Source organism: Eucyclogobius newberryi, unplaced genomic scaffold (genome assembly GCF_026437365.1).
Source record: "Eucyclogobius newberryi isolate DKJ021-1_F unplaced genomic scaffold, fEucNew1.0.hap1 SCAF_4, whole genome shotgun sequence".
Lineage (NCBI taxonomy): Eukaryota > Metazoa > Chordata > Actinopteri > Gobiiformes > Gobiidae > Eucyclogobius > Eucyclogobius newberryi.
In genome coordinates, this window is record NW_027316056.1 from 19,544,237 (window position 1) to 19,605,184 (window position 60,948).

The 60,948-nt window shown below is 42.0% G+C and overlaps 3 protein-coding genes across 5 annotated transcripts in view; all 3 read left to right on the forward strand.

Moving 5' to 3' along the window:
• The window catches only part of gcgrb (glucagon receptor b), a 60,354-nt gene extending 37,899 nt beyond the window's left edge, over positions 1-22,455 (forward strand). Inside the window, exons 5-14 of the mRNA XM_072463707.1 lie at positions 15,711-15,799; positions 15,945-16,051; positions 17,998-18,154; positions 19,273-19,432; positions 20,008-20,068; positions 20,262-20,331; positions 20,732-20,820; positions 20,967-21,111; positions 21,546-21,587; positions 21,821-22,455. Coding sequence (XP_072319808.1) covers positions 15,711-15,799; positions 15,945-16,051; positions 17,998-18,154; positions 19,273-19,432; positions 20,008-20,068; positions 20,262-20,331; positions 20,732-20,820; positions 20,967-21,111; positions 21,546-21,587; positions 21,821-22,225 — 1,325 coding nt within the window. The 3' untranslated portion in view covers positions 22,226-22,455. The remainder of the gene's footprint in view (positions 1-15,710; positions 15,800-15,944; positions 16,052-17,997; positions 18,155-19,272; positions 19,433-20,007; positions 20,069-20,261; positions 20,332-20,731; positions 20,821-20,966; positions 21,112-21,545; positions 21,588-21,820) is intronic.
• Positions 22,456-39,411: 16,956 nt separating this feature from the next.
• Positions 39,412-42,388, forward strand: LOC140376981 (tubulin beta-4B chain-like). The gene is made up of 5 exons (XM_072462211.1): positions 39,412-39,627; positions 40,325-40,433; positions 40,514-40,624; positions 40,834-41,078; positions 41,196-42,388. The coding sequence occupies exons 1-5, from the start codon at positions 39,571-39,573 to the stop codon at positions 42,006-42,008; spliced, it is 1,335 nt and encodes a 444-aa protein (XP_072318312.1). The 5' UTR covers positions 39,412-39,570; the 3' UTR covers positions 42,009-42,388.
• Positions 42,389-45,145: 2,757 nt separating this feature from the next.
• On the forward strand, positions 45,146-59,996 carry dennd1c (DENN domain containing 1C). Of its 3 annotated transcripts, none has more exons than XM_072463108.1 (23): positions 45,146-45,322; positions 45,761-45,825; positions 49,592-49,635; positions 51,772-51,821; positions 51,913-52,032; positions 52,160-52,229; positions 52,302-52,382; positions 52,512-52,577; positions 53,117-53,170; positions 53,246-53,356; positions 53,586-53,686; positions 53,747-53,792; positions 53,904-54,005; positions 54,487-54,609; positions 54,992-55,093; positions 55,498-55,588; positions 55,653-55,693; positions 55,774-55,818; positions 56,235-56,282; positions 56,506-56,613; positions 56,778-56,854; positions 57,100-57,295; positions 58,945-59,996. In XM_072463108.1, exons 1-23 carry the CDS (start codon positions 45,306-45,308, stop codon positions 59,659-59,661), a joined length of 2,475 nt encoding a protein of 824 aa, XP_072319209.1. In that variant the 5' UTR covers positions 45,146-45,305; the 3' UTR covers positions 59,662-59,996. The 3 variants fall into 3 exon arrangements, with proteins under 3 accessions (XP_072319209.1, XP_072319210.1, XP_072319211.1); XM_072463109.1 differs by having other exon boundaries at positions 52,521-52,577; XM_072463110.1 differs by lacking the exon at positions 52,512-52,577 and having other exon boundaries at positions 58,945-59,993.
• Positions 59,997-60,948: the final 952 nt, after the last annotated feature.

The following is a 60,948-nucleotide window of genomic DNA, read 5'->3' on the forward strand; positions in this document are numbered from 1 at the left end:
GATATGAACCTGTGTGTACGAGGTATGAACCTGTGTGTACGAGGTATGAACCTGTGTGTACGAGGTATGAACCTGTGTGTACGAGGTATGAACCTGTGTGTACGTGATATGAACCTGTGTGTACGAGGTATGAACCTGTGTGTACGAGGTATGAACCTGTGTGTACGAGGTATGAACCTGTGTGTATGTGTACGTGATATGAACCTGTGTGTACGTGGTATGAATCTGTGTGTACGAGGTATGAACCTGTGTGTACGTGGTATGAACCTGTGTGTACGAGGTATGAACCTGTGTGTACAAGGTATGAACCTGTGTGTACGAGGTATGAACCTGTGTGTACGAGGTATGAACCTGTGTGTACGAGGTATGAACCTGTGTGTACGAGGTATGAACCTGTGTGTACGTGATATGAACCTGTGTGTACGTGGTATGAATCTGTGTGTACGAGGTATGAACCTGTGTGTACGTGGTATGAACCTGTGTGTACGAGGTATGAACCTGTGTGTACAAGGTATGAACCTGTGTGTACGTGATATGAACCTGTGTGTACGTGATATGAACCTGTGTGTACGTGATATGAACCTGTGTGTACGTGATATGAACCTGTGTGTACGTGATATGAACCTGTGTGTACGTGGTATGAACCTGTGTGTACGTGATATGAACCTGTGTGTACGTGATATGAACCTGTGTGTACGAGGTATGAACCTGTGTGTACGTGGTATGAACCTGTGTGTACGTGATATGAACCTGTGTGTACGAGGTATGAACCTGTGTGTACGAGGTATGAATCTGTGTGTACGTGATATGAACCTGTGTGTACGAGGTATGAACCTGTGTGTACGAGGTATGAACCTGTGTGTACGTGGTATGAACCTGTGTGTACGTGATATGAACCTGTGTGTACGTGATATGAACCTGTGTGTACGAGGTATGAACCTGTGTGTACGTGGTATGAACCTGTGTGTACGTGGTATGAACCTGTGTGTACGAGGTATGAACCTGTGTGTACGAGGTATGAACCTGTGTGTACGAGGTATGAACCTGTGTGTACGTGGTATGAACCTGTGCGTACGAGGTATGAACCTGTGCGTACGAGGTATGAACCTGTGCGTACGTGGTATGAACCTGTGTGTACGAGGTATGAACCTGTGTGTACGAGGTATGAACCTGTGTGTACGTGATATGAACCTGTGTGTACGTGGTATGAACCTGTGTGTACGAGGTATGAACCTGTGTGTACGAGGTATGAACCTGTGTGTACGAGGTATGAACCTGTGTGTACGTGATATGAACCTGTGTGTACGAGGTATGAACCTGTGTGTACGAGGTATGAACCTGTGTGTACGTGGTATGAACCTGTGTGTACGTGGTATGAACCTGTGTGTACGTAATATGAACCTGTGTGTACGAGGTATGAAACTGTGTGTACGAGGTATGAACCTGTGTGTACGAGGTATGAACCTGTGTGTACGAGGTATGAACCTGTGTGTACGTGATATGAACCTGTGTGTACGAGGTATGAACCTGTGTGTACGAGGTATGAACCTGTGTGTACGAGGTATGAACCTGTGTGTATGTGTACGTGATATGAACCTGTGTGTACGTGGTATGAACCTGTGTGTACGTGGTATGAATCTGTGTGTACGAGGTATGAACCTGTGTGTACGTGGTATGAACCTGTGTGTACGAGGTATGAACCTGTGTGTACAAGGTATGAACCTGTGTGTACGAGGTATGAACCTGTGTGTACGAGGTATGAACCTGTGTGTACGAGGTATGAACCTGTGTGTACGAGGTATGAACCTGTGTGTACGTGGTATGAACCTGTGTGTACGAGGTATGAACCTGTGTGTACAAGGTATGAACCTGTGTGTACGAGGTATGAACCTGTGTGTACGTGATATGAACCTGTGTGTACGAGGTATGAACCTGTGTGTACGAGGTATGAACCTGTGTGTACGAGGTATGAACCTGTGTGTACGAGGTATGAACCTGTGTGTACGTGATATGAACCTGTGTGTACGAGGTATGAACCTGTGTGTACGAGGTATGAACCTGTGTGTACGAGGTATGAACCTGTGTGTATGTGTACGTGATATGAACCTGTGTGTACGTGGTATGAATCTGTGTGTACGAGGTATGAACCTGTGTGTACGTGGTATGAACCTGTGTGTACGAGGTATGAACCTGTGTGTACAAGGTATGAACCTGTGTGTACGAGGTATGAACCTGTGTGTACGAGGTATGAACCTGTGTGTACGAGGTATGAACCTGTGTGTACGAGGTATGAACCTGTGTGTACGTGATATGAACCTGTGTGTACGTGGTATGAATCTGTGTGTACGAGGTATGAACCTGTGTGTACGTGGTATGAACCTGTGTGTACGAGGTATGAACCTGTGTGTACAAGGTATGAACCTGTGTGTACGTGATATGAACCTGTGTGTACGTGATATGAACCTGTGTGTACGTGATATGAACCTGTGTGTACGTGATATGAACCTGTGTGTACGTGGTATGAACCTGTGTGTACGTGATATGAACCTGTGTGTACGTGATATGAACCTGTGTGTACGAGGTATGAACCTGTGTGTACGAGGTATGAACCTGTGTGTACGAGGTATGAATCTGTGTGTACGTGATATGAACCTGTGTGTACGAGGTATGAACCTGTGTGTACGAGGTATGAACCTGTGTGTACGTGGTATGAACCTGTGTGTACGTGATATGAACCTGTGTGTACGTGATATGAACCTGTGTGTACGAGGTATGAACCTGTGTGTACGTGGTATGAACCTGTGTGTACGTGGTATGAACCTGTGTGTACGAGGTATGAACCTGTGTGTACGAGGTATGAACCTGTGTGTACGAGGTATGAACCTGTGCGTACGAGGTATGAACCTGTGCGTACGTGGTATGAACCTGTGTGTACGAGGTATGAACCTGTGTGTACGAGGTATGAACCTGTGTGTACGTGATATGAACCTGTGTGTACGTGGTATGAACCTGTGTGTACGAGGTATGAACCTGTGTGTACGAGGTATGAACCTGTGTGTACGAGGTATGAACCTGTGTGTACGTGATATGAACCTGTGTGTACGAGGTATGAACCTGTGTGTACGAGGTATGAACCTGTGTGTACGTGGTATGAACCTGTGTGTACGTGGTATGAACCTGTGTGTACGTAATATGAACCTGTGTGTACGAGGTATGAAACTGTGTGTACGAGGTATGAACCTGTGTGTACGAGGTATGAACCTGTGTGTACGTGATATGAACCTGTGTGTACGAGGTATGAACCTGTGTGTACGAGGTATGAACCTGTGTGTACGAGGTATGAACCTGTGTGTATGTGTACGTGATATGAACCTGTGTGTACGTGGTATGAACCTGTGTGTACGTGGTATGAATCTGTGTGTACGAGGTATGAACCTGTGTGTACGTGGTATGAACCTGTGTGTACGAGGTATGAACCTGTGTGTACGAGGTATGAACCTGTGTGTACGTGATATGAACCTGTGTGTACGTGGTATGAACCTGTGTGTACGAGGTATGAACCTGTGTGTACGAGGTATGAACCTGTGTGTACGAGGTATGAACCTGTGTGTACGTGATATGAACCTGTGTGTACGAGGTATGAACCTGTGTGTACGAGGTATGAACCTGTGTGTACGTGGTATGAACCTGTGTGTACGTGGTATGAACCTGTGTGTACGTAATATGAACCTGTGTGTACGAGGTATGAAACTGTGTGTACGAGGTATGAACCTGTGTGTACGAGGTATGAACCTGTGTGTACGAGGTATGAACCTGTGTGTACGTGATATGAACCTGTGTGTACGAGGTATGAACCTGTGCGTACGAGGTATGAACCTGTGCGTACGTGGTATGAACCTGTGTGTACGAGGTATGAACCTGTGTGTACGAGGTATGAACCTGTGTGTACGTGATATGAACCTGTGTGTACGTGGTATGAACCTGTGTGTACGAGGTATGAACCTGTGTGTACGAGGTATGAACCTGTGTGTACGAGGTATGAACCTGTGTGTACGTGATATGAACCTGTGTGTACGAGGTATGAACCTGTGTGTACGAGGTATGAACCTGTGTGTACGTGGTATGAACCTGTGTGTACGTGGTATGAACCTGTGTGTACGTAATATGAACCTGTGTGTACGAGGTATGAAACTGTGTGTACGAGGTATGAACCTGTGTGTACGAGGTATGAACCTGTGTGTACGAGGTATGAACCTGTGTGTACGTGATATGAACCTGTGTGTACGAGGTATGAACCTGTGTGTACGAGGTATGAACCTGTGTGTACGAGGTATGAACCTGTGTGTATGTGTACGTGATATGAACCTGTGTGTACGTGGTATGAACCTGTGTGTACGTGGTATGAATCTGTGTGTACGAGGTATGAACCTGTGTGTACGTGGTATGAACCTGTGTGTACGAGGTATGAACCTGTGTGTACAAGGTATGAACCTGTGTGTACGAGGTATGAACCTGTGTGTACGAGGTATGAACCTGTGTGTACAAGGTATGAACCTGTGTGTACGAGGTATGAACCTCTGTGTACGTGGTATGAACCTGTGTGTACGAGGTATGAACCTGTGTGTACAAGGTATGAACCTGTGTGTACGAGGTATGAACCTGTGTGTACGTGATATGAACCTGTGTGTACGAGGTATGAACCTGTGTGTACGAGGTATGAACCTGTGTGTACGAGGTATGAACCTGTGTGTACGAGGTATGAACCTGTGTGTACGTGATATGAACCTGTGTGTACGAGGTATGAACCTGTGTGTACGAGGTATGAACCTGTGTGTACGAGGTATGAACCTGTGTGTATGTGTACGTGATATGAACCTGTGTGTACGTGGTATGAATCTGTGTGTACGAGGTATGAACCTGTGTGTACGTGGTATGAACCTGTGTGTACGAGGTATGAACCTGTGTGTACAAGGTATGAACCTGTGTGTACGAGGTATGAACCTGTGTGTACGAGGTATGAACCTGTGTGTACGAGGTATGAACCTGTGTGTACGAGGTATGAACCTGTGTGTACGTGATATGAACCTGTGTGTACGTGGTATGAATCTGTGTGTACGAGGTATGAACCTGTGTGTACGTGGTATGAACCTGTGTGTACGAGGTATGAACCTGTGTGTACAAGGTATGAACCTGTGTGTACGTGATATGAACCTGTGTGTACGTGATATGAACCTGTGTGTACGTGATATGAACCTGTGTGTACGTGATATGAACCTGTGTGTACGTGATATGAACCTGTGTGTACGTGGTATGAACCTGTGTGTACGTGATATGAACCTGTGTGTACGTGATATGAACCTGTGTGTACGAGGTATGAACCTGTGTGTACGAGGTATGAACCTGTGTGTACGAGGTATGAATCTGTGTGTACGTGATATGAACCTGTGTGTACGAGGTATGAACCTGTGTGTACGAGGTATGAACCTGTGTGTACGTGGTATGAACCTGTGTGTACGTGATATGAACCTGTGTGTACGTGATATGAACCTGTGTGTACGAGGTATGAACCTGTGTGTACGAGGTATGAACCTGTGTGTACGAGGTATGAACCTGTGTGTACGTGATATGAACCTGTGTGTACGAGGTATGAACCTGTGTGTACGTGGTATGAACCTGTGTGTACGAGGTATGAACCTGTGTGTACGAGGTATGAACCTGTGTGTACGTGATATGAACCTGTGTGTACGTGGTATGAACCTGTGTGTACGAGGTATGAACCTGTGTGTACGAGGTATGAACCTGTGTGTACGAGGTATGAACCTGTGTGTACGTGATATGAACCTGTGTGTACGAGGTATGAACCTGTGTGTACGAGGTATGAACCTGTGTGTACGTGGTATGAACCTGTGTGTACGTGGTATGAACCTGTGTGTACGTAATATGAACCTGTGTGTACGAGGTATGAACCTGTGTGTACGAGGTATGAACCTGTGTGTACGAGGTATGAACCTGTGTGTACGAGGTATGAACCTGTGTGTACGAGGTATGAACCTGTGTGTACGTGATATGAACCTGTGTGTACGAGGTATGAACCTGTGTGTACGAGGTATGAACCTGTGTGTACGAGGTATGAACCTGTGTGTATGTGTACGTGATATGAACCTGTGTGTACGTGGTATGAACCTGTGTGTACGTGGTATGAATCTGTGTGTACGAGGTATGAACCTGTGTGTACGTGGTATGAACCTGTGTGTACGAGGTATGAACCTGTGTGTACAAGGTATGAACCTGTGTGTACGAGGTATGAACCTGTGTGTACGAGGTATGAACCTGTGTGTACGAGGTATGAACCTGTGTGTACGAGGTATGAACCTGTGTGTATGTGGTATGAACCTGTGTGTACGAGGTATGAACCTGTGTGTACAAGGTATGAACCTGTGTGTACGAGGTATGAACCTGTGTGTACGTGATATGAACCTGTGTGTACGAGGTATGAACCTGTGTGTACGAGGTATGAACCTGTGTGTACGAGGTATGAACCTGTGTGTACGAGGTATGAACCTGTGTGTACGTGATATGAACCTGTGTGTACGAGGTATGAACCTGTGTGTACGAGGTATGAACCTGTGTGTACGAGGTATGAACCTGTGTGTATGTGTACGTGATATGAACCTGTGTGTACGTGGTATGAAACTGTGTGTACGAGGTATGAACCTGTGTGTACGTGGTATGAACCTGTGTGTACGAGGTATGAACCTGTGTGTACAAGGTATGAACCTGTGTGTACGAGGTATGAACCTGTGTGTACGAGGTATGAACCTGTGTGTACGAGGTATGAACCTGTGTGTACGAGGTATGAACCTGTGTGTACGAGGTATGAACCTGTGTGTACGAGGTATGAACCTGTGTGTACGTGATATGAACCTGTGTGTACGAGGTATGAACCTGTGTGTACGTGGTATGAACCTGTGTGTACGAGGTATGAACCTGTGTGTACAAGGTATGAACCTGTGTGTACGAGGTATGAACCTGTGTGTACGAGGTATGAACCTGTGTGTACGTGGTATGAACCTGTGTGTACGAGGTATGAACCTGTGTGTACAAGGTATGAACCTGTGTGTACGAGGTATGAACCTGTGTGTACGAGGTATGAACCTGTGTGTACGTGGTATGAACCTGTGTGTACGAGGTATGAACCTGTGTGTACGAGGTATGAACCTGTGTGTACGAGGTATGAACCTGTGTGTACGTGATATGAACCTGTGTGTACGAGGTATGAACCTGTGTGTACGTGATATGAACCTGTGTGTACGAGGTATGAACCTGTGTGTACGAGGTATGAACCTGTGTGTACGAGGTATGAACCTGTGTGTACAAGGTATGAACCTGTGTGTACGTGATATGAACCTGTGTGTACGAGGTATGAACCTGTGTGTACGTGATATGAACCTGTGTGTACGAGGTATGAACCTGTGTGTACGAGGTATGAACCTGTGTGTACGAGGTATGAACCTGTGTGTACGAGGTATGAACCTGTGTGTACGTGATATGAACCTGTGTGTACGTGGTATGAACCTGTGTGTACGAGGTATGAACCTGTGTGTACGAGGTATGAACCTGTGTGTACGAGGTATGAACCTGTGTGTACGAGGTATGAACCTGTGTGTACGTGATATGAACCTGTGTGTACGTGATATGAAACTGTGTGTACAGCTCGGATTATGGTGTACGCAGGAGCTCTGGTGGTAAATATGGTGGATGAAAATCTGCGACATTTGAATAAACACCCAAAAATATTCAGGTTGAAAATGGCCTCACCAACGGGATTTACAGCATTTGTGCACAGAATATGGCAAAATGACGCAACAGTGAATACTTTTACTTCTTTCTCAGCTGTTGACTGTTGCTTTACCAGAGTGGTACTTTTCTGGTCCAGGCCACGATTCATTTGCAACTGCTTTTTGTAAAGTCGATTCATGCAGTAGTTTTATGGCTCCTACACCACCTCTGGACCTGGCATATGGTTTGTGCCCATTGTGCACTTGCAGCAACATTGATAAATCCCGAAGAAAATCTTGTTTTGGTTGTATACCACATACGCACTGATTTCGCCGTATGGAAATTTGATAAATGAGAGCCAGTGAGTGTGCCCCAGGGGTCTGTATTAGGCCCATGCTTTTAACCTCTACTTAACAGAGGTGTCAAACTCATTTTGGGCCGCGGGCAGAATTTTGATGTTCAAACATAACTTAAAAAATAAAAGAATACAAATATGTGAAATAAATAGCTTTATATAACCTAGTAATAGTTATTGTTATAGTTAAAGTTGAAAGACGATGAGTCCATATGTGACTCGGGAATTGTCGGACCATGTCGGCCTCGGTGAAACTGAGAAAAACAGCATTTTACTTTTTTTCCCCCAAATTTGTGATTTTCATTTTTTTGCAGAATGTGCTAGTTGAAGTTATGAACAAGCCCCTGTGTGCTTCAGATAACACTATTGGTTGTCTTAAACATATACATTAAGCTGTTAAAAATGTGGAGTTTTGGGGTCTTTTCCCTGCTCTCCTGGGGGGCGTCACCTTTTTCTAGCCAACGTATTTTTTACATTTTCCACCAATCAGCTGTGATCCGCATGGCCAGCTGCGTGCTCTGCGTGCTCCGTGTTTTTCTCTCATTACTTCAGACCGTCTGCAGAGCACAGTCTTCAGAGCTTACATTTCCTGGACTACATTGCAACGGAACTGTTTACTCAGGTACACTTTTACTTTACTACTAAATTATTGCTTTAACGCTGTGTTTTAAGGCAGTCTCGTGATCACTTTAGAATCTTACTTGTCTGCTCCGGTGGAGCTAATGCTAAGCTAACATGTTGCTTCAGTGCACTCTGCAATACGGGCTTAATGTGACTACTTGCTGTTATCACCATGTTATCGGGTTATTTTTCGGCGTGGGTTGGCCCGTGGGTTGTGTGGGTTGTGCTTTGTGTGTGTTTTATGGTGGACTAAACCGGCTGTTAGCGCCACAGCCTGGAGCTAAACGCAGCTATTCGGAGCTAAGTTGTAAGCTAAACTTTGCTATGTTATCGGGTTATTTTTCGGCGAGGGAAGAGAAAAAAACTACAACTCCCGATACCACTTCTGGTCACGTGGCTTACGTATGTTGCACGTCACGCACGCACTGCGTCACTCGAACCAATCACACGCTTGCCTGGCCATTATCAGCTTCCTGTGTGTCTCTGTGCACGGTGTTGGAAGAGACAACAGGACGGCTGAACCAGGTAAGCTTTGCGACTAAAACACCCGCTTTTAATCACTTTAATGTGCGCCGGTTTTAAACTCGAGTGTATGTTTATGTTTTGGTGTGCTGTTCTGCAAGTGTTTTGCTTTTACGAGCAGTGTTATCTCAAGTGAGCTAACTAGCATCGCTAGCCGAGGGCAGATGTCCCAATATCTCCGCGTTTTGCATCTTAAATACACCGTTAACGTCACAATGTGAACTGTTATCTGTGAAGCGTGTTATTCCCATATTACTGTTAACCCTAATCCTTTTATCCCCCTTTTCAGAATTGGCAAAGACACCCTGACTGACATGACCTGTCTCTACGTGAAGTCTGCTAAGGAGCGTGGTAAGTGTAAAACATTATTTTGGTGATTTTCGTGTTTTAATGATTAGAGTATAATTAACCATAAGCAACATCTGTTTTTCAAGTGAGCCTGCAGTTTGTACATCAAGCTTCAGATCACTGTGGAAACAGCTTCTCCCACACATCAGAAGCTGCAGGCCACGCACAGATCATCAGATTATCAAGCGAGCATACATGAAGACCAGGGTTGACACTTTGGAAGACATCGCTGAGGTTAGTTTATATTATTTGACTACTGTAATGTGTAAACATTAGCCTGGCAAAACTTCAGTGCTGCTCTCTGCTTAAGATATGTTTCTTCTGTTCTCATTTTTTTACATTGTCGCCCTTGTCATCGGGTAGTGGAAAACAGCTCTCCTGAGTCTCACCTCAATATCCCACAGCTTGTTGGAACGGCGGATGGCAAAGTGTTTGTCAAGAACTTGGACTGGCAGAAGCATCTGAGTCCCTTCTTCAGACGGCTTCCAAAGATCAAGAGTTATCAGCACTTCAGGTATTTATATTGAAACTCTCACATTGTTAAAAAAATAAATAGTTAATGAGTGTTTTATGTGAAATAGTTAGCCATTTCTTAAATGTCCTGTTATTTGTTTACAGCTTTGATGCCAAGAGCCGAGAGTCACAGCACAGAAGAGTGCACAGATGAAGAAGAGGATGAGGATGTGATCTCTGATGTAATTGGACTCTGGTGGTGTACATATCATATCTATTATCTCATATATTCAAAGCCATGGACCCGTTGCAGTTCGTATACCTGGCCCTGGCATCTGTTTATAAGAGTTCTTCTATTAAGAGTGTTTTTTAAACTTCCTATAAGTTACTGTCCATTCCCCCTGTATCTACTGCGTTGTAACATTAAAGGCTATCTTATCTTATCTTTTGTTGTTTGTGTTGAATCATTCAGTGCACCATTGTTGGTGAATCACCTGTGAATTATGTTTATCGACAAATGCAATGAACCCTATTCTGATTCTGATTCTTTGATTCTATTCAGGGCCTTTTGTAATCCAAGTATTTCCATTTTAATATAGTAACTTCTAATTCTGATTCAAGTCCAGTTACCATCAATAACAACACTCCTCTTGAGTCTTCAGTGACAGCTGTAGGGGGAAGGTGGTGTCAGTGTGACAGGGGGGAGGGCTTATCTCAATGAGATGCAAATGAGCCCCCCTGTGACTCTGGGCTCACTCCGGTGAGAAACTTTGGAAGCCGTTTTCTCAGTGAAAGGGTTTGAGAGTTGTATACATTCAAATGACCACAACTTACTCAAATATTATCAGATCTACATGAGTGAGACATCATTGGAAAGCTTTGAATTCACACTTTCAGAATATATGAATAACTCAAAATGTCTCCGGGTAGACATGTAACTGGATTGGCCACGTTCAGTCACATATTCATGCATCAGCAGCAGGAACAGGAACATGGACTTGTGATATGAGTTCTGATATGAGTAGATATCACAGACACATCACAAACTCAAATGAGCTCACTATTTTTATAGTTGATGATTCATGTGGTGAATGAAATGAGTGCATTGTGCTTGTGTTCACAGTCACATTAGTGGACACAGTCAGACCTCACAGCAGCTTCACTCTGTCATGTTAAGACGTTATTACACTCTGTTCTGTGTTTCTACCTGTGGCTCCTGATCTGTCCAGGTTTGCACTGATTTGACAGAGCAACATCCCACAAGTTTGTTTTCTTGTTGTTAGCTCCACATCAGCGCCACTTTTAGCACAGCTCCTTTGTTTTCCAAAACCACACATCTCTTTCCCCTCTCAGACCTCTGCTCAAGTGAAGTTTAGCGTGCAACATACGTCGGCACTTCTCAGCCCTCGGCACAACGATCCAGCGGTGCTGCTCAGCGGGGGAGGGCGGCTGGTGCAGAGGATTGTGGGACTCATAGTTCAAGCAAAAAATATATATATTTATTGGAAATTAATAAATCCTCTCCTTGAACCGACACCTTAACGTGGTGGAGGGGTTTGAGTGCCCGAATGATCCCGGGAGCTATGTTGTCGGGGGCTTCATGCCCCTGGTAGGGTCTCCCAAGGCAAACAGGTCCTAGGTGACGGGTCAGACAAAGATTGGTTCAGAAGCCCTCTATGATGACAACAAGAAGAAGGCAGTTTACGTCGCCCGGATCGGCGTCACCGGGGCCCCATCCTGGAGCCAGGCCTGGGATGGGTGCTCCATGGCGAGCGCCTGGTGGCCGGGTCTTACCCCACGGGGCCCGGCCGGGCACCGCCCGAAAGAGCGACGTGGGGCCGCCCTCCCGTGGGCCCACCACCCGCAGGAGGACCCATAAGGGGCCGGTGCAGAGAGATCTGGGCGGCAGTCGACGGCAGGGGCCTCGGCGACCAGATCTCCAGACACAGAGACTAACTCTGGGGACATGGAATATCACCTCGCTGGGGGGGAAAGAGCCTGAGCTTGTGCGGGAGGTTGAGCGATACCGACTAGATATAGTCGGCCTCACCTCCACGCACAGTTTGGGCTCTGGAACCCATCTCCTCGAGAGGGGCTGGACGCTCCACTTCTCTGGTGTTGCCTGCGGGGAGAGGCGGCGGGCTGGTGTGGACTTGCTTATAGCCCCTCAGCTCAGCCGCCACGTGTTGGAGTTTACCCCGGTGAACGAGAGGGTCGCGTCCCTCCGCCTTCGGGTGGGGGACAGGTCTCTCACTGTTGTGGCGGCCTACGGGCCGAACAGCAGTGCAGAGTACCCGGCCTTCTTGGAGTCCTTGGGAGGAGTACTGGACAGTGCACCGACCGGGGACTCCGTTGTTCTACTGGGGGATTTCAACGCCCACGTGGGCAATGACAGTGACACCTGGGGAGGGGTGATCGGGAAGAACGGCTTCCCCGATCTGAACCCGAGCGGTGTTCAGTTATTGGACTTCTGTGCTAGCCACGGTTTGTCCATAACGAACACCATGTTCAAGCACAAGGGTGTTCATCAGTGCACATGGCACCAGGACACCCTAGGCCGGAGGTCAATGATCGACTTTGTTCTCGTGTCATCTGACCTCCGGCCGCGTGTCTTGGACACTCTGGTGAAGAGAGGGGCGGAGTTGTCAACCGATCACCACCTAGTGATGAGTTGGATCCGCTGGCGGAAGCCGGAGAGACTTGGCAGACCCAAGCGCATTGTGAGGGTCTGTTGGGAACGTCTTGTGGAGCCCTCTGTCAGTAGGGTATTCAACTCGCACCTCCGGGAGAGCTTCTCCCATGTCCCGGGGGAGGTCGGGGACATTGAGTCCGAGTGGACCATGTTCTCCGCCTCCATTGTTGATGCGGCTGCTCGGAGTTGTGGTCGCAAGGTCTCCGGTGCCTGTCGTGGCGGCAACCCCCGAACCCGGTGGTGGACACCGGAAGTAAGGGATGCCGTCAGACTGAAGAAGGAGGCCTATCGGGCCACTCTGGCTTGTAGGTCTCCGGAGGTCATTGACGGGTATCGGCAGGCCAAGCGAGCCGCGGCTCGTGCTGTCGCAGAGGCAAAAACCCGGTCCCGGGAGGAGTTCGGGGAGGCCATGGAGGAGGACTATCGGTCGGCACCAAAGAAATTCTGGCAAACCGTCCGGCGCCTCAGGAGGGGGAAGCAGTGTCTCACCAACACCGTTTACGGTGCGGGTGGAGGCCTGCTGACCTCGACTGGGGATGTCGTCGGACGGTGGAAGGAATACTTTGAGGATCTCCTTAATCCCTCAGTCACGTCTTCCGAAGAGGAAGTAGAGACCGGGGACTCGGAGGCTGGCTCATCCATCACCCAAGCTGAAGTCACTGAGGTTGTTCGCAAACTCCTCGGTGGCAGGGCTCCGGGGGTGGATGAGATCCGCCCTGAGTACCTAAAGTATCTGGATGTTGTAGGACTGTCTTGGTTGACACGTCTCTGCAACATCGCGTGGCGTTCGGGGACCGTGCCTCTGGACTGGCAGACCGGGGTGGTGGTCCCTCTGTTCAAGAAGTGGGACCGGAGGGTGTGTTCCAACTACAGAGGGATCACACTCCTCAGCCTCCCGGGTAAGGTCTATTCCAAGGTACTGGAGAGGAGAATCCGACCGATAGTCGAACCTCGGATTCAGGAGGAGCAGAGTGGTTTTCGTCCCGGTCGTGGAACACTGGACCAGCTCTATACCCTCCATCGGGTGCTCGAGGGCGCATGGGAGTTTGCCCAACCAGTCCACATGTGCTTTGTGGATCTGGAGAAGGCTTTCGACCATGTCCCTTGGGGTGTCCTTTGGGGGGTGCTCCGGGAGTACGGGGTCCGGGGCCCTTTGCTCAGGGCTGTCCGGTCCCTGTATGACCGGAGCAGGAGCTGTGTTCGCATTGCCGGCAGTAAGTCAGACCTGTTCCCAGTGCATGTTGGACTCCGCCAGGGCTGCCCTTTGTCACCGGTTCTGTTCATAATTTTTATGGACAGAATTTCTAGGCGCAGTCAGGGGTCGGAGGGTGTCCGGTTTGGGGACCACAGGATCTCATCTCTGCTGTTTGCAGACGATGTTGTCCTGATGGCTCCATCAAACCCGGACCTGCAGCATGCACTGGGACGGTTTGCAGCCGAGTGTGAAGCGGCTGGGATGAGAATCAGCACCTCCAAATCCGAGGCCATGGTTCTCGACCGAAAAAGGTGGCTTGCCCTCTCCAGGTGGGTGGGGTGTCCTTGCCCCAAGTGGAGGAGTTCAAGTATCTCGGGGTCTTGTTCACGAGTGAGGGAAGGATGGAGCGTGAGATCGACAGGCGGATCGGTGCAGCGGCTGCAGTGATGCAGTCGCTGCATCGGACTGTTGTGGTGAAGAAGGAGCTGAGCCGAAAGGCAAAGCTCTCTATTTACCGGTCGGTCTACGTTCCTACCCTCACCTATGGCCATGAGCTTTGGGTAGTGACCGAAAGAACAAGATTGCGGATACAAGCGGTCGAAATGAGTTTCCTCCGCCGTGTGGCTGGGCGCTCCCTTAGAGATAAGGTGAGGAGCTCGGCCACACGGGGGGAGCTCGGAGTAGAGCCGCTGCTCCTCCACGTCGAGAGGAGCCAGCTGAGGTGGCTCGGGCATCTGTTCCGGATGCCTCATGGGCGCCTCCCTCGGGAGGTGTTTCAGGCATGTCCCACCGGGAAGAGGCCCCGGGGAAGACCCAGGACACGCTAGAGAGACTATGTCTCTCGGCTGGCCTGGGAACGCCTCGGGATCCCCCCGGAGGAGTTAGAGGAAGTGTCTGGGGAGAGGGAGGTCTGGGAGTCCCTGCTCAGACTGCTGCCCCCGCGACCCGGCCCCGGATAAAGCGGCAGAAGATGGATGGATGGATGGATGGAAATTAATAAATATAAATTTGAAATGCTATACTATATCAATAAGCTGTACGATGATGATACTGTATTATATACTCGTGCAAAAATCGGCCGAAAAACTCTCCAAAGCAATGAAAGATGTGGCTGGATCTTGTTTGAGCACCCCTGGCTTTGCCTAAATATTAGCAAAACTATGCTATGTTCTATTCTAAAACTAATGCCAAAAGACTAAACCCCAGGATTGTCAATGTGTCTGAATTTAAATATTTTGAGGTCCTATTAGAAGCAAACCTGAATTTAAAAAAAAAACATATCAAGAATACCACTAAAAACCTTTAAACATCAAACATGGTTAATTTTGGACATATTTTGACCTTGAGCAGCCAGGACTTTTATGCATGCTCTTATCGTTACATTATTATTATTGTATTAGTGATAAGCAAAGCCTCATCCCCATTAGGTTGTATCATCGTAGTGGTCTTTATGGCTAAGAGCGTAGATTGTGTTGTGAGTTTCCTTCAGCTGCTCCAGGGGTGTTGAATAAATGTGAACGTGGCTCATAATCTGTACTTCTTGTTAGCAGACTTCTTGCAGGATTTATTTGGGAAGCTGTGATTTTATGAATGGGTGTAGTAATATCCAATCAAACGGGACAAACGGTGCAAACATTTGCTCCATAGACACAGAATAAAATGCTAGACTTTTTCATAACATTTTCATAACATTGTATTTTTGTGAGATTGTTTGACATTTCTTTAAATATTGTACCCGTATACAGTCCAGAAGGGCCTTGTGTACCGGAGCTGCAGTGAGGACGGCCATTGGTCCAAGAAGAACACGTCTGAATGTGAGGACGACCCGGCAGAGGTGACTTTGATTGTTCATTTATTATTGCAGGATTGTGTTTTTGTGTTCACTATTTCAATCTGAGAGGAAACCGCCCATCTGATCAAGAACTATAGCTCATATTGTGTTGTGAGTAGAACGATGTAAAGCTGACTGTCCTCTGCAGCACGAGTATGGGCGCATCCTAAACCAATTATGGATCATGTACACAGTGGGCTACTCTCTGTCCCTGGGAGCGCTGCTGTTGGCACTGGCCATCCTCATCATATTCAGGTAAAGTCTAAACAAGGAGGGGCACAAAACCAGGCCTTTTTTGTAGCACGTTAACATTTAACATTTGAACTGTAATAAGTCAGATGTATCAAATCAAAGCAGTTTATTTTTGTAAGGCCCAAAATCACAACAAACAGTTGCCTCTGAGGGCCACAGGGAGAAATGAATCAACAATGTCTGTGGTGGCGATGAAGTCAGACAATGTCTGTGGTGGCGAGGGAGTCAGACAATGTCTGTGGTGGCGAGGGACGATGTCCCAGGGTCCTCTGTCCTTAGACTCTCCTTCTCGGCCAGGAAAAACTACAAAAAAACCTCTTTGGGAAAAAAGCGTAGAAACCTGGAGGAGTTCCAGTGAAGGAGAGATCCGACTCTCACAGAAGGACACGAGGGAGACTGGAGCTGGACCCACTCTTCAGGCAGATGAGGGACCGTCTGAGGCGAACTGGACCTACTCTTCAGGCAGATGAGGGACCGTCCACACAGGGCAGGGACCACTTCACCAGGGGAGGGACATCTGGGTCCACAGGTCCTCAGGAGTGAGAGAAACAGTGAACAGTTTGCAAGTGGAATCAAAAAATAAATATTGTTTGATAGCATAAGTAGTCAGAAGAAGAGGATAGTGCTCAAGCTGTCATACTTCCCCCAGCATAGTTACTCCTAGGGCAGCGTAGCTAAAGCTGTGGGTTTATGTTTCTGTTCCTAACTAGTCTGACCATAAGCGATTTCGAAGAGGAACGTTTTAAGCCTGGACTTAAATGAAGAGACTGTGTCAGCATATTTAACATGGGTCGGGAGCTGATTCCATAACACAGGAGCTTGGTAGCTAAACGCTCTACCTCCTACAGTACTTTTAGAGACTCTTGGGACCACCAGAAGGCCGGCATTCTGAGAGCAAAGAGCTCTGTTTGGATGATATGGTTCTATAGCATCTTTGAGGTAGGATGGGGCTATGACGTATACATACTATGCCAGTGTTGTTGTACTATTTGATCTTTGCAGTTCAAGTTCAAGTGTTTACTGGGATTATCCAACATTCCCTAGAAATTAAAAGTGTATTCCTCATAGCCATCGTTCTTTCTTTGGGTCTGGTTTGTTTTTGTTGTTTTTAGTTTAAAAAAATCTATCTTTGAGGATAGCACAAGGGTTAATTGTAGAAAATAGTTAATCCAGTTATCAAAGACTTTTTTAAATTAAATGATTTGATATCCATCCATGCATCCATTTTCTACCGCTTGTTCCCTTTTTGGGGTTGCGGGTGACTGGAGCCTATCCCAGTGACTTCGGGCCTTAGGCGGGGTGCACCCTGGACAGTGGCCAACTTGTCGCAGGGCCAACACAGAGACATAGACATTACAGACAGTTCACTCTCACATTCATTCACTAGGGTTAATTTAGAGTCACCAATTTTGCCTAACACATGCATGTCTTTGGATGGTGGGAGGAAGCCGGAGAACCCAGAGAGAACCCATGGTAACACGGGGAGAACATGCAGACGCCACCCAGAGAGATCATGTGATGTAGGTCTGGTCTGGGAAATCGAACCCATGATCTCCTTCTTGGGAGGCAAGAGCACTAACCGCCTTTGCCACTGTGCACCATGATTTGATATATTTTAATGAATTCAAAGCACTTTTGAAAGACTGTGCTCTTGTTTTAATTAATTTAATTATATTTGTTTTTTCTATTTATATGTTTATCATTTTTTTATGTTTTATCAGCATGTAAGTATGTGTATGAGTTTGTTGTTGTTAAAATGTTGTTTAAATGTTTTATGTGCTCTTGGGCTCCCTGTCAGGGCTCTACATAGTCTTACATTTATGTTATGTAAATCACGACAACATCACAATAAGTTTAAAACCGATATCTATATCAATGTTTGGTTCCCCAACACGCCAAGAGGATGGCGTACTTTGAAGTTATACTACTACCGGTAGTTGTCTTTTCAGGAAGCTCCACTGCATGAGAAACAACATCCACATGAACCTTTTTGCCTCGTTCATCCTGAGAGCCGTGTCCATTTTGGTGAAAGACGCTCTGCTGTCGCTCACACTCGACCCTCGGAACAGCAGCAGCACCCGGACACGCTCCTTGGCCAACATACCGGTGAGGACAAGGGAATTTTTCTACTCTGAGATCAATAACTCATCAATAACTCATCAATGATGTGGCTGTACTGACTTAAACTGGTTCCATAAGGGAAATTACTTTAACACAGTAGTCCACACATTGAAATATAATAACAGTGAACAAACAAATAAATAAATAAATAGTGATATTATCAAATAAATAGCAAAATTCCGCTGTGAGGGGGGGATGCATTTTAAAGGTCCCATAACATGCAAAATCGACTTTTCAGAGCTTTTAACCTTCTTACATTGTTATTTGTGCTTCATATATGTACCCAGAGTGTTTTTTGGATTGATTCCCGCAGTTTTTAGCTATATTACAGACTATCTCCTTTCCGCAAATCTCCAAACTGACGGGGGATGGGGCAAGACCGCGTCATCATCCCCCCTCTCCTGAGACTATGTCACGGGTTGGGCGGGGGAGCCAGATCGTTCTTCGCAAGGGTGGGGGCAAATATCAAACCAAGCCGTTTGCATTTCCGGGTTGGTGAGGGGGTCCAAGGTCTGGGTGATATTTCTTAACTATTATTTTAAGGGTGTTGCACAACCCTTATTATTATCAATTATACACTTCAGAATTATCTGAAGTGCAAACAGCTCTACTTCTGATTTTTTGTGCAACACACTTCCTGCAATCAGAAAATGCTCTCTTCACTGAAGTGTGTAGTGTGAGAGAATATGGGCAGGGCCGCACTATAACCTGGGCTGGTGGCATCACCTGCTTGTCTCATGAAGAGAGATACCATGATACACCACTATAATGTCCCCGCCCCCTAAATCCAGTTAAACCACACAACCAAGAAAGTCCAGCTGCACACGCCGTATCTAGTGGTTTGCCACCGTTGCAGAACTGCAGGAGGAAACGTCCATCGCCATACTGTTCCAGGGCCTGGCAAATCAACATCTCCTGGGAGACAAGCAGGTTGCGGACCCAGATGAGCCTTACCCATATCAGTCATGTTATTAATGTCAGTCAGAAAAACTGCTTATACAGTGAAACATCTGTAGGCCCGGCGTTAGTTGCATCTTTTGTGTGTTAGTTGCACGTTAGCCTTGGAAGGTTAGCCTCTGTATTCCTTGTGTGTTGTGTATCAGGCGGTGATGTGGTGCCGAGGAGCCATGGTCATGATGCAGTACAGTGTCATGGCCAATAACTACTGGCTTCTGGTGGAGGGCATCTACCTGCACAGTCTGCTCGTCATCACTGTGTTCAGTGAGAGGAAGTACTTCTACATCTATCTGGCCATTGGCTGGGGTGAGTCATCATTATTCATTTAAATATGTCCACGTGTTTATATTTGTGTGTGTTCCCCAATGCTTCAGTAGTAAAAGAATAAACTGCCATCAGAACAATGCATTTAGTGCTTCACTTGAAAGTATATGTGCCTCAATTGAAAATAATCTGCTTCTCCTACAACCACAGTGTTTCTGCAATGAAATTGCTTACTTCCTCCTCTATATGAACTGCCTGTGAGTGAACTTGAAGCATCAAATACCTCTGTGTGCTTTTAGTATATAACGAATATTAAAACAGTAGTAAGTGTTTATCTGTAAAGGACATGCTCTAAACAAAAATAGTTGATGCTTGAAAGAGATTCATTGTACACATTTCAAGGCTCAGAGCTGCAATCCTCTTGAATGTTGTGTATAAAGTACTTCCCTTCCCTAATATAAACAAAACTAACACAATTTGCAAAGCTCTTGCAAAAATATTCAACTGCAGGAAATGGTAAAAAACAGCAACAACTGAATGCTTTGCAGAAAAAGGCCGAGGCCAAACAGCAGCAGTTTGAGCATCATTGACTTTGTCCACTCTCGCTCTGTCCTCAGGTGCGCCTCTCATCTTTGTGTCTCCATGGATTACCGTCAAATACCTTTATGAGAACGAGGAGTAAGTCTCATCATTTTGCAAAACACTATTCATTTCTCTGATGTGTGTAATTTCTCTGACTGTATGGCTCTGGTGGAGACGTAAATTTATCTGCCTTACCTGAATGTTGGGGGTTTTGTCCTTGTTTCCTATAGTTCTTATAGTGCAACCATTTATCATTGACCCAGAAGGCATTAATAATGTGTGTTTGCAGGTGCTGGGAAAGAAACACTAATATGGGATATTGGTGGATCATACGCTCTCCGATTCTTTTTGCATGTTTGGTAAGTTTATACTTTCTATTCTATTAAGAGATTGATTTAGGTTCAGAGGTGACTAAATAGTTCATTCACACGTTGGATAAATAATGCTGCTGACGCGCAGAGCCAAACAGACACAGAGGACATTTGTGCTGAACAAGACGTTGTTAGATTTCCAAGTTTAGGAACATATAGATCTCAGCATTGCATTTGTGTGTGGCTCTCATCTTTTATTCATGCAGAAATAAGTGACGCTGCCGGTGTATCACGTCAGGTGCATATGGCAAACATTTTATAAGTAATGGACAAACAGCTTTATGTAGAGTACATCATATATCTGTGTATGTGTATATATAAGTGGATTATGTTAGGGAGGATGTCAGTTTAACACATTAAATAAGTGTTAGGTTTATTTTTCTTGCAGATAAACTTCTTCATATTCATCAGGATTATCAAAATATTAATGTCTAAACTTCGAGCGCACCAGATGAGATACACAGACTTCAAATTTAGGTAAGAGCATTGGACCTACTAGAATTCAACAACAATAATGATTGTAAATCACTAGTGTATTACTCAACACAATGTGACACAGGACATGATTTATAGTTGGTCAAATCAAGCATTATAAATATTAGTTTTGTCCTCATTATTTGCAGGTTAGCAAAGTCCACCCTGACGCTGATCCCTCTTCTGGGGATTCACGCCATCCTCTTCACGTTTGTCATCGACGAGTCGGTCCCTAAAGGCTCCATGCTGCGCCTCATCCGCCTCTTCTGTGACCTCCTCTTCAACTCCTTCCAGGTCAGAGGTCACGCACACACTGCAAACTCTTTACTCTGCTCACATTTATTTTGAAGACCAGGATACACTTCTCTTGTTTCCCTGGGCATAGGTTTTTGATGTTGTTAAATATTAAAATTGTTTGATTCATTTTGGACTTGTTTCATCGGGAAGAGAAGAACAAACACTAGAAGATAAGACGATGGAACTATTTAATCACATACTTTTTTGGTTTATAATAAATAAATGAAAAAAACTAAAGACAGTACCGGTAAATATAGTGTCTCTATAGTAGTAGTTTAACTGACCATATTCATAGTCATTATATGTGCATTTCTTAAATAAATTCCCATACTGTCATACATTTATCTCAAACTTTGTTATTTTTACTCTGTTTTCTACTTAATTGTTAGAGTTCAAAATGGTTTAAATATCATGTATTTTTATTGTTAAAGGGGCTGCTTGTCGCCATCCTCTACTGCTTTGTCAACAAAGAGGTGAGCTGTTAAGTTATTAGTTTTACTTATTTCATGCCTTGTGCAGACTCTTTTATCTCAGTTATGTCCTGTTACTTTCACAAATTGCCCCTGTTATCTGTGTTCGCTGTCTTTCTGTCTGCATGATGCACAAGTATCAGTTAACATCCAACTCTTTTAAAAGCAGACATTATCTAAAAGGTGCACAGGTCTGTCTCTGTCTGCATCTCTGTGTCTGTTCCCTTCTGCCGCAGGTCCAGTCGGAGATGCTAAAGAAATGGAAGCGCTGGAAGCTGGGCAAGGACATTGACGAGGAATATCGCCACACTTATAGCCAAACGCCACACGTAAAGAGCGGCAGCATCGCCACGGGCAACCTGGCGGATCTGGACCCAAGCTGCGAATCGCCCCATCTTGCCAAACCTGCCCGAAGTGGCCACTGCTCCAGCGCACCTGAGGAGAACCGAAGATTAGTGGTGTGCTACAGCAACGGGACGGGTAAAAGTCGGTCTCCAAAAAGTAGACATATGCTGCAGTTCTCCTTCCTACCACTGCGGGGTGCTGCCAGTCGTACCAGCACAACCATAGAGGAAGTGTGTCTAGAAGAAAGAGTGCAGTGCCGAATGGGGTCGCTAGAGGGCGAGGAGACCAGCGTCTGACGACATGTAACGATCACACGAATGACTTCAAAACTGCATGCAACAGCAGTGAACGGAATTTCCTACTGCAAAATATTCATTGTTTTGGGGATTTCTGTGAAATTTTGACAGAAGGAATAATTTGTCTCTAAAATTACCAATATGTATGTGCACTGCAGTGATGTGTAAAAGTGTTTAATTTTAGTGTGTAGTCTTTTTCAAATCTGTGTTTGTGTGGGTGTGGATCAAGCTAACTTATAGACGAGGGTTTTTGAGAGCTTTTTTTGTTTTTTGTTTTGTGCGTTTGTTTTGTTGATTTTTCAGTATTTATTTTTTTCTACGTATGTATAGATTTTTTCCTTTTACAATCACCGGTATATTTTTGAAGATGACAGACCTTTCGTTAGTGGCAGTATTTGCTGAACCTTGTCCAAATAGTTTGCACAGTACTGTGTGTGGGGCATTTTAGAAGGCCAAACTCTGAGTCTGCTCTTATTATTTGATTGTCTTATAGTGCTGTTTTGCGCTTGTTATAGTGTATTTGACAAAAGTTCCACTGTGCAAATGCCAACTGGTTAGTGACTTAATTTATTTTTTTTATTACAAGGCACATCTGTAAGAAAAACAAAAGTAATTCAAGACGCTCAATGAATTCACCATTGTAAATGTATCTCCTTTGTCCCTTTGAACACATTTGAATGTATGTTAATAAACAACACAAGCTCTTGAGGCGACTGAAAGACAATTCAAGATTACTTTGTTTCCAAATCCATTTGAGCTATACAGTTTCATTGATTTCAGGTTATATGGTTATTGCTATCAAAGTTAAATAATTCCATGTAAATTACGTAGTTATTAGAAGGAGTAATTTAAAGTAATTTACTCACATTTTTTTACGTTGAGACATGTATTTAACATGAAGGGTTGACACATGACATGCCTGCAGTACTTTTATTGAAAAGAAATATAGTTTTCCATCCCCAGTGTCAATGGATCTAATTAAAACAAATGGTGTGAGAAGAACATGTCTTTAAATGGCAGTTTGCTTCATGGGTGATGTGGGACTTCGGCAATTGTCATTTATCTTTTCAATATATCAACTTGAATTAGACATAATTTTGCAAAAACAACTTTTATAAGTTTTTAACCACGTTATAATGTACTCTAACATTGTTAGAGTACGCAGAGTTGTATTTTGATTGATTCATGCATGTTTGAATAATCCACTTACCTTTCACCTACCTTCTTTCTCCGCCCACTGCTCACTTACGTCTGATTCATTTTTAAAACTTTAGACTCCAGGTCCGACATGTAGGGTTAAAACATGTCACATAGAACTGTTTTAAACAATAAGAACATAATAAAAGTCAATTAAGAAAGTCAAGAAGTCAAGAAAGTCAATTAACCTGTTTCTGTTATCAAACCGTTTTAAATCAATATTGCACTTTAAAATAAACGTTAAATAAAGATCGAAACATTAGGGAAGCATAGTATTCCTTCCTTTATTGTATTTATTTATTTTTATATTCTGTATACATTTCTTCAGTTTTATGTTTTAACATGATACGATATATACATAGGTTTAGCATCGGCGTTAAGCATTGGCCTGGAACACTGCGGTGCCTAAAGAATGTATGGAGACGATCATCTGTGATTCTGTCTGACCTGATATGATCTGATCGCCAATGGGCTGATGTCATATCATTTAGCAGGTCATTTCCTGGTATCACGTTTTAAAAATCCAAAAACGTGAAAAATTAAATAAAATAGTGGTGGCACTTAACTATCACAAAATAAGGTGATAGTATCAATTTCAAACGTGAAACTGAATTTAAAAAATACATATATAATATAATAAAAAAGTAAAACTGGCCGATTTTATTCACCCTTAAATCATGATATAGTTTAATACTAAACATTCCAAAATATTTAGTATTAAATTTATACAAGACAATTCCTCAAACATACATGAAGCCATCGCAGTACAACTCTGAGTAAGCTCCGAAGAACTCAGACAAAAGCTCATGCAAGTCCATTTCACATATGTCTCAACTAATCATAAGATATTATTACATGAAACTATAATGTCACATGTATATAGAATTATTAGCTGTAAACATGACACGTGTCCTCAGTCTGTAAAAGATACTTTGAGGGAGGTCATTTCTTTATTAAAAAGAAGACATATTGCGTGCAAAGAGAACTAAATCAAAATGTGTTATGATTATGTGAAGTAACATTTGCATATTGAGAGGCGTGACTGTACATGAAAATGAGAATATGACAGTGTTTCCTCAATATTACGACCGCAGCACCAACACTCTATCAGCCAATAACAAAACCACAGAGACTTTTAACCTATAATTTGCCATTCATTAAGGTGAAGGGAGATGGCACAGCTCATCTGACGTCAGCGCTGTTCGGACCACCAGCTGCATCTCAAGTGAATATTTACTGCACCATCAAGTCTGAGTGCATCCGGTTCAGTGCAGGTAAGTCAGTTACAGTTACAGGGTGCATTTTTATTGAGACGTGTTTGTAAGGGTAAAATCTATTTATAATAGACATTGTAGTCGTAATTGTAGTCTTCAATGACTCCATAGTATTGCCATTGTCAATGAACAGAATTCACAAACATAGGAACTTGCTTTGGTGATTTGGTGCCACATAAAATAATGAACAATGATAAAACAACCTATATAAAGTTGCCCTATCAACCCAGAGCGAGAGAGTAGAAGTATCTTAGTGTGAAGCCTGATACGCAGAGAGAATATGCAAACTCAAAAGGCCCTGGTCTGGGGATCGTTCCGGTGACTGGAGTGCCACAATTTCTGTTTCCACAATGTTTTTTCAAATGACTTTTATCACAATTTTACTTTTAGAGTAAAGCATACATGAAACTATTTAAGAGGCAGTTTTCTTGATTAAAAAAATATCATTTTTTTTAGTCAATCAAATTCTCAAAATTTTTAGACTTAAATGTGTCTTCTTGTTTGAACTCACAACATTTAGGCAGGTTGTCAAATAACCATAGAAAGTACTTTATACGTTTCAGTCCTTTTAAAAAATGTAGTGAAGTACAAATGCCTGCTCTCAAATGCAGTAAAGTACAGTAAAATGTATACACTGTAAAATGTACTTAAATGCAGCACTTTTACTTTTGTACTTTCCAACACTGATGTGCAGTGATTCTTCTGTTCTCCTGTCTCTTGCTGCAGCTCTGCCAAGGCGAATCATCCAACACTTGTATATTTCGTTGGAGGCTAATAAAATGTGAGAGTAGCAATTTGACAGTGTAGAATGGAGGTGAATTTAAAGAATATCGGCGAACCAGGGACATTCAGTGAATGCGACGAACAGTAGCAAAAAGCAAAGACAAATGGAGAATGTTCTCAAGGGGGTCATAATATTATTTTAGATTCACGCTTTTGCAGTTTGTCTCCGAAACCTCACAGAACTGTTTCCCACAAGGTTTATAATATATCTGAAAATTCAAACCATTTAGTGGCTCGTAAATAATTAACACAACCTCAAGGTCATTCTCAATTTCAGCCCCACTAAAAGCTGAATTGAACACTGTCTGAAGAGGGCTGAGTGGTGCACGACATACTGTGTTTCATGACATGTGCAACCGAAAAGACAGAAGATAATGAAGCTAAAATCGGTTTGGCTGGGGGGGTTTTGAGCACAGAAATATATGAAATATGCAAAAGAAAAAGGGACATACTCTTTATTTGAAGCAACAAAGGCCATAACAGTATCCTTCAGTATTTAAAAAAACAACATTTCTCCCTTCTCACCACTATGTCGAGCACTGTATTCTTCACCACGCATTTCCTTTCACAAAACTCTCTCAAATGGGCTTGGGTTGGATCATCATGGAGATAGCTCACATGAAAATGTCTCTTTCAGACCCAAAAGGGCTCCATATTTTCTTCTAAAGAGCCCCTTTGGGTGTCTTTACAAAACCATCTGTGAGTTGTAAATTCAAAGAAAATGGGAATTGTCCAGTAATGTGATTCACAGCCAAACGAAACTCAGGATGTATTGGGGAAGTAAACACCTGAGCGAATATTAGAACAACCAAACTGCTTTTACAAGCCTTTTTCCATGGCATTTCACATAAATCCATTCGGTCCAAACTGTGGAGAGCGACAGAAGCTGAGAATCTCAGTGTTATGGGCCACTTCAAAAGGCCATCTACAAGTCAAAGCATGTTTAAATTATTTATGAATGTATAGTAGTGTATATGGCTGGATCTTATTTTCTATTATGATCCAAATTCCTTTCTCTGTGAATTGCATGCTGAAGATGCTCCCTATAATTGAAGGAGGAAAACTGGTTAGTATGCTGCTGCAAGCAGAGCTACCACAGGGGCTAAATAAATTATATCTCATTTATTCTTGTTCTTATGAAGTAGGTCTCTCTGTTAGCCTCATCTTTCTTGACCTTTTCAGTTTAATAGGGGATTCCATTCATTTCAAATAGATCCAAAACAAAAAAACAAAGCAAAAAAATGTTTATATTTATTATATATATATATATATATATATATATATATATATATATATACACACATATATATACACACATATATATACACATAGTATACAAACCCTCTCTCACTCTCTGCAGGCGGTCTCTATTTCTCCACAGTATCTTTTGCTGTTCCTAGCACTGCACTTTTTATATATATATATATATATATATATATATATATATATATATATATATATATATATATCTGCCCGTGCACTGTTGCAGGTCTCCACCGCTTGCACTGCTCTCTTCCTGTTAGCTGAAAACATGGACAGGAAGTTGTAAACACCTGCCACACGAAGCCGCTGGTTATTTCAGGATCAGAACACACTTAAGCGCTGTGACAAAGACGGTGACATCCATCAGACTGACAACTCAATAGTGTAAAGTCCGTAGAGTTGAAGAGCTGTAAAATGTGGGGTGGTCCAGGAAAAAACACACTGGGGCGGGACCGGCTGGGATTTTATTATGAGCCGTGATGAACAGCATTAACAGTCGACGAGTCAAACCGTATACGATCAAAAATGTTGAGTTTATGATTTATGTAAGTTCCACATGTTCCACAGTGTGGCATTAAACTAATCCATCTCCATGGAGACATAAAAAATCACAAGGACAACAATAAACAATTTTGTGTCTGGGGCTTAAATTGAACATACACTTTTTATGTAGATCAACTTCAAATCCTAAAGAATATGAGATATTTGATAAGAGAGAAAAATGAAATAATTTATTATGGGAAAAAGTTACTTAACACATTAATCAACATTTCATTTCAATGTATGTTGTCTCTCCTGTGAAAATCCAATGGCACTAAAATAAATACAAGTCAATGGAAAAGACTATTGAGTTGCGAAGTTAAACATTTTGTAAAATGCTTCTGTGATGTCATCACAGAAAAAACACACAGTCTGAACATAAATTGAGCAACAAGGGGTCAAAATAATGAGGATTAGCCCCAAGATAAAACCTGTGGCAAATGTGAATCACCACTCTCTAAAAGGCAGGGATTATAGTGATGAGAAATAAAGATATATAAAGATCATCTTAGATTCAGAGACTAAGAAGATTAGATTTAGCCCACGACTTTCATTAGTGGTCACAGCATCATTTACATGAGAGGGTTTTAATACCTGAGACTGAGACGTACATTTGGGTAAAGCCCATGTGGGGATTTGAACATCTGACTTCATGCACCTCAGAACTGGATTGCAACTGGGAAGTTGTGTTATGTGCTTCGTTTCAATAATGAAAAAGATAACTTTTCTCATTGGGGTTTCTCTGTATAAATAAACGAAATGAATGAAATAGGCCCTACAGCAAAACCTACAACAATGTTCTTAATTTTTTTAGATTCATTACAGGTGCGCTAAATTCAAACTGTTAACATGTCTCAAACTAAACAGCATTTTAGAATAACAATAACAAGACCATTTAAGCAGCTTTAATTACGGCACCTTGATTTATGTGCTGTGCCTCGTGTCACATTTTATTTTCACGTTCATTTATGCACAAATCAGTCGCTGAATGTCATTTGGCCTTGATATATGTGAGAGTAAGTGTGGACACGGGGATTTCCACTTGAGGCCCTCCAGTGACTGAAAATGGTTTGCTCGTCGGCTCGTGAACCTCAAGTATCTCGGTTACATCTGAGTGAAATATGACTGTAGATGCTCTTCTACCACATGCATTTAGCCTGACGACAGCTCATGCATTTCAATGAGGCACATTTAAAAGGATTCCAGCACATGTAAAGGATTGCCCATAACATCAAAGAAAATGATACTTGATTAACCTCTGAGGTACCTATAGCAATCCATAACTGCATGTCATTAATTTTAAAAGACATTTCAGACCTTTCCACAAGGTCTCATTTTGATTTGGCAGACTCAGGTATCTGCTACTTAAAGGTGACATGTCACTGCACTGGTGGAGAGTCTCCAAAAAGTAATATGTACTTTATGTTTCTGTATTGTACATGAAGCAGTAACTTTTCAGACTACTCCTTTTGGGCTCTGTACAACATCTAATCAAATGTACAATGTAAGGTATAATGCTAATTATCCAAATGTATCACATTTATACGTTTTGTTTGCTAGTGAGGTAGTGGGATAGTAATACTACTGCACTTTCCAGTCAAAGGATTGGGCCATATCTGATTGTATTAAAACAGTTACTGCTGAAACTGGAGGTATAACAGTGCAAAGAAAGAAAAATCCTTGTTTATATTTTTCAATTCGAAACACATATTCTTTAGTTATTACAGTATCTACTTCCTACTCAACTTTCTCTGGTAAAATATCTAAATTGTTCATGGCTTTATAGAGTCACCCCTCAGTCATGAGAGCTGTGGTGGTGGAGTGGGAGGAGGAAATGGAAACACTGGGGTCTATCATTGTCATTGGAGAGTGTCCCAAGGCACTTTGTATTTAAATGCCTTTAGTTTTCTTTTATCTGCTACATCCAGCGTGACACTGTCAATAAAAATTGACTTAGCTTACTATTAACTAATGACTAATTTAATTGCACATGAGGAGGTTACTATGGATGACAAAGTTAACTTTATGTTTTATTATGAACCATAAACACAAATAAGAGCCATGTGTTGTTCGCCTCCGTCTGTTTTGATGAGCAATTACTTTAATTTGATAATATCTTAAAACGCTTTCAAATGAATCACAGTTTGCAGTGAAATGAGACTTTTATGTTCCGCAAAAGCTCCTGCTTCAGTAATAACCTCGGGAAAACCTTGGAGACTTTGGAGTTGGTGAAGACAGAAAAACATGTTAAACACCTGGAGAGAGGGACATTTGAGGGACTGTGCAGCGTGTTTATCTGCTTTATTAATTCACTCTATTCAGCTCATTATTATTACATTTTCCATGAAGCCTTTGAGTGATAATTTAAGTATTTTAACAAATTACAAGCCATGTCATTTTGTCTGTCTAAATATTTGTATTACATAAATCCAGATAAATAAAACATCAATCGTTCATTTAGAATAATGTAGGGCTTCAAAAGTCTCAAATCAGATTCAACGAGGCGTGTTACTTCCAGTAAATTACTTGAACAGTTTGATTAACCTTTTCAGTCAAAGAACTAACCCAGCTCATTTGAATATTTCAGTAATGAAGCCTGCGTAAGTTCATCTGGAAGACCTAACTTAAATCTACGTCGGCCACCATGGAAGGACCCCTCTCCCCAGCGCCATCATCGCACTCAAGCGGGCGTCCGCCTGTCCGTCTGGGGGAGTCAGATCCCTCACTTCACCATGGACTCTCCCAGGTTTCTGCGCTTATCCCAAAGAGGTTATGCAGTTTTTTCCAGCCAAGAAGGAGGGTGAAAGGTCAGGGGACGTCTGCATCATGGCCCTCGCACCTGCTCCTCATCCACTATCAACGCTCTCAGTCACTCCTCCCCGCTCCAATCAACGCACAGGCGGTCGCATTTAAACCCTCAGGCAGATGGCTCAGTCGCTTCAAACCGTATCTGCGACCCACCACCTCCCCTGCTCCTCCTCTGCATTCCCATCATCCTCTACCTTCTCGCCACATCTACCACCACCAGTCTCCAGGCTCCGGGGGAAGGTATCTAATTCAATCAGATCATGGAGTGCCCATGATCGCTACACCTTCCACCGGGGTCTGAGCGCCAAATAAACTTTGCGATAAAGTTCGCTAAAACATATTTTCTGCTTTTGTGTTTGAGTCTCTCCAGGGTGAAATCACATTGTTATCACCGGTGTTCTTTTATGTTGCTTTATCATTAATTGCTGTTTAGGTTGCACCCTTGAATGATACGATGATTCATTCCGTTTTGCAACTATTATTAAGTCCCCAGTTCGAAGCACACACATTTGAGGCACGCAGGGGTACAACACCCACAACACACCTGGGCCACACTCAACACAAATGAATAGGCGTGGCTGACCTACTTTTAACGCCACACGCCGTCCAGGTACAGCCCCTTTCATGAACGTGCACTCTAATTAAAGTGCTCCGTGATAACATGTCCAATTCAACACACAGAAGTAATAATAATTTAGCATCACGATTAAATATTACCATAATAAATTAGATGAGTAACATTTACACATGAAGATGGAGTTAATTATTGTTGATCCACCCACGGCTTGCACTCCTGCACCTAATGTGTGTCTTTACATGTCTGATATGGTAATTATTTGTGGGGCTGTAGCAAAAACAGGTGGCTTCATTATTGTAGCCTGGCCAGTGTGTGATAAAGGTTTATTAATAAACTATTATAAACTATTGACAATGAGCTTCACATTTGACCTGCTCATTAAAGTAAACTTAAAATACATATACATGTACATATACAAAAGGTTGTGCTGTTTTCTTTCATCTGTTTAGTGAATTAGTCCTATGATTAATATTTATCATTGTTCTATATCAGTCAAGTGACAGTTTGTGAAGAAGAGTGAGTTCAAATGTGTCATCAATAAGTGACATTACATCCAAAAGGCAGAGCAGTTTACACTCAGAAAACAACGTTTCTGGCAGTTAAACAATCTCATATCATTGTGAATTATTTTTGGTCAAATCATAACTATTGTATAATAATACTACATGTTTTAGCCCTTTTTACAGCATGGTTGCATGGTTACAAAATAGAGAAAATGGAAGATTTTTGTAAAATCTTAAATATATAATATAATATAATGATTTTTAATTTTCTAACCTGTAATGTTTTTGTTTTGGTCTGGTAAAAGGTTGATATAATGTGAAAGGTTTATATTATGCTTAACCGATGCTACTCAAACGTCTAACACCAAGTACCACTAAAGAAAATATTTACCCTTCTGAGTACCACCAAGTCTAGCCAGGTCTAAAACGTCGGTCAAAACTGGAGCTGAATCTGAAATAGGACAACTCACATAAGATTCTAGTGGACCAAATGGACACAAATGGGGATTACCTGTAATTGTCTCTAAATTCGTGCTGCCCGGTGGTTGATTGGTTAAGGCGGCAGCACATGGCCGCAGTGTTGTGAGTTTGAATCCTGACTGCAAAGGAATACACGTACCACAGTTTGAGAACCAATGTAAACAATCATATATTCCAATATTGTCTCTGTAGTTCAAAGAAAAAATATACCTCATAGTATAGCAACAGTGTAAAACATAAAGCTATGGTTTGTGGTTACTCTACTACTGTGTCAGAGGCTGGTGAAGTGCTGATGCTCCATGGCTCTGCTTAGGCGCCTGTAAGCGGTTTTGTTTATTCCCAGCTCTTATCATTTGTCCCTCTGTGTTTCTGCTGATCATTACTTGTTGCTTTGAAGCGTCGGAGCAGTTGTGTGGGAATCTGCATCTCCTTTTTGAAATGCACACACCGTATATCTTCACTTGAGGAATTTCCTCCATGCATAATAGTTCAGCAGATGTGTCACAATTGCTCTGACGGATGAATGTGCTTTGGTAAATATAAACTTTCGTGAGAATTTTTCTGTTTACATTTACTGCTATAATTAGTGCTAATAACCCTGAACCGGAGGGGGGGTGACCAAAAACCCCAGAGTGTTTATCATTATGTGAACAGATCAGCCTTTCTAGTAACTTTGTCAACAATCAAGGTCAAGATCACTTACACAAATGATGATTGAGGGTGACATGATAAGTTATTCTATGTCTACTGTATATTTATAAGGCATTTAACAAGGTGAGATTGTGCAGGTCCCAAGCCTGGAGAAACCTGAATTAGGATTTTCCTGTAGGTGCCCATAAAACAACCTATTCATGGATTTCATCTTCCTGCTTATTGACAAACATTTTGAAGATTTTTCAGCATTAAAAATATGTTTTGTTTTAATTCATTAATGTCCTCGTTTTTCATCACACCGAAACTTATGGAGGTTTAATGACCAAGCAATCATGTCCCCACAATAATGAATACCTGCCAATTTAAGGTCCCACATCATGCGAAATCGACTTTTCAGAGCTTTTAACCTTCTTACAGTGCTATGGGTACTCCATATATTATTATGTGCCCAAAGAGATTTTTTGATTGATTTCTGCTGTCTTTAGCTAGAGAACAGTTTCTATCCTTCCCCTCGGATGAGCAGACAAACGGGGGCTACCCCGTTTGTCTGTTTCAGCCCATCCTCTAGGACAGGGGTGGGCAATTATTTTCCTCCAAGGCCCATATTCGAATCCACCCAAGTAGCGGTGGGCCGGCCCACGATCATTGGTGTGAAAAAATAAAACACAAATAATAATAATAATAATTATATATTTATATATATATAATATATCTTTGACAGAAAAGTTCTATTTTTTTATATTTTATATATATATATATATATATATATATAGAATTCATGAAAATTTGAAATGGTGACTTATTTTGTACCAGGGTCTATATTCTTGACACTCAACACTATTTTGCTGGTCAAACATGTCCCTTAGTGATCAATCTTATTGGCATATTAAGTATTAGCTCTTCTACCCTTGTCAAGTGACCTCAGCAACTCAGCTCGGGCCTCAAATAGAAGCTAATTGACCCTACTTTCCTGCTATTATTTCTATTTTGACCATTAGTTCACCCCACTAGACTATGTCTTCCACTGCCATTTAAAGGCAACTCATTCCCCTGTGGCAGGCCCAGGCTCAGTGCGGCCCAACTGCATGATGGATTTCAAGACTTGCCTCCATGCATTGATTTTTTTTCATTAGATAGATAGTAAAAAAAAAATGTATTTATTAAAACTAATAAAACGGCTTTTTTCTTTAAAGTTTTAGCATAAACTATAATAATAACAAAATAACCCTTGACACACCTGTTATGTTATTATAATGCTTCATACATTTTTGAGGCTTTTGGAAATGCTTCATCAAAAACAACTGAAATAATTTTCTGTCATATTCCTTTTGTCTACGCTACAATTCTTGTGAAATTTCTGTGAAATCAAATAATCAATGACATAAACAAGGTTAAAAAAACAAAACAAAAAAACGTTTTGATTTTCTGTTTGTTTACAGTTTGGTTTGTTTCATCAGGAAGAGTTTGAGACCTTCCATGAGATCCTCGTATAACCACTGTGAGATAAGGACATTTTAACATTGATGATGTTGCCTGGACAAATTGGCATGATTTATGTTTTATAACGTCTTGCGGTAGGACAGATTCATGGATAATGCATAGCTGTGGCTGCGTGGGTTGTTTACAGCCCATGAATAAGTCTGAACGAAGGACAGCACTTATTATGTGATCTCTTTATCACATCACACAACCAAACACACCAAAATAACTCTACCACCCCTTAGTGACCAATAAAGGTAATGCAGCAACCAGAGAATTACCTCTCAAACCACGAACAGTCTTGAGTGAAGTAATCATCATGTTACGTTTAATTTCATATTCTAAGATTTGACTATATAGGCTGTATGACCATTATTCATTAAATGTCAATAACATTCAAATAAAGTGGGACACTGGTTTAAGTGAGACAGTCAAGTTTGAATCATTGTATTTTAAAATCCATGCACTTCTTAAACTTAAAATTCACCTTGGACAAATCATTAATGTGTGTAGAACTAACGATAATAGGTTTTGTGTATATGACATTATTTTCTGAAATGTAATAAACAGTTAAATGAATGTCACCACTATAAAATGGGTAAGAAAGTGATTCAAGTTACAAAATGATTTGTAAATGAAATTATATTAACTTTTAATAAAATCATTTGCAAATAAATGTATTCAATTCTCTTTTGAAAAATAATAAAGCATCTGTTAATTTATATCAAATATTGTTTAAAAACATTTTTACAAAAGCTTCATCCCATTTAATGTGACTCACAGGCTCCGCCATAAACACACTTTGGGATAAGGCCATTGTTGTGGACCAATTAAAACCTATACGAGTCACTCCTGGGACCAGTGGACTCAGTAGCAGAGGTGGGCATGTACAATATGCCCACTTATTTTCAGATGGCAGACTTTTTTTTATCCTACTTGAGCAATATTTGCTTTAAAGTCCAATCCGTTCCACTTTTTTCTACAATACATTTTACAAATTGCTGCACACAGTGAAATAGGCCTAATAGATTTTTTGTTTCTAACAGTAAGCTACTCTTAAGTAAATTAAAAATCAAATGTTACGTCCAGACTGCTAGACTATAATTACTCTTTCTTGAGTAGTTGGAACATTTTAATCATTTATTTCAGGAAGGCTAATCTACATTTGATTATATGTTACTTGAATAAAATGTGTGGTTTCTCCTCTTGTGCTCAGCAATGCATACAACTACAAAACACAAACTACATTGGAGACTCTTCATTGGCCTCAACAATGTATTTGTTTAATTTGTAAGTATATATTAGAAGAAGGTGTGTGGACTGGGTGATCTAACTAGGATAACAAATACAAGCATCCATTTTTTTTTCTCATAACTTATCAGAAACAGAGCTCATCTTGTTCTGACCCAAGCCTAGACGTCTAAGATATTCCACTTCCATGAGCATCATTTTCACTCAGCCTTATTAGCTCCTGATCTAAATGAACACCGATATTTGATTTAACCTTGGTATTAGGATACATCTATGTTTACACACAAACCACTGAAAACGAGTGTTATTCTGGTGTGTGTGCTTCCGGATTCTACAATGTGATGATGTCATACTAGGGCTGGGAAATTAATCGAATTTTAATCGAGATCAAGATTGAGTCATGTCTAATCGTAAATTAAATGCTTGGGTTTTATAGTTGGAGGATCTCCTTATCAATCCATCAATAGACCGGTTGAAACATACAAACCCATTCTGGCAATCCTCCAAAAGAAACAAAAAAAAAACAGTATATGAGTGATTTTGGTCTTGGAGATGGTTGGAGGCTTCAACATCCACAAGAATATACTTTTCACTCTAATGTCCACCAAACCTACTCCCTTATTGATCTCTTTCTAAGCAGTAATTCAATCATACCAAATATCATAGAAACAAAATTCACCCCATCAATGTTAGTGACCAGTAACTCTCACGTGGAACATACCTGCAATACAGAAGCACCCCACCAGATGGCGTTTCAATACATCTCTTTTTAAAGATCCAGATGTTGACAGCTACTTCAGGAGAGAGCGGAAATCCTTCTTACAGGGAAACAATCCATCAAAAAACATCCATGAAGAACTAAGAAACAAATAAATTATTGCTAATTAAATAATAAACAAAAGAAACCAATTCCTTATCCACAGACTTCGTCACAAGACTTTGCACAACAGCAATAAATCCGCAAAAAAATAATAATTTGCCAATCAAAACAAAATGATGCTCATCTGATCTGGACCCAAATCAAGAAGACATAAACCAATTCCTCGATAACCCATTATCCATAACACTCCTTTCAAAACTCAAACCGGAACAAGTAAACACTCTTGAAATACCAATCACTGAAAAAGATCTACACTCAGCTCTGAGTCAAATGAAAATAATAAAGCACCAGGACCGGATGGCTTTCCTGCTGAGTTCTATCAAAGGTTTTGGTCAACCTCATTCCCATTATTCACTAAAACAATAACATAAATAAAACAAAATGCTGCATTCCCATCCCACATGAACACAGCCCTAATATCACTCATCCCTAAACCCAACAAAGACCACACACTCACATCGAATTACCTCCCATCTCACTTATAAATGTTGGCATAAAAATGATCAGTAAAGCAATCACATAGAATTGAAAAGAATATATCACATATCATTTTAATCCAGATCAGACCGGCTTTATAAAAGGAAGACACGCATCCAACAACACCCGCAGATGTAATAAATGCATGTATTACTCATCAGTACAACAGAAAGACACACTCATAGCCTTCAACAGGAGATTTCTATTCACCAAACTACAAATATTTGGCTTTGGGGAGTAATTTATTAACTAGATAAAGATTCTATACACATCCGCATCTGCCAGTCACAACCAATGGACTAACATCACAAAGCTTCACACTACATGAATGCAAGGATGTCCACTCTCTCCGTCTCTATTCACAATTTGTATTGAACCCCTAGCAGCAGCTATACGCCTGAACCCATCAATCAAAGGTGTTGAAACAGCACAATTCATTCATTCAACTCATTCTATACAGACCATATACTACTATTTATACAAGAACCTCAAACATCTATTCAAGAAATAATCCAAACAATTCAGTCTTTTTCAAAAATGTCGGACTATGCCCTTAATTGGAATAAATCATCCATCCTCCCGCTACATAAACCCAAATGGGATGTGGCACCAATCACCCATACCCATAAGCCATGATCACATTACTTGGGCATCACGATTTCCTCCAGACTGTCAGAGTTGATAACACTCAACTTCACAGCACAATAGAAGAAGAATGACCTTGATGGCTCGACCTTCCCCTCTCCATATTTGGCAGGATAGAGCAATAAAGATGGCAATTTGACCAAAAATAAACTATTTATTCTTAATGATCCCAACCCACCCCCTGGTTTGAATCTCTAAATTCCATTATCACTCACTTCTATTGGAAAAATAAAACAATAAGGATTAAATCCAGTACACTACAAAAAAACAAAGCACCAAAGCATCAAATTCTCAATATTACTCGTTGGCTAACCGACTGCAGTACATTTACAAATGGACTCACTCCACCTAATCTGATATTATATGGCTAGAAATAGAACAATCACTATGCATAAAACTAAATATAGCAGACATCCCATTTCTCACCAAATCAATAAAACGACACACATGATTTAATGCTACAACCATAGTTTCTACTCTGACCGCCTGGTGGAAATTTCACCAAATCACAAATTCCACATTTCCCCCATCTAACTTGGAACAACCCCGACTTCTTGAGCAATTCATAAAACACTCACATATTTTCCACATCCACATTAAACATATTTTTAAAAACAACATATTAACAACATTTCCACACTTGGTCCAGGAGTTTGGCATCAGGAGCAATCTTTTTTTTTTTTTAAATACCTACAAATCAAATAATCCGTTATGGAGAAAACAAACATCAGAGCCACAAATTTAATATCTCTTCTCCAAAGAAACTTCTTTCTAAAATATCCAAAATAATTTCAAAGCCATCGCAGACCATATGCCTACCAACAATAAAATGGGAAATTGACCTTTCAATCACCCATGATGCCAATTTATGGACCCAAATCTGCAAAAATATATATCTTATGTCCAAAAATGCCAACTTATAATTAAAACAATACAAAACACTTCACAGAACACATTAGATGGGTAACAGATTAGCCAATATGGATTTCACATAAGAGATTTGAACACATTGCCCTCGGAAAAGTATAGACACACATATATCCACCAGCACTGCACTCAGGTCAAACACTTTTGGACAGAAATCACACACATCCACATCCGCGCGCGCAACACACACTGACGCGCGCAATCACTCCGCTCTGAAGTTTCTAAGATAAGATAAGATAAGATAATCCTTTATTGTCCACACATGGGGAAATTTCATTGTTGCAACGCAGGTAGATACAGAGGAAGATACAGAGGAAAAGAACAGATAACTTATAGGAAGTTTGAAAAACACTCTCTCTATATATATTCTAGACCGTTGTCCCTCCATTTGTCAAATGTCTGTGTTTTTGTCTGTCTTTTGCTGTTTTGGTTCTTGTCCTCACTATTTTTACGGTTTTGTGTGTGTAAATCAATAGAACAATATTAACAATCGAGAGTTCTTTGGAGTTTTGACTTTGGAAGAAAAATGTTTCTGTTAAATGGCACTACTTTAAAGACATGTTTATGTTCATGAAATTAATCTATACGACATATTGATTTTGTTTTGTGGAAGGACAAAATATACCCAATTGAAAATCGAGCTCACTAAATATAGAAACTCAATATATCTGTATTTATTTGATTTGCCATATCACCCAGCCAACTGTCATTTTTGGTGGGTGATATCAGACATTGTGTTTTGTTAAGACAGTATGCTACACAGATGCTGAACCTACCCGATTATTCATAGTTGTAATTGCTAGATCTGCTAATTAATGATACATATACCCACACCTCAATATTACAGACCTAGGATTCCGTATATCAAGCCCTAAATGGCCATACTGTCCTTGGCCCAACTGATGCAGTCACGTGACTCGCCCGGTCAGTACCTGGTCCCATGTGCAGCTCTAGTAGGAACTAAATTGTTCCCTGATCACTGATTGAATCCATGGTTACTGTACCAGACACAGTAATAGAAACACAACCAGACCTAGAGGAGTAGTAAGGCTGGTAGAAACGGGCCATAAGTTCCCTGAACAGGTGAGAGTATCTGTAGGCAGTGGGGGCTCACCAAAGCGGACTACAGAGCCCAGGATTGTGTGCCACCCACTCACCGTTTTGTCAAGTAGTCTGTCAAAACGTGTTGGGAATGGCTGGTCAGGCAAGCAGGTCACCAGGATGAGCAGCCAAAGAGTCAAGGGCTTTATGAAGATCAAACACGCTTATCCATCACAGAAAGTAGGCCACACTGCGCGGTCAAAGGCTCAAGAAGACCGCCCCGGCCGCTCTCCGCCCCGGACACAGCGTTTTCCAGTCGTGCCCGGTTCTGGTTGCCATGGCGATGACGTCATGCTGCAGCAGCGAAACTATCTGCGCATGCGCTTGGTTTAGAAACGGCGACACAGCAGCCACAGCCTCAGAACCTCTCTCTCCTCCTCTTCGACTTTCAGCCTCAGTTAGAGACCTCAGTTAGAGCCCGTCTGAGCCGTTAAACGCAAACCGGACCGGACCAAGACTCCGCACCGACTTTACTTTAGACCGACCCGTCACACCGCGGTGACAACATGCGTGAGATCGTACACCTGCAAGCCGGCCAGTGCGGGAACCAGATTGGAGCCAAGGTTTGTCAAAGGATCACGCATAGACTACAAACCTGCTTCGTGCGCCAGATTCCTTGCGATTAAACACGAACCGTAACTGTCTGCGCGCGGATGGTGTCCAAGAAAAGTCTAAATGTGTCAGTGTAAAATGGAGGGTTGTGCAATAATGTGATGCGCTCAAACAATGCCCTGGTTAAGGATGGGCGGTGGCACGACGAGACATCCCCGCTGTCCTCGCTGTGCACCGGCTTTTACGCATCAGACAGTAGACGCAGCTGTGCCCTCTTTGTGTGTCCCGTGGGAGCGATGCGCATTTTGCTAAAAATGTGTGGGTGTTTGTGTGCATAATGTGTGGGCCAGTCTGACAGAGGGGTGTGGCACCGAAAGCACTGGAAAACCGGTTGCGCGTTGGCATCCTTATCACCATGTGATACAAACTGTATTCAAGGCTATTGCAATGTGACCAGAATAGGCCTTTTTACACAGCTATATTTAGGTTTGATATTTGATTGTAATATTTATATTAGTATTATACTACCTAATATATTATGTAATATTTATATTAGGTAGTATTTCTCAAACTATGGGCAGTGGTGAGGGTATCTCTGCAGTTTAGGATAGAATTGGCCATATTTGTATATCAAGACATTCTATTCTATCTATTACAATTATTATTGGTGTTGTCTTAATCAATTAATGATAATTTGTGTGCATGTAGTTCTGGGAGGTGATCAGTGATGAGCACGGTATTGACCCGACTGGAACCTATCATGGGGACAGTGATCTGCAGCTGGACCGGATCAATGTCTACTATAATGAAGCTTCAGGTGCGGAACCAAACGATAATACAAATGCTCCATAACTCCTCACATTTTAAAATCTTATCTTATATTTGAATATATTTCAGGAGGGAAGTATGTGCCCAGGGCCATCCTCGTGGATTTGGAACCTGGCACCATGGACTCAGTCCGCTCTGGTCCCTTTGGACAGATCTTCAGACCTGACAACTTTGTCTTTGGTAACTAATTTATCATTATTTTTTAGTATTTATTGAATTGACCATTATGTTATTCAATAATATTATTCCATAATATATGTATAATAATAAGATTGTTTTTTTTTAAAGGTTTAGTTTAAGGATTAAATCATTAAAATGGCCAACAAGCCTGTAAAACAACAAAACATAGGTGTAGAATATGATTACAAATTAATCATTTATGTGTGTAGGTCAGAGTGGTGCAGGGAACAACTGGGCCAAGGGTCACTACACAGAGGGAGCAGAGCTGGTGGACTCGGTGCTGGACGTGGTGAGGAAGGAGGCGGAGAGCTGCGACTGTCTGCAGGGTTTCCAGCTCACACACTCGCTCGGAGGGGGCACTGGCTCTGGGATGGGTACTCTACTCATCAGCAAGATCCGGGAGGAGTATCCTGACCGCATCATGAACACCTTCAGCGTGGTGCCTTCACCAAAGGTAACAACTCAGTAACTTCTTCTGTCAAAAACAAATTCATGTTTTGTAATGAAAAAAAGTTTGCACCTGTTGATATTACAGTATTTACATTGATATCTTTGCTCTCTCATTCTACAGGTGTCTGATACTGTGGTGGAGCCTTACAACGCCACTCTGTCCGTGCATCAGTTGGTTGAGAACACAGACGAGACCTACTGCATAGACAACGAGGCTCTTTACGACATCTGCTTCCGCACTCTCAAACTAACCACGCCCACTTACGGCGATCTCAACCATCTCGTTTCAGCCACCATGAGCGGGGTTACTACCTGTCTGCGCTTCCCCGGGCAACTCAATGCTGACTTGCGTAAATTAGCAGTCAACATGGTCCCCTTCCCACGTCTGCACTTCTTCATGCCTGGTTTTGCACCTCTGACCAGCAGGGGGAGCCAGCAGTACCGCGCTCTGTCAGTACCCGAACTAACCCAGCAAATGTTTGACGCCAAAAACATGATGGCGGCTTGCGATCCCCGGCACGGTCGCTATCTCACTGTGGCTGCAGTTTTCCGAGGCCGCATGTCGATGAAGGAAGTTGACGAGCAGATGCTGAATGTCCAAAATAAGAACAGCAGCTACTTCGTCGAATGGATCCCCAACAATGTGAAGACCGCTGTGTGCGATATCCCTCCTCGTGGTCTCAAAATGGCTGCCACCTTCATTGGTAACAGCACAGCCATCCAGGAGCTGTTCAAGCGCATCTCCGAGCAGTTCACCGCCATGTTCCGTCGTAAGGCTTTCCTCCACTGGTACACGGGAGAGGGCATGGATGAGATGGAGTTCACTGAGGCAGAAAGCAACATGAACGACTTGGTGTCCGAATACCAGCAGTACCAGGACGCCACGGCTGAGGAGGGCGAGTTTGAGGAGGAGGGAGAGGAAGAAGTGGCCTAAGGCTGAAATCGTCATGCATTGGTTTACCAAGAGCACCCTTCACAACTCCATCCAGTCATCACTGCCACTCCAATGACTACTCTGACCTCCTTCTTCTTTGCTCTTCTCTTCTCTTCTTTTCTTTTCTATCTAGCTAGCTATCTATGTGTCTCTAGATCTACTTTCCTTCTTCTGTATCTGTCACTGTCAGAGGAGCATTTATATTAAACCAGTTCTCATCTCTGCGCTGCTTAGAAGTAGCTACACAGCTGTGCTTGTGGTCTTTTGTCAGTAGCTTTTTGATAATAGTTAATTTTATCATCACTTTCATACCTGGGCAAAATCACATATAAATTATGTTATTTGGCATTAATATTATCAAATAAATAAGAAAAATCTTATCAATGCGTCTGTGTTTTTTTGTGGGAGAATAAAAGAGGTTTTCCATATGGCAGGTTGTCATGATTCCTGCATGTGGATGAGGCGTTAGACAGTGTGGATGAGGCGTTAGACAATGTGGATGAGGCGTTAGACAGTGTGGATGAGGCGTTAGACAGTGTGGATGAGGCGTTAGACAATGTGGATGAGGCGTTAGACAGTGTGGATGAGGCGTTAGACAGTGTGGATGAGGCGTTAGACAGTGTGGATGAGGCGTTAGACAGTGTGGATGAGGCGTTAGACAGTGTGGATGAGGCGTTAGACAGTGTGGATGAGGCGTTAGACAGTGTGGATGAGGCGTTAGTGTGGATGAGGCGTTACACAGTGTGGATGAGGCGTTAGACAGTGTGGATGAGGCGTTAGACAGTGTGGATGAGGCGTTAGACAGTGTGGATGAGGCGTTAGACAGTGTGGATGAGGCGTTAGACAGTGTGGATGAGGCGTTAGACAGTGTGGATGAGGCGTTAGACAGTGTGGATGAGGCGTTAGACAATGTGGATGAGGCGTTAGACAATGTGGATGAGGCGTTAGACAATGTGGATGAGGCGTTAGACAATGTGGATGAGGCGTTAGACAGTGTGGATGAGGCGTTAGACAGTGTGGATGAGGCGTTAGACAGTGTGGATGAGGCGTTAGACAGTGTGGATGAGGCGTTAGACAGTGTGGATGAGGCGTTAGACAGTGTGGATGAGGCGTTAGACAGTGTGGATGAGGCGTTACACAGTGTGGATGAGGCGTTAGACAGTGTGGATGAGGCGTTAGACAGTGTGGATGAGGCGTTAGACAGTGTGGATGAGGCGTTAGACAGTGTGGATGAGGCGTTAGACAGTGTGGATGAGGCGTTAGACAGTGTGGATGAGGCGTTAGACAGTGTGGATGAGGCGTTAGACAATGTGGATGAGGCGTTAGACAATGTGGATGAGGCGTTAGACAATGTGGATGAGGCGTTAGACAATGTGGATGAGGCGTTAGACAGTGTGGATGAGGCGTTAGACAATGTGGATGAGGCGTTAGACAATGTGGATGAGGCGTTACACAGTGTGGATGAGGCGTTAGACAATGTGGATGAGGCGTTAGACAATGTGGATGAGGCGTTAGACAATGTGGATGAGGCGTTAGACAATGTGGATGAGGCGTTAGACAATGTGGATGAGGCGTTAGACAGTGTGGATGAGGCGTTAGACAATGTGGATGAGGCGTTAGACAATGTGGATGAGGCGTTACACAGTGTGGATGAGGCGTTAGACAGTGTGGATGAGGCGTTAGACAATGTGGATGAGGCGTTAGACAATGTGGATGAGGCGTTAGACAGTGTGGATGAGCCGTTACACAGTGTGGATGAGGCGTTAGACAATGTGGATGAGGCGTTAGACAGTGTGGATGAGGCGTTAGACAGTGTGGATGAGGCGTTAGACAGTGTGGATGAGGCGTTAGACAATGTGGATGAGGCGTTAGACAATGTGGATGAGGCGTTACACAGTGTGGATGAGGCGTTAGACAGTGTGGATGAGGCGTTAGACAGTGTGGATGAGGCGTTAGACAGTGTGGATGAGGCGTTAGACAGTGTGGATGAGGCGTTAGACAGTGTGGATGAGGCGTTAGACAATGTGGATGAGGCGTTAGACAATGTGGATGAGGCGTTAGACAATGTGGATGAGGCGTTAGACAATGTGGATGAGGCGTTAGACAGTGTGGATGAGGCGTTAGACAATGTGGATGAGGCGTTAGACAATGTGGATGAGGCGTTACACAGTGTGGATGAGGCGTTAGACAATGTGGATGAGGCGTTAGACAATGTGGATGAGGCTTTAGACAATGTGGATGAGGCGTTAGACAATGTGGATGAGGCGTTAGACAATGTGGATGAGGCGTTAGACAGTGTGGATGAGGCGTTAGACAATGTGGATGAGGCGTTAGACAATGTGGATGAGGCGTTACACAGTGTGGATGAGGCGTTAGACAGTGTGGATGAGGCGTTAGACAATGTGGATGAGGCGTTAGACAATGTGGATGAGGCGTTACACAGTGTGGATGAGGCGTTAGACAGTGTGGATGAGGCGTTAGACAGTGTGGATGAGGCGTTAGACAGTGTGGATGAGGCGTTAGACAATGTGGATGAGGCGTTAGACAATGTGGATGAGGCGTTAGACAGTGTGGATGAGCCGTTACACAGTGTGGATGAGGCGTTAGACAATGTGGATGAGGCGTTAGACAGTGTGGATGAGGCGTTAGACAGTGTGGATGAGGCGTTAGACAGTGTGGATGAGCCGTTACACAGTGCACGCTTTGTCCTCACGGGGGAAAACAAAAGGGTAAACGTTTTGTGAGTTACAACTTAGTCAGTCCATCTCTCTCTCAAAAAAAAATCACCTTTATTATTGTGTTTCCATCTATTAACCATCAAGAAATGGGTTCAGTAAACTGTAAATGAGGCCACTGTTTATGGTTTATGTTAATTGTCACTATGGGGCATTGTGTGGTTGGATATAATCGATATAGGATTCACACTTATTCGACCATTTACAAGCTATACCCTCACTGTTGATAATCTGTATTAATAGTTAGGTATTGCATCTATCAGAAGAAGGCACTTTGAAACAGTACAATGTAAAAGTACCAAAGAGATCACCCTGTAGATCGAAACACAAATGTGTGACGCTAGAGGAAGGAAAGTGAAGTGAGAGGCCTAATAAAGAGTCACATTTGAAACAAAGCAGGAAGTGTGTAGCTGTCAGTGCGGTGCTGATTTTACACAGTGGAAGTGTCTGTGCCCTGTGCTGCCTGCTACATTCTAGTCATGAGATTTGTGTAGGACTCGAGCACTGCCCCGTCCCTCTCCTCTGCTGGACCTACACATGGAGGCTGGCTGTGTCCGGCAGCATGGGCTCAAGACTCAAGTAAGTTCACATCGCCGACACCTTCCATCGTCTTACTTAGAGTTTCAGTCTGTTCTTGTGGTTTTCATCACTTCCTCATTACTGCACAGGAAGCTCACTCAAAATGCTTTTCTATAATATCTTTATGTGTTTAAGCTGTTTCTAATTTCTTTATCTATCCACATGTTATTATTATGTTATAGTTTCACTGCATGAAGTAGCTGTAATATTTCAGTAATTCATGTTGGACAAGACTTTGACTTTAACTAACACCACATTTTAACAAGTGACGTGTCTTAAACATTGTGAGACGAGGCTAAATCTGGGCTTTTGTTTTTGGCCCTGATTTAGAATATTTTGCTTGAAAAACTAGACTTTGTAAGAAGCTCTTGATTACGGACGATATTGACCCTGAATTGGAAAATAATTATATGTTTTTGTTGTGGTTGTTTTTTCAAGGCAAAATCCTGAGCAGACGTTCTACTGGTTCTTTGAAGCTACTTGTCCTGTGACCAGAGATAGAGGTGAGTGCAGTGTCAAATAAAACAGAGAAAATCAGAGATATTCCCTCCTCTTTTTCATTTAGACCTGACTCGTCTGGTTCAGATCTTTTGTACAGGCCTAGCTATCCTGGTATTAAGTTTCTTGTCTTACTTGACTCATGACTTAAACATTAATTTGGCATTACATTATCTGATTCTTTTTATATGGGCTGGAAAAGGTCACAAAATTAGTTTGAGATTTTCTGCACCTTGATGAAGGAATGTATCAAATGCGATTCCAGCAACCATCTTTGCTACACAACCAATTTTGGAACATACATTCAGCAATACAGAGAAGGTAATGCAGTTCCTGTTCCAGCTTTATACACAAATAAGAGCGCTACATGCTTCCAGTGAGTGAAGCTTCCTGTTGTATGATGTAGAAAACCACAAAGCTGGTATGAAGATGAACTTTTCTGGTCCTATGGGTGAATAGGAAAATAATCTGAAATTAGATATATCAATGTAAAACCTTTTCTTAACTTGTTCATCATATAGGCTAAATCTGAAAAGATGGATAGAGCCAGGTTTACAAAATCAAGCAAACATTGATGTAAAAAATATATTTTCGCCTAAAAACCTGAATGATCCATCAGAATCATTACATTAAGTACCAGAAAGTGAGATTATTTAAGGGGTAATCTTTATGTCTCTAAAGGAAAAAATAATAATATTCATGGTCTTTGAATTTACAATGTCCCATATAAATGTATGGATGCAAGTTCATTAAATGAAATGATAAAACATCAGATTGGACAGTATTGTTGTTTTCAAGTGGAAAAGTATGCACAAAGTCCAGCACAATAAAAAAATATATATATATATATATATAGTTTAAGATATGTGGGAACAAGATATCACATTGCAATATGAAAATATCTTGGCATAGGATATTTTGTTTTCTCTTCAGTGCCCAGGAACTCATCTCCATTTCTTGAGCTAGGCTTGGTCAGGACAACCTTAGCTGGAGGTATTTACCTCTTGTGCATGTTTTGTGTCACATCCATGGCAGCAATGTAAACATCAGATCTTCTCTCCATTCTGAGGAATGAAGTTGAATGACTTACATATGATAATAAAGGATGCAGACAGGACCACTGAACACTCTGATATTCTTCCCCTTATTTAATTTTTTCAACTCAAGGACCTGGATCTTATTAGACACCTGTGAGTATTTGCCCAATGTAAGATGATGTGTTTCTCCTTCTGTTTGTAAATACTCAGATGAAAATGTTGTACAAACCATAGGAGGGCCATGTTCTTATTTAAAATGTTTAATGGTTTTCCCTCCATATTCTGATCCTTTTTGGATCAGCCTCTTTCCATGTTTTTGTAAGAGCTCTCTTTTTGTTATATTCCTGTTTTTTGTGTTTATGTGTTGGGCTTGACCATAGATCTTTGTAACAAGAGCAGATTAGAAAGAATAATCGCATTATGGTAATAATAATAGCATCCTTTATTGTTAAAGGCACACTGAGCCCAGTTAAGTGGTCAAAGATACGAACAAAGATGAGAAAATAAAAAAATCGATCCACAAGATACATGAAACATGAACTAGAACCAGTTATAATAAACTTTACTCTTCCTTCTTCAGGGGCAAACATAAGAGGGGAGGGGCTATATTGATTTCAAGCAGAACAGCATTTGAACAAAGTTTTGAACACAAAGATAAAGGTGTCAGATTTTTACTGGTCAAAGGAACTATTAATGGAATTTTGTTTATTTTTATAAATGTATGAGCTCCACAAGGAAGTATCCTCACTGTCTATACTAAAGTTAGGGTTATGATTGCAAACCACTCTGAGGGAACCTTGTTTGTGGTGTCGACCGGAACTTACACATTCAGCCTACATTTGAAGTTTCAAACTCACAAAGTACTGATAAATATATAGATAACACATTTCCAAAATAATACACAATATAGCAGGGGTGGGCAATTATTTTCCTCCAAGAGCCATATTTGAATCCAGGCAAGTAGCGGAGGGCTGGCCCGCGATCATTGGTGTGAAAAAAAAAATTAAAAAAAATAAATAGCAAATAAAATATCACCTTTCTGTCAAATACAGGGTATTTAATCTATTATTTAATTAATTCCACGTAAAATATATATATATATATATATATATATATATATATATATTTCTTTTTTTTTCTTTTTTTTAAATATTACTTGGCATGTTTGGCGGGCCGGATTATAAAGACAAACAAAAAAAAGCCCGCGGGCTGCAGTTTGCCGCAGTTTGCCCACCCCTGTAATATAGGGTTAATTGATATTTGGAAAGAGATGACATTTCTCTTCTTCTCCGAAATTGCTGCCAGACTCCTTCTCGTCTTCCTCTCTTCTGATGTCTGCCCTTGTTCGGTAGTGTTTTTACCGCTGCAGAGCTATATCTGCTGGCGGTGTTGCAGCCATGGATCTAAGTGCCATCAGAGTGTCTCGAGTGTACAGCAACCACTGTGGGCCCACTCCATGGGAAATTGTTTGGGATGTTTGCCAAATTATTACCAGTGCAAATAGAAAGAAATGTCCAACGTTTTCCTTGCGCTCAATTCATACCAAGTTTTTGACTCACACGTTGTTGTCAAAAACACACATAAAAGGCGCACGATTTAAAAAAAACAGCACGAATCCGGGTCGCCATCAGTGCTATGCCTATTTTGGATAAGAAAATGCAAAAGAGTTTTTATTTATCAGATTATAAAAGAAAATTAAATGAAAAGCTCTGCTATGTTGAAGGAATCCTTTGGCTTGGGGAAACAAGACCAATAGGTATTTACGAATAAGAAGTTATTATAATCAACAAATAAACAAAGCAATGATTATCATAACCCTTTGACTTAAATCTTCATTAAGGCATACAAATAAAAAAATTCAAGGGGAATAACATCTCAGGTATATAAATGAATTGGTAAGCTGGACAGCAAATCTACTAAATACATTTAAAGAAAATTGGAAAGAGAGGGTAATTTTGTTCTGACAGACAAGGAGCGGGGAAAATGTACGTACTTCACAATTGGTGAACTACAAAATCTCATGTTTGGAAGGAATTCTGTCTGAAGAATGTGTTTGTTTGTTTTTATACCATTTTAAACTGCTCATTTCGCACAGGGGGGGGCTGAATGTTGGAGAAATTGTGGTTGCCATGAGGCACATCCTTATCATGTGTTCTGGGACTGTCCTGTTACACATAAATATTGACCATCCCACTCATTTCCCACTCAATTTTAGAACTATGTATTTGGGTCTCGGCCATGATTGTGTCACACAATGCAGTATTTACACGCAGCCGTGAACATGACAAGTTTTAGCCTTGTGCTCATGCTGAAACATGAGGTCAGGCCAAGTGGTGAGACGGTGCGGGAGGAACTCTCCCGATGGATCCCACTCAGTTCCTGGGCTCAAATGTTGACAAAAATGTACTGCATAACTATGTTTTTGTCCAAATTGGCAAGCAACAGGAAGCTAGTAGTTATTAAGTTGTGCAAACATGATTATCTCTATCTGTTCCCACAAGATAGTTTGTCTTTCACTCAAGATAGTATGTCTTTCACTCAAGAAAGTATGTCTTTCACTCAAGATAGTATGTCTTTCACTCAAGATAGTATGTCTTTCACTCAAGATAGTATGTCTTTCACTCAAGATAGTATGTCTTTCACTCAAGATAGTATGTCTTTCACTCAAGATAATACCGGTATGTCCTGCCGTGTAGTGTCTCCTTAATAATACTGCTTTCTTTTTTCACTGCAGACCCAGATGTGCAGTTTATGTTCCCAGAAGACTTCGCAGATGAGGTAGCCTAGAGAAGATAAAACATTATTGTATTTCTATTTAGATAAATCCAATAGTAAAAGAGAAAGCGTATAGGCTAATGTAGTATTGCCAAAAGTTGGGGTCAGGAGGCATGAGCTGGTGGTCGCTGGATGAATTTAACATATCATGTCCTAACTAGAAAATCTAGTGTCTGCGTGACATAAGATAAGATAAGATAAGATAATCCTTTATTGTCCCACATCGGGAAATTTCATTGGTGCAACGCAGGTAGATACAGAGGTAGATCCAGAAGAACAGATCACTTATAGGAAGTCTGAAAAAACACTTTCAGTAGAAGATCTCCTATAAATAAATAAAAAACTCCCATAGACAAATAAATAAATACATAAATACCATTGCATGTGATCACGACAGTAATTGCACATGAATATGTGTCACGACAGCACATAGATTGCACATGAATTTCACAGCAATTGCACATGAATTGCACATGAATTCCAACAGCAATTGCACATATGACGGAATTGCACATGGTTAGATCAGTATTGCGAGTGTTCAGTACTAACAGTGTTTGTTATAAAGTCTGACAGCAGCAGGAAGGAAAGACCTGCGAAACTTTTCCTTCACACAGCGAGGGTGGATCAGTCTCTCACTGAAGCTGAGACGCAGACACTCAATTATTGTATTTAATCTTTTTTTGTTTTAATAAATTCTCCCACAGTAATTATGGAGGGGACTGAAATGTTCATTGTAGGTGCATTTTCACTGTGAGAGACAGAATCTTATCTTTTTCACCCAGTTCACCCCTGCTACACAGGTGATGAACAAAAGGTTGTCTTTTTCACTGTAAATGGATTAAAACACTAAATTAAAAATAATCTAACAGCTTTTAACAAAGCATGTAACTTGGATGGATGTGATACTGGTGTGACCACAGTGCACACATCTGATTGCTCACAGTTGTCCAAGAGGCCGCTCAGGGAGTTTCTGCATTTGCTCAGACAGATGAAGAATTACAAGGAACATTGGTCCAGGCCTGTCTGAAGTTTGCCAATGACCATCTGGACGATCCAGAGGAGTCATGGGAGAAATGAATCTGGTCAAATGAGACTAAAATAGAACTTTTTGGTATAAACTCCTCTCGCTTTGTTTGGAGGAAGAAGAACACCATCCCTACTGTGAAGCATGGGGGTAGAAACATCATGCTTTGGGGGTAGAAACATCATGCTTTGGGGGTAGAAACATCCTGCTTTGGGGGTAGAAACATCCTGCTTTGGGGGTAGAAACATCATGCTTTGGGGGTAGAAACATCCTGCTTTGGGGGTAGAAACATCATGCTTTGGGGGTAGAAACATCATGCTTTGGGGGTAGAAACATCATGCTTTGGGGGTAGAAACATCCTGCTTTGGGGGTAGAAACATCCTGCTTTGGGGGTAGAAACATCATGCTTTGGGGGTAGAAACATCATGCTTTGGGGGTAGAAACATCATGCTTTGGGGGTAGAAACATCATGCTTTGGGGGTAGAAACATCATGCTTTGGGGGTGCTTTTCTGCACAGGGGACAGGACGACTGCACTGTATTAAGGAGAGAATGGATGGGGCCATGTATTGTGAGATTTTGGACAACCTCCTTCCATCAGTCAGAGCATTGAAGATGGGTCGTAGTTGAATCTTCCAACATGACAATGACCTGAAGCACACAGCCAGGAAAAGCGGCTCTGTAAGAAGCATATCAAGAATCTGCAGTGGCCAAGCCAGTCTCCAGACCTAAATCTAATAGAACATCTTTGGAACGAGCTGAAACTGTGTGGCACAGCAACAGCTCTGAAACCTGACAGATCTAGAGAAGATCTGTGTGATGGAGAAATCTTTGCTGCAGTGTGTGCAAACCTGGTCAAGAACGACACGTTTTGACCTCTGTAATTATAAAGGCATCAGTATCACTTATTAACGTTGAGTTTCTCAGGTATTCAAATACTTATTTTCAGCAATAAAAAACAAAAACAAAATATTTGAAAAACATACAATGTGATTTTCGGATATATATTTTTTTAGATTCTGTCTTTCACAGTGGGCTAGGCTAATATCATCAACTTCAGTCTAGTTAAGCTACAGGCTTTTCTAATTCCATTAATATATTTTGTCAATTTTGAAGGAGTCTTGCCAAACATTACCACGGTTTTGTTTCCCATACGACATACAAAGGTGAGTTCAAATACCTTCTCAGTTTGTCTGTGTCTTTGCTGCCTGGAGTCACTCGACCCTCCCTGGGTGTCTTGTGTCTGTTGTGCGGCAGAGCCCGGGATGGCGTGGCAGTGCAGCACTTCACTTTCGCGCTCACTGACCTCGAGGGGTGCCAACGCTTCGGATTTTGTCGACTTGCAAACGCCTCGCAGACCTGCTTGTGCATACTCAGGTACAGGTCTATACAAACTGTCAACAAATGCATGGAAATTATCAATGTTGTGTAACTTTTATAAGAATGAAACTAACTTGAATCACATGGTTTCTTTATAAAAACAAATAAGTTTGGTGTGTTTTAGTTATCTTCCTTGGTTTGAAGTGTTTTACAAGCTCCTTAACAACCTGGCTGATTACCTTTCAAAAGGACAAGTGAGGAATTAATGTTATAACACAATATCCCTTTATGTTCCACCACCACTGAATCTTCTTGTTTGAGCACAGACCAACGAGGCGAGGGCACTGCTGAGTGAGCTCTACAAGCAGCCTCTACCGCTGATGTCTGGGTCGGTCACGCTCGGCATGGTGAGTCTTTCACACAAAGGCCGTTTATGCCTGTTATTTCAGTGAAGCAGAAAAGGAGAGAAACTGAATGGATGTTATCACAGCTGATTATTGGCCAAATGCAGGTTAAGATTTGTGTTTTTCCTTGAGGGAGAACAGGTGTTGGTCAGCACTAAGGTGTCCCTCCATGTGGGGCTCCTAGAGGCACCCAAGGGGGTGAGTCCAACCCAGGATTTACAGATCCAGACTAATCCCTGCAGAGACTAACCCCAAATGGCTGCCATTTACCCCTCTAATCAATCTTTTCTATGTGTCTTCATGAATCAAGACTTAAGCTTTATTTATTTTCTCTTCAGCAGACATGCCACTTCTAATCATTGATCACCTAAATGTGTACTGTATATTTAGGTGTATATTTTATACAATTTTTGGAGCCAGAGTTTACAATTCACTGCAATACTGCAATGTACCCTGCTTGACCCGCAGTTGATTTGTTAGAATAAATAATTAACTGAAGAAGACGTGAATCTGTTTACTTGATTATATACTCTGAACCTTATACTCAGCGGATAAAAGTGTTGCACTGGCAAAATACAAGGACCATTTGGACAGGTCTGATTAACAGATGAGCACTGCTCAAAAAGCTGAAGGGTTAGTGAATGCTTATCATGTCGTCACGAGCCATCACATTAGGTGCAAGCTGTAGACTTGTGTTTTGCATGATTTGAGAACGCTCTAAATGCTCTTTTGTGTAGGTTCCTTACTTCATTGCTCCTGACCCCAGAAGTCTTCCTTCTATACCTGAGAGTGTGAGTCTCTGAATATGTTCCCTCAGTCACAATAATAAGGTTCAAACAGTGTGTTTCATTTAATGTTTTTACCAGAGAAACCTGACTGAGCTCATTGTCGCTGTTGACGTGGGGAACCTTCTCCAGATCTATGCCAGCATGCTGTTTGAGAGACGCATCCTCATCTTTGCCAGTAAACTCAGCACAGTTAAGTCACTCATTTATCTGTCTGTCTGTGGTCCCAATCTATAATACACAGGGTACCATTATTTTGAATCCAGCAGCTATTGTTTTAGCACCATTTAAATAAGTTTACTAATCGGTGCACCAGCAGATTCTTTGGCCATTCTTTATGCTTATAAATTTGTGCCAAATGACTTGAACCGCTTATGCAACCTGTACAAAAATGTAAACCCACCTTTCTTACTTTGTTTAGCTGACATCTTGTGTACATGCATTGAGCGCAGTACTGTATCCTATGTACTGGCAACACATCTTCATCCCTGTTCTGCCCCCACACCTGCTGGATTACTGCTGGTAAGGAATTCAACTTTGGATTTATAATGGTATAATGGTTTATAATGGTTTCGATTGCAGTGCTCCAATGCCGTACCTCATAGGGGTCCACGCCAGTCTATCAGAGGTAAGATACACAAAACCTGTTACCATCAGAGGACAGTGTGGTCCAGTGAGAAACAAGATGTGGATTATCTGCAGTGTCATGTATTACAATCGGATTATGTGTGAATGACAGAAGGTGAAGAGCCGTGGCTTAGAAGAAGTCGTTATTCTCAATGTGGACACCAACACGCTGGAAACCCCCTTTGATGACTTTAAGAGGATCCCGCCTGACATGGTAATAATATATATATTTTTGATCATTGTCATCTGCGTTCGACCCATACTTTAATGCCGTTGGGGCAACCGATCGGGATCAGAGCAGGCTCTGTCAGGAAGATAACAAGGAGGATTCTACCTATTGTGCATGTTTTGGTTGATGAAGGGTTGACGGAGAGAAATGTGCAAACTCTGTGAGTCAAACCTGCAACATTCTTGCAGCCACTGTATCGGCAAAACATAGTGACAAAGAACAAAAGCTGGACAATTGTTGAATCAACCAAGTGCAACGTTTTGGACCCAATAGTACAGTAGTCTGATTAAACATTTGTGGGATTTTAGATTGGATGTTTCTGTGAAAAACAATACCACTCCATTGGCCCCTGTCCTTCATCTGAGATCATGACATTGTCAAATTGCCGAACATGAATGCAGCCTTTTCATTCAGCTATTTGGTTTGAATGAACGTACCGCTAACCCCTGAATGTGTGTGAGCACAGATGTCCCAGCTGAAGATGAGTCTCAAGCGGCAGGCTGTGTCTCCAGGCTGTGGAATCTCCAGAGCGTTTTTAAAAGCTCAGGCTCTGCTGTTCGGGGGATACAGAGAGGCACTACACACACAGGTCAGTTATATTTGTTATGTAACTGAAAAACTGATTTGAGTCAATATCTTTTGAAAAGTTAAAAGTGCACAACTGGTGGGGTGTCCACCACCTGCTTATCTCTATGGAGATGTTGCTTTGCTTGAAAGATTCCACAGTGTGGCATTAAACATATTCTGGAACATGAACGCAGCATGTATTCAATTATTGTGTTTTATTGCTCAAAATCACACAAATCATGACCTATAACTTGGCTTGGTGCTGTCATCTGTCATCCATTGCTCTAATGTGGAACATTTCAGGTTATAACATCTCCATGGATACAAGCCGGTGGCAGACTCTCCTCCTGAAAATGTACATTGCACCTTTAACATTTTTTCTGTGTTACATGTAAAACTTGCAGAACGGTGAATTCAGTTTTAACGAAGAGCTTTTTCTGGATCACAAGTCCACCAGCATGAGGCAGTTTCTTCAAAGCGCTGTTCATTTACAGTTCTTCAAACAGGTAAGCAATGTTTATGTTTATGTCTATTGCCCTCTACTGGTTATAGACCACAATTACAAACGATTAAAGCTGAGGTACCTGGTGAATTTTGTGTTTTTTTCCAAGGAGTATATTGTAAAAGCAGCACTTTGGGACTAAATGAGCACCGTCTGCTGCAGATAATAAAGTATATTTTTCTGGTCAACCAGGTAGTAAGAGCTGAACGCAGTGCTCTGATTGGGTGCACTTAAGCGTTATACAACCGAACTTCACTTTGCCGTTTGAAAAAGCAGTTCTAAACTGTGCACTAGCCTGGGGTTGTGAGAGCTATGGACAAGTTGGATTAGATTCAAATACATACTTTCCTGAGAAGTGTAACATGGGATAATTTCATGGGATATTATATGGTCTAATTTTGTCTTCAGTTCATTGACACCCGCTTGGACATTCTGAACAAAGGACAGGAGCTTAATGACCTTTTTGAGGAAGAGATTGAAAACTGTGAAGCATCTCCAGGTTTGTCCCTTGAATGTGTTTTTGTATAAGTCTGCAGTGATTTAATCATTTGTGTCTGCTACAGGGAAATCCAGGTCTTATCAGCAGTTAGTTGGCAATATAAGGGTGAGTTATTGAAAGTTTGATCAAACACAATTTTGTCTCTTTTTAAAATGAAAAGATAAAATTGTTGCTGTCTTCTTCAGAAAGGAGGGGGGGCACTGATTCTCAATGTGAAGTCAAACATGAAGGTAAGTAAGTAGAAAAAATTGAAATAAATAATTAATAATAATAATAATAATAACTTTTATTTATATAGCGCTTTTCAGTGACCCAAAGACGCTGAACATAGTAAAAAAGGGGGGGGTATTTACAGACAGGGGGGGTCAACACGTACAATACACATTAAAATACAGATAAAATGAACAAGACAGAAGAAGTAGAGAGAAAAAGATGGGGATGTAACAGGGGGTAGAAGAGTAGGCAATGGGGTAGAGGAGGCTAGGGGTAGGGGAGGTCATAGGCTTGAGTGAAGAGGTATGTTTTTAGGCGGGATTTGAATGTTGTGAGTGAGGGAGAGTGGCGGACAGGTTGGGGGAGGGAGTTCCAGAGTCGGGGTGCTGAAGACATTGCTGAGCTCTTATATGTCAAACACTTTGCTTTACAGGCCAAAGGTTTCACAAAATCTGGACTGAAAAATCTGTTGATCCATAAGGTAAAACAATTCCATATACGTAGATCAACTATCAGGCAGAACATTTGACCACTGACAGATGCAGCTAATGAATTGGCCATGAGACTGTCTGCGGCATGTGCACTCATTTGAGGAAGTTTGACGATATAAATTGTGCTCATATTTGCAGTTGCCAGTCTCATAATGTGTTGCCTAATTGTTTGATTCTACTCTAACACTGGTGTCCATACATGTGTTAATGCAGAGCCAGATTGAAGAGCCTAGTCTGCAGAGAGGAAGCTCTGTGTCACACCGCCGCCTCCCGTCCGACGACCTGCAGGGCTGCCGAACAAACACACAATACTTTGGAAAAGTATGTTTAGTTTACACTTTTCTCAAATATATTCAATGATGTGTATCATTAATACAAGCTAATCTGTTCTGTCCATTGACTTTTTGCTGCATGCTTTGCTGCTCTTTAATGTTTTGTGTGGCGCTGTTATATTGTTTTGGCTTTACATTTTCACCTCATGTCAGTCACGTCCCCTTCGAAACATTCACAAGTATAGAGTTCTCAAAGATGAAGCTAATGTAGAGGATACTGCATGGGGCAGGTGAATACAAATGTGATTTAAAAGATGTTACTTACGCATACAAATTTTGTTTATTTTAAAAAAATTTACTTTTAAGTTGCCTTGAAAAATTAGATACATTTCCAATTATCTGTTTGTCTTTAGCTTGTGCCAGAACAATTGTGTTTGATGCACCCTGAATCACTTCTCTACATCCATATAGAGAGGACTCTGTACAAAGCATTCCTGTGTGTGCCTTTGTGTGTGTGGTTTTGCTGTTGTCTCAGGGTTGAGTTAAAACATGAGTTGAACAAGCACAAAGAAGAGGAGGAAGACCCGCTGCTGTGCGATCCAGAGGAGATGGACCTTCTTGGGGAGATCTTTGACACTCTCAGCTCCCGGAGCTCCCACGACTGCGGGCTACTTTACGGCACCCGCAGCTTGGACCTGTTTGCACCTGACAGCCATGACTTCATCACTAAGGTACATGTACAAAATCTCCTTATGCCGGCACAAAACCAGCACTTAGTTGTGAATAATGTCGGCCAGTGGCTCTCAAACTTTTCACACCCTGTACCACCTAAAGAAATATTTTGCCTTGTAATGCCATCAGATCTAACCCAGGTCTAAATGTCTACAATAGGAGAATAATATTGCTTTACAATGTCTAAACAAGGACTGACCCAAACAATGACAACAATGTGGATTCAATTTACTCTAAACTCAGCAAATAATTGAACTACTGAGGAATCCGTGTACCACCTAAAAGAGCTTGCATACCAATGTTTAAGAAACACTGATGTAGGCTATTTCTGATCAAATAGACAGAGCATAATTTTAGCAAATTTTACAAGTGTACTGTTAAATACTCAAAAGTTCAGGCTAGACATGTAGAGGGAATGAATACGTATGAATAAATACATAATGAATAAAAAATACTTTTTGTAGCTATAGTATTTCAAATATTAGTTGGACTCAGTACATTTGCATGCATTCATTATTGTAGAATTAAACAGAAGAATAAACAGAATTATAGGCCTCTGCGACAGCACAAGGCAAAAACCCAGGGCTGGGAGGAGTTCGGGGGGGCCATGGAGGAGGACTATCGGTCAGGCCCAAAGAAATTCTGGCAAACCGTCCGGCGCCTCAGGAGGGGGAAGCAGTGCTTCATCAACACCGTTTACGGTGCGGGTGGAGGCCTGCTGACCTCGACTGGGGATGTTGTCGGACGGTGGAAGGAATACTTTGAGGATCTCCTTAATCACTCTGTCACGTCTCCTGAAGAAGAAGCAGAGACTGAGGACTCGGAGGCTGGCTCGTCCATCACCCAAGCTGAAGTCACTGAGGTTGTTGGCAAACTCCTCGGTGGCAGGGCTCCGGGGGTGGATGAGATCCGCCCTGAGTACCTAAAGTCTCTGGATGTTGTAGGACTGTCTTGGCTGACACGTCTCTGCAACATCGCGTGGCGGTCGGGGACAGTGCCTTTGGACTGGCAGACCGGGGTGGTGGTCCCTCTGATCACACTCCTCAGCCTCCCCGGTAAGGTCTATTCCAGAGTACTGGAGCGGAGAATCCAACTGTCAAAAGGAGGAGCAGAGTGGTTTTCATCCTGGTTGTGGAACACTGGACCAGCTCTATACTCTCCATCCCAGTAAAACGGGAGGAGCTCGGAGTAGAGCCGCTGCTCCTCCACGTCGAGAGGAGCCAGCTGAGGTGGCTCGGTCATCTGTTCCGGATGCCTCCTGGGCGCCTCCCTGGGAAGATGTTTCAGGCACGTCCCACTGGGAAGAGTCCCCGGGGAAGACCCAGGACACACTGGAGGGACTATGTCTCTCAGCTGGCCTGGGAACGCTCCAGGATCCCCCCGGAGTAGTTAGATGAAGTGTCTGGGGAGAGGCAAGTCTGGGAGTCCCTGCTAAGACTGCTGCCCCCGTGACCCGGCCCCGGATAAAGCAGAAGAAGATGGATTGATAATTTAAGTTTAATAAAACTACATTTGTACGCTAGCTTTCTGCTCTCCAAGGACACACCAGACATCAAAATGTAATCAAAGAAAATATATTTTTGGTGCCAGTTTTTGGTATAGTATTTTTTGATAATTATTTTAATTCAGTTCCAAATTTGTATTTCAGCGCTGTCATGTCCACCCAAGCCAGGAAAGCCTTTGCATCAGTGGTAGCGGCAGTCTGCACAGCTGGCACCAGGAGACCACAGAAGAACTGTCGGACTTAACTCAGGACTTTGATCAATTCAGTCTGGAAAAATTCAAGATGGAGGAGGAAACGCCAACAATCAGTGACCATCAATACTTTCACAACAGCCTATTACAAGATGAGACCAAACAAATGAATGAAATAGATAACAGTAAGGAAGACCTTTTATCTCAGACAAAAACAACAGCAAACGGAGCAGATGTTAAACTAATTTGTGACACAAAAAAAGATGAAAATATACATGTGTCAGAAAGATACTATGAAGAACAACTTAGAAAAACACAAGAAAATCAAGCCCATGAAAAGGATCAAGAGTTTCAAAGGAAAAAGGAAACTGATAATTGTGTCCACCCCCATGACACTAGTCTGTCTCGTGAGGGTGTCGCTGAGGCCCCAAAAGCATTCAAACTAGAAACCCGTCCAATCCAGAGCACCCCCTCTCCTCCCAAAGTGCTCTCTGCAGCGGTCAGGTTCCAGTGTCATGCCTCCATCGGAGGACCAGATTTAAAGTCTAGGATGAAGACTTTAGTAGAAGCTGGACACTTACATAAGCGGGAGAATCAGTCTGACACAGAGGAGGAAAAGGATCTGCCTCCTGTTAAGGTGTCTGAGCTTAAGAGAAGATTTGAAACTTAATCACAGTTGGTTACTTACAGTTGGTCTTAAAATATTTTTTCCCTCTGACGAATGTAATAGACCTAATAGATATAAAGCGTGAAATGGGGTGAAGAGTTGGAGAGACATTCGGACATTGCTGCAGCCGGAAATCCTAGGCACATGCGGAACAATGTTATTGTTTTATAAAATAAAAGGGGATTGCTAGATTTGGCTGTTTTGTGCATGAAGTTGTATCTTGATATTTTTCATTCAATCAAAATGTAACACAAAGTACTTTACAGTTCACTAAAAACACAACCAAACCCACCCACAGACACAGTCCGTGCACATGCACACAAAACATTACATGTGTGAGTACAGATGAACCAGTTGAGGAAACACCATCAGAGAAGCTGTCTGCACTAGGAGTAAACATCTGTCTGTCCCAGAAGACACTGCTCCTGATGTAGAGGCTCCTCAAAGGAAACTCTGGAGTTCATTTTTTTAAATTGGCCCATTTTAATGCTGTCTGTCTTTCCAGTGAGAAAACTTAAAAGACTTTTACAATAAAAGGACACTTGAGAAACCTCCATTGACCCTGCTTAATTTACTATTTATTGCAAGTATTAGAGAAATAGACCTGTCATTTTACAATCATCTGTCCAATACTTTCCATCCATCTACAGACTTAAAGGTCAGTTCAAGAATCCACTGTTGATCAGTATTTTTGCAACAATGGAGCCCGGTAACAAGGCTGATTACAAATCAGTAGAGAGGTCCAATGAGAACTTGGATGCACCAAAGAAATGTACTCGAGTGCCTTCACTTTCTTTGCAGTTATTACATACTGGAGATTCTGACTTATAAAACTTGCTATGGTTTTACCTTATAGTGGTAATGAATCCCTTTGAACGAAGTCAATCTGTGTGTGAGCAGTGCTCAAGAAAACACTTTTACCCCACAAGCCTCTTTACAGTTGTTTGGTAAGTGATCTCAGAGAAACTTAACACATTTGCTTTTTTTTGCCTGTTGTTGGCAAACCTAGTTTTCACCAAGTATTTTAAAGCTGTTCATGTTGCTCATAACAAAGCTTCTGGTTTGTAAATGACAGAACAAAATGTGAATCGGATAGTTTGTATTCATCTAATTTAATTCATTAAATCGTAAAAAGCTGTAAATGTTTTCAACACAGAAGTCTTTTATAGTTGTGATTCCTTTACTTTGCCGTTATGAAAGTGTTGTCACACAGGAGAGAATACAGGTTTGCTGGATATTCTTACTGTAAAGGATTTTAAAAAGCAAAAGATTTACAGTATGGGAAAGAGT

Excerpts from the sequence above, each read along its gene's own strand:
- LOC140376981 (XM_072462211.1), top strand. The coding sequence starts at position 39,571 with ATGCGTGAGATCGTACACCTGCAAGCCGGCCAGTGCGGGAACCAGATT. Across the intron at positions 39,628-40,324 it reads GGAACCAGATTGGAGCCAAG|TTCTGGGAGGTGATCAGTGA; the intron begins GTTTGTCAAAGG and ends GTGTGCATGTAG. Across the intron at positions 41,079-41,195 it reads GCGTGGTGCCTTCACCAAAG|GTGTCTGATACTGTGGTGGA; the intron begins GTAACAACTCAG and ends CTCATTCTACAG.
- dennd1c (XM_072463108.1), top strand. Across the intron at positions 56,614-56,777 it reads ACACACAATACTTTGGAAAA|TCACGTCCCCTTCGAAACAT; the intron begins GTATGTTTAGTT and ends ACCTCATGTCAG. Across the intron at positions 57,296-58,944 it reads GCCATGACTTCATCACTAAG|CGCTGTCATGTCCACCCAAG; the intron begins GTACATGTACAA and ends TTTGTATTTCAG.